Source organism: Botryllus schlosseri, chromosome 11, assembly GCF_051294905.1.
Source record: "Botryllus schlosseri isolate E-star chromosome 11, Bs_hap1, whole genome shotgun sequence".
Lineage (NCBI taxonomy): Eukaryota > Metazoa > Chordata > Ascidiacea > Stolidobranchia > Styelidae > Botryllus > Botryllus schlosseri.
In genome coordinates, this window is record NC_137246.1 from 19,234,179 (window position 1) to 19,293,419 (window position 59,241).

The window sequence follows — 59,241 nt, forward strand, 5'->3', positions numbered from 1 at the left end:
TTCTGACCCCATGCACTTTTATCAGATTCTTCATAATAATTGATTGATATATAGCATGGGCTTCGCTAACCTTCGCCCCTTTCTCTGGGTATCTTCGGCTCTTGCGAATTTATGTATTTTTAACATGTGTATTGTATTTATTTTTCTCACATTCGACGCGATACTTTCGTGAACTGCACCAGATGACTTTTCTTAACTATGGAATACTTTCATCATTGCGTTTATATAACCAATTCTATTCTCGATACCGATCCATCGTTGCGTTTCTCACATTTTTCTGTTTACTTCTGATGATTACGTTACAGTGGCCATTTTCATTTCGAATTTGTATGCACTCACTTAGTCACTGACGATCGATTCGAAACGCTTCGAGTGAAATAACTTAGGGCTCAAGCGGAGGTCACACGTACAATATTCGAACGCGGCACCAATCTGGCATTAGTTTCATACTTTACTCCGCTCCTCCTATCTATAGTTTGCGTAAGTTCGCGCGCGCGCAGTGCGCGTGAGGAACGCTTTTTAGGCGATACAATCCTTGCCGCAACCTCGTTTTCAATGACCAAAAATATCTGTGACGTCACAATGACACAAACTCCTCCGCTTTCAAATACCAAACTGATTGAACACGGTGCGAGTCTGGTACAGTTTTATCATGCGGATAAGGTACCTGTTGCTATGCTCCGTTTATACCGGAGGAGTATTACTTCTCATTTTTGCAAGCTCCACAAGTGCAAGTGAGTTGTTTACCCGGCAAAATAGTGTAGCATATTCACTAAATGAAATATACGGTACACACTATTGTGATTTATGGGTTTATTGATCTTATTGCATTTTAGTGCAGTCATTCGTTTCCTACGACTGGGATTCGATAATGAACCCAGGAAAAAACTCCTTATTCATTTCGGTGGATGACGGGGCTCCTTGCGTAGCTCACTGCAATGTCCGCGATGATAGTCTGGCTGCGGTTGCGGTTACTTCATTTCAACAGCACATAAACGAGTCTCGGAAGATTTACGAGAAGTTGATAGACTTTCGTGCCGCCGGGAGATACGTTGTGAAATGCAATTTTATACCTCAAGGTAACGTTGACAAATATTCAAATATCGACAGATGATAAATGTTTTATATATGAACGCATTTCTAGTGTATTCCATAAGAGAAATATAAGAATACAGAGCGTGTTAATTATTCTTTGAATACGGGCAGATACATCGGTTGGAGCTTCAGAAATAGAGCTAAAGTTATTTATCAGCGAATCGGTGCATCCTGTTATTGGACAGACAGACAGCCCAAGGAAGATCGAAGAGGCGTTAAATGTTGACATCAGCTTCGGGTCATGGACAGACATAAGGCTAGTTACTGCGTGGATATATTTTGAGCCAAGTTCGTCGGAAAACGAATATGTTTTGGGGAAACCAGAATATATCGAACGGAAGGACAGTTCCAGCAATTTGTATGTGGGGCATGAATACAGCAAACCTGGTATATGGAAAATTCGAGCTGACATAGTTGTCAATCTTCGAAATGCATTGAAATACGTTCAGTTGCTATTGACTGCGGTGATCGCAGACGACATAGAATACGTTCGACTCGACACAAAATGCATCTCCCTGTGCAATGGACAGAGATCGTACAGTATTTCGAAAAAAGATTATGAAGACGTGACAATGATGTTTCCTTACCAGGCAAGAATTGAGGCCAGTGTGTCGTCTAAAAGTATCATAACAGAATGGGAGTGGTTTTGGGGGAGTGCCTCGTTCTCGCGACGGCACCCAGTGGAGATACGTATCGCTAATTACATGCCGATGTCCGTTACGGTTCGCAACGCGTTTTCTCAAATGACTTTTTCATTTGAATTGGAGTACAAGATTGTCATAGAAGACTCGGTTATCGCCTTTAATGATAGTACCGACGAAAAGGGACCGGTGAACATCGCAGTTATTTTCACCAGTCCCCAAGATGCATATAGAATCACGAATGCGAAGCCGGTGGAGGTGGCCGTGCAAATAAAAAGCAGTAAATCCTGGCCTATTCCTAAGGCGACTGCTGTCCCTCCAGCACAACAAAAGTGCTATGAAAATTCGACCGCATCCTTCAGTAGCTTTCTGGATTCATGGGATGGTTTATCAGGAGGAAATTACCGACAAGATATATTTACTTACTGCGTCAGAAATCTGCAATATTTTCCCGAATATCACGGGCCTTATGATGTGCTATCAATAGCACAAAATCGGGTTAGAGCAACAGCGAACTGCAAAAGGAGAGAGTTATGCATTTGACTGATCATGATGTGTTTTAGGTTTACAAACGCGAAGCCGAGTATTCATTCTGCGTACGTAGATCACCAACTCTCTGTGCAAAGTCGTTCGAGGCAAAAATCAGACATGGCGGTCTCGGAACGACCACGACCGCTTATCAAAACATTGTATTATTTGGAGAATATTTAGCAGGGCATTGCGATTCAGCATACGACCACGAGCTCTTTTATAATTGGACACTAACGCAAAAAGGTGGATACATGCTACTGCACCAAGCCATCGAAAGTAGAAAATAACATTGAATTAATTTCAGACACAAGTACGCTGCTTTTGGTGGGATACGAAAACGAATTTTTCATCTCAGGGAAGTACTTGACTGTCAGCGAGTTCATTGTTACTCTGCAATTATCTAAAAGAGGATTATGTGGCGAACATGACGGGACTGCTTACGATACAAGGGAAATAAAGACATATCAAGATATTGAACATGCGGTGACGATAAGTGGCGGTCAGGAATTAATTTTGTATGTGGATAATGCAACAAAATTACTGTTTGAAGTGGAAAATGCAGCAGCATACCACGCCGTCCAATATAAATGGTACTGCTGTAAAATGGAACAGGAGAAACAATTTGAAGCTAGCTATTACTCGGGAGATCTTGATAATACAGGTAATCAGATAGAACCCAGAATGATTCCATTTTAAGCCAAATCTTTACCTTCTTGGATATGCTAAGGGGGCTGTCTCGGAAGTGGATTCCATCTTTCCGACGGAGTACGAAATATTTCTAGAACTGGATCCAGAATTTCAATTGATGCTGGAATGTTTCGAGATATTCCAGGAAAATTCAAAATTCGTGTATCGTTACGAAGTAAGAGCGTCTACGACGATCAGTATATTGAGCTTCGTGAATCAACTTCAGACCTCACAGACATCCTTGGTCAGATGCGTCAGTCGTAACACCAATTGTTTAATCCAGCATGGCATGTTTCTATTACAGGTTCTTATAACGGCTCAATATATCATCCTCGTTTGAGTATAGAATGCATTTTCAATTGCGAAAAGTATTTGGACACCTCGTCGACGCTAACTCTTAAAGGCCGATGCGACTTATGTGCAACTGATTCATCAGATCTTGAAACAATATATCAATGGAGTTTGCATGGACCAGCTCACTCCAATCTATACTCATTGATCACGGACAGTTGGAGAGAATATTCTTTCACTAAACTAGACGAATTTCCCCAAGAAATAAGACTACGCTCGGCTGCATTCACTCGGACAGGAGCATATAAAATTCAGCTGACAATAGCAATCAGAAACGAGTCAACCTTTTCGCAATATCAACCTATCGGTTCCGCGTACTATTACGTCATAGTGGCGCCGGACGTCTCGTCGACATTTTGTTATATACGTCCGTCATCTGGATATGCTGCAGCTACTAATTTTACATTGGGATGCTCATCAAGTTTCAGTAAAGGGAGTAATGTTTATGAATTTCGCTATTCTGACTGTCTTTTGTGTGAGAATGAAGATTCGTATGAACTATTTTACAGAGGATATTCCGCGGATGTCTCAGGTAAGGAGATGGATTACAGTGACTCTTTCCGTGAGATTTATGATTTCGATGTTTTCCGCAGGAATATTGCTACCAAAAGGTGAACGAAGATTCGGATACAGATTGATTATAAAAATAACAAAAACAAACATTGCTGATGGAAAATCTAGTAGCTCATATATATTCGTCCGAGTAAAGTCACCAACCGTACAAAATGCCTTTGAAATTTTAAAAACATCATTGCAGGAAGGTTAGTTGCCTATGTGGGTGTACGAATGTACGATTAAGCTGTTCCTCTGGTCATTGCTCATTATTGTGACATTATGACGCTCTTCATTGAAATTCATCTGTATAGATAGAATATATTGTTCTTTTGTTCTTTGTTAATGCCCATCGCTCATCGCTGCTTACATAACACCATGTAACAAAAATTTAGTTGAGCCGATTTTTTGAGATTTCCCATACCCTATTCCTTCGTAAAACATGTTTCTGGCATTTACTTGCCTCAGGTGTCGTTTAAAAATGTCATTTTAAGCTTTATAAACTTCCCGTGTCATGTTTTTCAAGCTCCTTTATTGAATTTCGACGTCACATTGATCCATCATCCAATTCATAATAGTTGGTTGTTATAGTAGCAATCATCTTCTCAGTCTCAGTAAGTCAGTATTGGTTATAGGCTACAGCAAGCAATCGCAAATTTCTTTTCGTTTTGTTCTGTTATTGCACTGATTGTGGATCTAGTGAGTATAACCTCACCATTAATGTCAACACACAAATGTAATCTGCCTGCTGGCTGATTTTGATATCTATGTGGACTGTATATCAGTTTGAAACAAGTTAAGTACAAAATATAGATAGAAGTAAGGTTTTTTATACTTATTAACTTTACTTTGGCCTGAAGATTGGAGATAAAGATGAAAACTGGGCATTTCATGTAATCTGCGAAACAGGCGGATGCAATATAAATGGCTGGCTAAGGGGAAATCAGCATTCAATGTCATTTGCTATTAAAAGAATCTGAAGGGAAATTAGAAACCTGACAGATGACATTACAAGGTTCAGAATAACTAAAAAATGACTTGACATTTGATATCCTTCTATGCCATCTTCTCTTAAGCACCTGCTCCTTATTGCAGTAAGTTTTCACTGCCCAAACTATCATCATCATCATCATCATCATTGGTTTATTAGCAATTTTATCAGTTCAATACACCACAAAATGCGATACAATGAAAAGACAGGAAGATGTCGAAGCGACAAGGAGTAGTCTATGGAATCTGACACCCACCTTGGCCTAGGCGATGTAAAGAGGAGGCATGCACACTGAATGAAAGTAAAGAAGATAGTATGGAAAAAGATGGTTCGTGGTACAGAACTTGAATATAGCTTTCAATACAACATCCATTGTAGCAGTATATTTATTAAACTCGAAGACTTTTCGGGTGCCTCTTTTCAAGAGTTATCGGCACACTAAAGGGATTTAAACAGATTTAAAAGCAAAACCAAAAAGGCAAAGTATGACGCAACAATCAAAATCACAGACCATGAAATTCGCATTGTATCAATGGCAACAATAACAAACTACGAAGAAAGATTTCCTCTATAACCTACAAATTTCTCATTAGTGCGTGTTGTTCCGTGCGTGTAACTGTTTATTTACAAATTGTGCTGCTACTATAGTACCGTATGTCCGTATACTTCGTAGTTTGTTATTGTTGCCATTGATACAATGCGAATTTCATGGTCTGTGATTTTGATTGTTGCGTCATACTTTGCCTTTTTGGTTTTGCTTTTAAATCTGTTTAAATCCCTTTAGTGTGCCGATAACTCTTGAAAAGAGGCACCCGAAAAGTCTTCGAGTTTAATAAATATACTGCTACAATGGATGTTGTATTGAAAGCTATATAGAAAAAGAATGCGACAAGAAATAGGGCGGCATGTCATGGGAAGCGAGATCGATAGGTCAGTCGTGGTCCGGTAATCTTGAGGATGGACTGTATTTATTTAGTAGTAATTGCTTGTATTTCCACTTGAATGTGGACATGCTCGTCGACTGTCGGATGGCAGGCGGGATACTGTTCCACACATCAGACCTTAGGCATTAGACCTCAGACATTAGACCAAAAAGCTCCAGAAGACTCGACAGCAGGGCTTAGAGTTAAGAAAATGACTCCGATTACGACTTCAACATCTCCCATGTAGATATAAATCCAAAACCACACATTCTGAACCAACACGAACTTTGTGATTTAGTCGGGACTCACTAAATCAAATGAGTAAATTCTGACTCTAAGGTTGAAACTAGGGAACGATGCCCTTCGTCGAGAAAAGGACATGAACGATTTTTACGGTATTTTTCTGTGGCAGGTTCTCCTTGCATATGCGGGAATGTTGGCAATCTTGTAAATCACTTGAAAATAAGATGACTGCGAGAGAAGCAGGAGCATTCAAGGCATTTCGAGATGTAGTTGAAAACTTTCTTGTAAATAAACGAAGCAATGAATATAAACCTCTGGTAAACAATATGATCGAGATCTATGAAAAAATGAAGTGGGGCATGTCCTTAAAAACGCATTACCTGCACTTTCACCTTGATTTTATTAGTTCAAATATGGTTGATGTAAGCGTGGAACATATAGTGACGTGTTTCAGCCGGATATGCGTGTTCTGGAAAGACGATACTAAAAGTGGTGGAATTGCGTATTTGCGGTCAATAATTCCATCAGATTTCTCAGTCTATAGACCCAAATCATGCAAACAAATCCACTTCGGAAATTTTTTGAAGTGTTTCCATCCTTTTATGGTAGCCACTATTTGTGCATATTCCTTCGTTTTGTTAGTGCCTTTGACTGTTTGTACGCCCAATGAGGAATTATGCGCATTATTACAGGGCAATTTCGAGTAAAACGAGAAATCACAAAAAGTGACATTTCCCAAAGACTAGGGACACGTCAGAAGAAATTTTTGTATTTTAGTGATTGGTTTGGAATAGCGAAACACAATACATAAAAAATTTTAGCCAACTAAAACTTTTGGAAAATTTTGTTACATGGAGTTAATGCTTATATTTTGTATTTTAGTGATTGGTTTGGAATAGCAAAACACAATTCATAAAAAATTTTAGCCAACTAAAACTTTTGCAAAATTTTGTTACATGGTGTTAATGCTTATACTTGATTGTTAACACATGAAACATTTTGGATTTAAACGTAGTTATAATCGATTAGATATCTTACATTCAATATACTAAAGGCCGTTTATTGCAAGGGTCGACAGTTACGCAGGGTATGATGCAGAAGGACGCCGTCAAGTCTGTCGCATTTGTCTCGTCATTACTCTCCGTGGCGGAAATCGTAAAAGGTTGTATCCTGAAATTTATTGCGCACCTTTGGTAATTTGAAAATCAGCATTTTTCTTGACAGATGAAGAAGTACGTCTCGAAATGGCCAACAGAGTATTGGAAGACTTGCAGAGGGTGAATCCGTCATCACTGGACACTATGAAGCATTACACGTCAATGCTGAAAAAGCTTGCAATTTTTATCTCGGGACATAATAGTTCAAAATACGACGGTGTTGTAAAAGTCGCCGAAACAGTTTCAATCCTGGCCGAACAAATCAGCTACCTACTACAAACGAGTGAAGAATTGACGCAAGCACCATTCATGAATATGTTTGGAGTCATCGGCATTTGTATGAGGGATGCGAGAAATATGTCTAGCTCGAAGCTGAAGACTACGGTCAAATTATCCAAAGACCTGGCAAAACTAATTGTAGTAAACAAGAAACCCTTGGGTGAATATCCTACAGTTCTGCAAAATGATAATCTTCTTGTTTCTATATCAAACTCGAGGTTTCAGAACTACCCTTCAAGAGTTAATTTACTGCAGACCGGTTTCGCAATGACTGGTTTGCTTCAGCAAAATGTACCTCGCATAATACAAGCCGGCTTGGCGAAGTTTTCTTTCAACCCGATGGCTCAACAGGCAACAGACAATACACCAGTAGTTGGATTGGTGCTAGCTGCACAAAATGCAACTGGCGATACATATAGGCCAGCTAAGCAACGAGGAAGATCCACGCCACAGTTTATTGAAACGAGCTCTGTATTGCGCGGCACAATTCTCCATCTTCTTCTTCCAACACCAACATTGGAAAGGTCGATCGAAAAGACTATCCGTCTTCCTCAGCCTTGCTTGACATCAAACGCCAGCACAGCGTCAACACTATCGCGCTCATCGACCGAACCCTGTGGATATGCACTGATCACCCTTTCATTCGATGGTTTTACAAACTCGGAAGGTAAACATGACAGTGATTTTGCAATTAATATGTTGGATTACCCCTGTTTTGACATTTCAGAAGAGTCGAATCGTCTAACTGCAAGTGAAAGTTACGCTAACTTCCGACCCAGCAGGCCGTGTCGCATACCAACATCGCCTTGTATTGAGGTGCTAATGTTGCGCAGAATAGATGATCCCGCAACAATCCATAAAACCTTGGATATTGAAGTGGAGGATTGCTCACCATTAGAAACTAATGATTGTGTACGGACATATGCTGTCTTAGAAACTGCCGTTCTACCAGCACATACTCGTGACACTCAACTGCCTGATGAGTTTACACCCGATCCTTGGAGTGTATATTTGAACGACGAAGTGATCAACACGATCAATTCGGACGGTGTCACTTTAGTCGTTGTTATCAAACACTTACAGCGGGATATATATTCGCTGACTGAAGACTCACTGGATTCACATTTGAACGTAAGTGAATATCATATTTGCTACACGTATAGTAGCGTCTCGATGGATAAACATGTTGGATGGATTGGATGGTGGTGGTGGATGATGGGCCTAGATTCACGACAGGTTGTGATTAATGATGACCCTCATATCAAGTCCAGATGTCTGGATATAAAAGGCTTATTTGCTGATATACACACCGCAAATATTACTCATCTCGCCACAAGCACGATTTTGAGAATACACGATCCTTGCTATACATTTCAGATCACCGTAGACGTCTTTAGTGCTTCATGCCTGGTATGGAATGGGACTTTGGGGTGGCATGACCATTTTTGTGAGAGAGGTCGTCCGACAATTGGAGGAAGCATACATTGCGAGTGCAACGTAGATCAACTCAATTTTGATTCCCCAGATCAAGAGCCGGTAAGTGTAAGTTGGAGTGTAGTGCGGACGTACTACGCCGGACACGTATGGAATTTATCCAAAGAAAGAACTGCAGACGGCTTCCATAATGGAGTCCAGTGCTTACGTGTTCGTTGGGAATCGCGTGTCTTTTCAGAACATTCTCATGGAAAAGTGCAGAATAGTGGTAGTGATAGTAGATATGATGTCAGATTTATGTTTAGTCTGAATAGCGAGTTGTTGGTTCAAAAGCACCTAAGCAAGTTGAATGTGATAGCCTGATCTGATGGTGCTGTATAGGTTTCTCAGATGAGCCTGAATTTGGGCGCCAAAAGTTGGGCCGATTTATAGATTGTACGCCGTGCCCGAATTGTATTTGAGAGCAGATTTGGGAATGTTCCTAGCATTGAGAATATCAGGCATGAGGTAATACCAAATTATAGACTTGGATGTAAAAGTCAGGTGCAATGCATGATGTTAAAATGAGAATATGAAATCTACCCACAAAAGCTTATTGCGATGGGGGAGCTAAAAGTATTTGGAGAGTATTTACGATCTTGTGCGACTGATAAAATGAATAACTGTGCCATAGATCATAATCATAACCATAAATGCCCGCAAGTGAGGTTAGCAAAAATCCACGACCACATTGTTGCAATGAGTGAAATCGTCCGGCATTGAATCATAGCCAACTGATTTACAAAATAACGAAGTCACAACGCTATTCCATCTCATAGAAATGACAAAACGCTTCTACAAGATACACCCCAGTCCGGAACCTCCGAACTGCAATTAAATCGCAGCCGGAAAAGAATAGTAACTTCGCTTTGGTGTGACGTCACAATGATTTCATGTTGTGCTTTCACTTGGCTCGGCATCAAAGTCCCTTTTCCACACTCACAGTGATTGACCAATTTTTTGATTGAAAGCTAAAGCAAGACTTAAACGTCTGACAACCCAAGCCTCCCTCATATAATATAATGCATTTTAATTATTACCATGCTGCGTTTTTGGTAATGTATGAAGTTCTTACTATTTCCAACGGTATGGTTACCTAGGTATCGTATATACGGTAGTATAGACACTATTATATTTGCTTAAAATGGCGACATGATGCACAAAATGTTCAAGCCATGATAATATGAATAAAAGATTAGGATGACTAATCTGTTTGATGTCAACTTTGACAAAAAGGATTATGTGCATGTACATACTAAATAATTAGCTTCCTATTCTTTTGAAGAACATGATATTTTTCACTGCGAATCTGGTAATCGCGCCAAATCGCATTGCCTTCGAAGATATCGTCTCCATATTGCTGCGGATCCGATCCCATTACTATGTGCTAGCGGTGGTGTTCCTCTTTTGGTTGATATTCATTTTATCGTTCCTCTGGGCTCGAAGGTGAGATACATGTCTAATGAGCGGGCGATGTGTCTTTAAAATACTTGGTTCAGGGACGATTCGATCGATGCATCTATGAGAGAGATTCAGATTCCTGTAGACAGCAACCTTTCTTACAACCATCTTTACGAGGTTGTGATATCGACGGCCGTGTTCAGAGCGGCGGGAACTTCTGCAAAAGTACAGATTATGCTGGAAGGTATCATGTTACGCTACTTCGTTACGACTGGGCATTATTGCATTATCTATCTATGCTGCTGATCGTGACGCCTATATCAGGAGAGTACGGAACTACCACGGATATCAATACCATCAGCACTGAAAATCATTCCACCCTGCAAAGATCAGGAAAGGATTCGTTTCTTATCGCTGCTCCGCAATCCCTTGGCCAAGTTGTGAAGATACACGTTTGGCACGACAATGGCGGTACGGTCTTAATGATATAGTGTGGTGGAGATACCTCTACCAGGCGTTGTATTTTCTTTCGAAACAGGCGAATATCCTTCTTGGCATTTGAACAGAGTGGCTGTATTTGACTTGCAAAACAAAGACCAACCGCCATCGTATTTTCTTGTCAACTCCTGGCTATCGCAAGACATCTATCCATTTCGGTGCCATTTGACAGCAAATGTATCGAAAGACTCGGAACTTTATTCTTTTCGCACGATGTGGGGAACGTACGCATTCAGCGCTATGAGTGAGCGGGATGTTTGGCTGACAACGTTCTTCAAGTACATCACTAATTACAAATATTGCACATTGATATCAAGAGCTTTTATTTAAATAGACCTCGAGGAAGTCAGTTCACGAGAATGAGAAGATTGGCTTGCCTGTCGACGGCGTTTTTCGGGACAATGTTGGTTACAAATATGTTCATACAAGCGGGATCGCAAAATTATTATTTCTTCAACCTTGGCTTCGCGGAAATCGATCTCTCACCTATCATCATCGCTATCGAAAGTATCGTCCTCACTGCACCGGTTCATCTTCTCCTTGTCTACGTATTCAAGTACGCCTAACTACCGCGGGCTTTCTGGCCAAGTATTCTAGTCTTGATAGGCAATGACAGACATAGATCGATCGATATGCCTGCATCTATGTTTTGCAGTCGGATTGAAACGGAAGAAGAGATAGAAATAAACAACGCCCTCGAAATGTACAACAATGGACAGCAGTTTACTGAGGAGACACGCGAGGCTTCGACTACCCCATATATTCAGAGGCCTCGCAAATATGAAAACGGCACATATTCAAGAGTGCGGGAATGCTACGTATTAACAAAAGAAGTGCACTCGTTGAGGAGATTAAATGAAGGTTGGCATATCAAATCGATGGCCTTTGCCTTTACCTCCCAAATATAAATTTCATCGTATAGATTCCTTATTTCGAAATGAGGTGAATTGAATATAAATTATTGTCTTGCAAGCATCCTTAGTGACCAATATATTACCGCAGCATTCACCATCACATTCGTGTCGTCCTGCATGATTTACGAATTTTGAGCCTACGTTGATCGTTTTTCCCATTGTCCCAATACGTTCAATAATTTACGATTTTACAACGTTGATTGTTTTGTCTTATTGTACCGGAATGTCATTTCTTGCAGTCTCATTTATGTGTGCCATGATTGGTCATAGTACATTGCTGTGCCTGATTTTTTGTTTAATAAACAACAACAGGAACCTTCGCAGTGCCCATAGAGAAAGTTTGTTCTGCAGGTAGCAACGACGGTTATGATAGTTCAGACGACGACTTCGATATTCACGAAACATTGAGCGACTGCCTGGACATCAAAAGAATCGCAGAAGAAATCGCAGCAAAATGTCCGGCGAAGTCCGCTTCTCAAGAACAAAGAAAAGTCAGAGTGAGAATAGTCGAAGAAGAAATTTCCCAAAGCACAACATCGTTGTCCGAATTGATCGGCGTTGAAAAACACGAGGTTCACGACGGACAAGCCGTTTGGTACAAACGATTTCGCGCCAAAAGAATTCTTCGCGCTTTCAGAAGAAGAAACAGCAACACTGGCTCGTCCGGCTTAGTACAATCGATCAACGACAACCTGTTTCCTCGAGAGAGTCCGTACGAAAATACTCTGAACGCCTTGGAAAATTTTGCTTCCCTGGTCAATACTATCGTATTCTTACCACGAACCAAAGGCGCGATTCCGGAATGGGTCGGCGGAATCGTGTGGTGTTTGACTTGGATCTATGTTATTGTATGTTCGATCATCAGTGTGCTCTATGGGCTATCGTTCGAACGGTCAAAGTTTCTCATGTGGCTCACAACTTTTTTGCTTTCGATAGTACAGAGCATACTGATCGCGGCTCCGTTGGAACGTTCCCTATTGGCCCTGTTGGCGGCCATGATAGGAAAGAAAAGCATACACATCGATCAATGGGCGGCATACACCGGCAAAGCACAACGAATACACGCCGTTGTGAAATGGCGACAAATGCAACGCGAAGAAAGACTGCACGGCGATGCGTTCGCCCGAAGTGAATTGACGAGAGAATCTTCTGAAAAACTGAAAGGCGACACCTCGTCATACCCACCTCCGTTTCTAAGCATGATAAAACGAGGGAAACGTGCCTTAGCTGTGCGTCAAGTGAAGCGTTACTGGTACGAAACTTTCGTCTGGATCGTAATCGCGACATTTGTGTCCATTCTCATAGCTTACCAGCGGAACCCCCAACTCCTAAGAATAAATCAAGGATTGGCGAAGAAGCTGCAATATGATTTGGGACAAGTATCCACAAGAGATGATGTCTATGATTTCTTACAACACAACTTAATTCCAGTATTATTCAAAGAGGACGAAATATCGATGTTTCTACAATTCAAACTGCTTGGACCCATTCACATGCGTCAGTTGCGCTTTACGGGCTTCCGAGACTGTACCTGCGACAGTCGAATAGACGTGAGACAATGCAAGTGCCTGCCGCTGTATGGTCACGCAATTTCCACCGAGTCTTACGACAGTATCAGCTACACAGACAGTTGGAGTAATCCCATTACGAACAATACCTCAACCATAGATTTTCATTCTCCTTTCATATATCAGCAATGCGCGGAAAGTGAAACTGATTATCCTTTCGGTAGTAACCTGTACCGATCCTTTTACCTGTGTGGAGGATACACAGTGGATTTGGGATTCCAAGCAAAGCAGGCTTCCGCAATAATCAACTCATTAAAATATTCTGGTTGGATCGACCGGTTTTCCGCTGCGTTGATCGTGGAGTTTGCAATTCTCGACACGCCTAGTGGATACGCCACTCCATTCCTCTACGTGATGGAGTTCTTGCCGACAGGCGGGATACACGTGTTTCAGTACTCCACCAGCTACCGCCAATTCTACATTTATGAAATGAAGGACCTGGCCGTGATCGGTCTTCAAATTCTGCACGTAGCCATCTCCATATATCTCGTATACTCGACGTTAACTGAATACTCCGATGTTAAATGGAATCCTAAAGCGGTCGTAGGGATTTTCATGAATCCGTGGCATCTCATTCAAATTATTGTGGCCGCGATCACGTTCATAGCGTACGGCTACTACCTGAAACATATAACAGTGGCGGAAACGTCAAGCGGGACGTTCAAAGCAGATCCGAGCAAGTTCGTCTCATTCCTGAACGCGGCTTACCATTTTGTCACGTACACGAACTTGATCAGCGTGGGCGCGTTTCTGTGTTACGTCCGCCTGTTGAAGATCCTGCGTGGTAGCGAGTCCGTTGTAGTCATGCTTAATACGATATCTGTGGCCAGAGACGGCGTGGGAAACGTGGCGTTCCTTATCTCCGCTGTAACCGTAGGATTTGCACTCACCGGAATCGCTTCCTTGGCTTCTACCAGACTCAATTTCCGACACTTCCCGACTGCATTTACAACACTAACTAGTGTCGGCGCGGGAATGGACGTGCCTCACCCGGAACACGGAGTTACGGAAGAAATTCTATGGAGCATTTACTTCCTGCTGTTCGCTATCTTCGTGCTGACTTTTTATGCGAACCTCTACGCGACAGTCATATCGGACGCGTTGTTTTTCACGAAAAACGAAAACTCGAAAGAGACCTCATACCAAGTGGAGACGTTGGCGCTGCATTGGGTGTACGAAAAATTGGTGTCGCTGTTTGGTTTCAAGTCGAGGGCGTTCTCCGGTAAATCGATCAAGCTCAGGCCTCCGCCTGGGTCTGTGCTCAACAGAGATGACATCGCGAAGGAAATGAGATTATCGCTGACGGTGGACCCGGACGAAGGGCCAGCACAGAAAAGATTGCTGACTAGACGAGGGAGCACTAAATACAGAAAACTGACGAATCTGTCGCCCGAGAATGACGGAAACCCTCGCGTCACATAACGAAGTACTTCAGTGTTTTTGTATTTTATGCGAAGAGTAAATTTTAAAACCTGGGGTGAGTTATTGGTCTTCGATTTCTGCCATAGTGTATATCATATAGCAAGCCGACCTATGGCACTTCCCACTGCTTCGTTTGGTAACGAATGGATGACGTGTATGGATTGAATAGATAAGTAATGAGTAGTTTTAATAAACCACTTGTTTTCCTTCGTTCCGACCCCTTATAATATCATAATCGCACACATAATATCTATAACTACATCATAATCGCACACGCTAATAATTATCACGCGTACAAATTTACGATAATTAAGACCCGCAGGAGGCGCAGCGTCGAGAAACATTAAGCTTCTGCGGAGTGATATACCAACTATATATACATTTAAGGTTGCATTTAAAACAAGAAGTGTTGTATAATAATGTCATAATTGTGAAAATACTTTCAAAAAAGCATTTATAGTATATATGAGCCTTGGGACGTCTTGCATTAGACACATAGTCAACAGATACGATATGGAATGGTTGGATGAATCGTCGAAATCATCGACATTGTACAGTAGGCGTACACTTGTACGTACAATATATATATATATATATATATATCGACTTTTCAATTAGATTTGTACGTACAAATAGGCCTGTATAGAAGCAACGCAGAAAGAGAGAGATTAACTAGTGTCCCGTATTGAACACGTAATCAGGTAATGGAGATAGCATAAGGCTATCAAATATCAACATCATCCGGTATACCTACAGGCCAGTTGGTATTAGTTGGTGATATATTGGAGTTTGTGGCCGGGTGATAATGGCATGTTTTCACAATTCCAAACAGAAATTATTCGTTGACATTACATTGTTCATATTTTTTAATATAGTATGCTTTATCAAGTTTTTTGTCTCTCATCATACCCAGGGTTGCATTTAAAACAAAAATCAATTTAAAACATGTTTATTTAAAGCCATCACGTCACAAATATTCAATTGTGACGTCACAATGGATTGGCACTGATAATGGAAAATACAGCTCCTTCGACGAAATATCTACTATAATTGTTGAACCGACTATTTTGAGGGTTTCTAACCATCCCATATCAATATACGCCGGTTAACTCGGGTGGTAATTGTCCGGACGCTCATACAACATGTTTTTGGAAAGTATTTATACAATTATGGCATTATTTTACAACTTAATAAACTTTAAAACTTTAAAGGTCTTTGTTTAAAACACTGTTTTAAAACACCGTTTGTTCTAATTGCAACCCTAATCATACCTATGTTGTCCAAATGGTAAGATTTGGCGCATCGCACAGTTACCCGACGTGAGCTTGTTCGGTGCTGCGCATCGTGAAGCAAGCTTATTGAGGTTAATCGGAAGCACGAATGAACTCAATATTGAATTGTTCATATACTATGTTCATTCAACTAATAAATTGGTTCTTATCCTTTTCCAACCTGCGGAACACCTACGCAACGTAAGCCTTCGCGGAACGCCATATTTTCGCGAGTCACGAAAAAGAAACAGAATATTGGCACACAAAATGAAATGTGCACCAACAGAGTGTTAAAGACCATTAAAATATAATTTTCACACAAAACGAAAACATGATAATGAATATTTATTGCGAATAGGTGTCTCTTCTTCTGTTCCCATTCAGATACCAGTTGAGAATCGCGAGACTTCAGATTGGAAAGTGTAATCATATTATCGGATCGAAACGCAATGCGTGATATCAATTGCCTAATTCGAAATGAGCTGATCAATATCGGAGATAAAATTTCTATTTCAGAAAGACAGGGTTTCGATATCGAACCCTGAGCATCCCCTACGTAATGCGTATACGTTACTTCAGTGCACACGACGTACCACCCAAAAGTATCGGGCCTAATACGCCAATGATGGTCTATGTCAGGGGTCGGAAACCATTAATTTTCTAAAGAGCCATATTGGTCCTATTTTTTCCATTTTAACCTCCAACGAGCCATACATATACTTGTCAATCCACTGTCACGTCACAATTGAAATTCCGTGACATCATTTTATCACCATAATTCGAATTCACTATACATGGAATCCGTCGTGTGCGCCACATTTTCCCCGTAAAAGCTCGTACTAATCATGCTGGTTTCCTTATGTAAGCTTGAGCTTAAAACCTGAGTTACGAGAACGTAGTCTCGTCGTTACGTTCCTTTCAAATGCGAGAACCCATGATCACATGCGTATGTGTAGCCAAACATGGTCACTGCAGCAGCATATATCCATACCCACTCTAAGCTGTGAAACATCAGTGGCGTCGGGTCAGGGAAGGCAAGTGAGGCAGTCCCTCACCTGTCGTCAGGATGAGTGAACGAAAATTGTGAAACGTTTAATTGCTATTGGTATTTTCTATCGCACGGAACACCAGTTGAAAACCACAGACGTTTCGAATAACAATTTGCTTGATTTTGTTCGGCGAATGTCGTTAATCGTTGATGTGATGTTTCTTCCGTATTAGATATTCTGACGTCATAAAGAAGAAAATTGGTCGCAAAAAAAAATTATTGGATTTTGTGACTTCATTACTGTCAGCCTACGGCTACAGTCTTGCTTCAGTATGGGAAGAGAAAATTCGCTTACTTTTATAATCCTCTCTCTACGTGCTATATTCGCCGCCGCAAATGGATATGGGCCCATCGATTTATGCCCAGCTTCCACACCTACGATTAACGACTCCGTGGTGGAGCTGAACCTCGATCCCGATGACACAAGCGACGCAATTGACTCAGCGACAGTCGTGGACAAAGTAGATAAAGTGTTTTACCCGGGACACGATGTGCTCGAACTATCCATCTCTCAGGGACTGCCATGCGTGGTTGCCTGCAGAATTATATCTGATGAATGTGAAGTTGCAATTACTATACCTGATCAAATACTGGAGAAGTCGAAAAACCACGAGGTTTCAGTCAGTTTTGGAGCACCAGGATTGTATCGAGTTTCGTGTCTGTTCAAAAATAGAGGTGAGACAGTTCGCCGTGTGGAATATTTACTTGGTAGAAATTTAATCAACCTTAGCATAACAATAATAAAAATTTTGCGTGGGACATCAAGTCTAAAGCGAAGGCTTTCTTTCCAACTGGTTATATCATACGTGCGGTTAAAAATAGGAGTTAATAAAGGGCGACACAAAATATTTTTTCGTGGAGTTATTCCGATATTTTTAGAAGCTGACATTATTTATGCACTGCATTGAACTCTCTCCCTCTCTCTCTCTCCCCCCTCTCTCTCTTTCTCTCTCTCGGTGGCGACAGCCATCTTTTCCATCAGTGGCTCAAAATTTGTTACTTCATATCCAACAGCGAACGCCATCAACTCTTCAAGAACCATAGTGGTTAGTCAAAGAATTCGTCCAGTTCAGGTGGACTTGAAGACCGACAAAGCGATTCCAGTGGGTGGAGATGCTCGGGTATCCATCGCTCTTGGAATACTATGGTTCGGCGTAAAAGAATTGTCAGGCAACAGCCAGGTCTTCTGGGTGGATCCAGACGGAAAGTACCACGAAGACGAATCGCAACGATTTGAATTCACTAATATTTTTATGAGTGCAACATTCAATTATCAATTGAGCCGGATTGGAAACCACCTTTTACGCATCAATTTATTTCTTCGTAGCTACTTGACAGTAGAAACGATGTACTTACAATACGTGTTGCCTCTACCGGCTGTTAAGGATAAAATCGAGCATATACTAGTTTTGGCGATATGCAAGACGATTGATGGGAAGAGCGAAACAGTACATATTGATCGTCCGTACGTAGAAGAGTTGTTAGTGCCCATCGATTCGACTGTGATGTTAAATAGTTCCTCTCGAAATATGGTTACTCAATGGACGTGGATGGAAATGGACCAAGTATTGTCGAGGACCAATCAGTTCGAATTCGTCACCAACAGAAGTACGGAAATTACGATTTCAGCGAAAAATGAGGTTTCGCAACTACGATACTCGTTTCGGATAACCTGGTACGCTCCAATGGAAGAACTAATACTGCATACCAACACGACAATCATTGGAGTCGGTGAAGCACCCGAATTTCACATCATTTTTACAAGTCTGCATGTCAAAGAACAAGCTCAGAACGGATATATTTTATCGATAACTATTTTGGATGCGGATGCTATAGTCGCTGTTCCTGAGAAAGATGAGCAGATTTCAAATGAGAGTGAAATCTGCCGTGCTGTGGAGGAAAGACCGATCCATGTCCAACCATTAGATGGCCTCAATAACAAACATGCTGTTATGTCTGTGTGTGAGTATCGCTTTTCTTACACCTTCAAGCGATATACATCGTATGATGTAACAGCGAAGATAAAGCATAAACTTAGTCATGAATATGAGACGAACAATTCTCACGCGTTTTTTCGAAGCAATCTGATTCTTATGTCGACGATCAAAGTGTGTGTTTCGGGATATGTTCGATGCCGACCTCCAGTAGTCACGATTACCAACCCGAAGTTAAACGGCATCATCCAGTTCGAATACAGGACAGATGTTACGATTATCGGAAATTATCTCCCTCGGGAATGTTCCGATGATTACTTTCAGGCTCCTTCCGAGCTGCGGTTTTCGTGGGAAATCATCCGTTTGCTTGGGAACAATAAAGATGGTAGAAAAGGTATGTTCGACTTGGATGAAAAAATTTTCCCAATCCTGATGTTATTATCATGTTAGCTAGCGATCAATGTAGTGCGACAAATTAAATAGACCTATTTCAAGGCGCCTAAAGGAATGGCACAGATATGGCGAGAACATACTGTAGTTCCGGAAGGTTGGTGCCTCGCCGTACTCCCCTGTCTCTCAGCTATACCCTTGATATAATTCCTCTTCATTTGACATTATGTGAGTCAAAAACGGAAAGGCGTAAATTTAGAGGAGATAATGCCATTGGATGAATACATAAAGTAGGGTTACCATATTTGAGATCCTAAGAAGAGGGCACTTTTCAAAAATTCTGAAACCTCCAGCACCGGACAAGAAACCTGGTGATTTTGAAAAATTTTCAACCGATAGTGTGTTAACTAAAAAAAAAGTCCCGAATTATACCCGCTTTTTTACAACGATATGTGGTGCTTACTGAAAAAAACATCACTTTGACTCGGCCCAAAAACAGGATATTTAGGCGTCCTCCGAGGACACTTTCATTTTATTGAAAAACAGGACGTATGGTAGCCCTACATAAGAGAACCGAGGGTAATGCACAAACCTGCAACTCGCTGGTTGTGGTTCGAAAGACTCGAATGATACATAATATATACAATTATACATAAGTCAATCCAGTATCATATTACAGATTCACTAGCTCCTGACGAAACGTGGCCTATGATTGTCGCGGATGGCCTGGAATTCTTTCGTCCAAGTGAATCTGCAATGCCAGTCGGAGTGTATAAAGTTACACTGCTGCTACAGGAATCGGATTATTGTGGAGACCAGGCTGCTACAATCAAGGACTCGGCCTTATTAGAAATTACGCCAGGGCCGTTAAATCCGGAAATAATGGGGGGATCAGAATCGGTTATTTATATAATACCGAAATCTATACTCACTCTTGTTCGAGCGGACAGCGAACATCCAGAGATGAAGGAAGTAAGGTGGTCCTGCCAACGAAGGATAGGTGGAACAGGACGCCAGGTACAAAGCGCGAGATCAAGTAACGTATTTCCCGTGATCAAAATATACTCATTAGCAAATCCACCACTGCGTTTCTTTGCACAGGTAACATGGGATGCTTCCGAAGTGGATTGGACATTGATTTTGCTATATATAATGACAGCGAAATAAACATACCTCTGGAATCGCTTTCTCGAATACCCGACACTGTTGCATTTACCCTTACGTATATTGGAATCGACGAGCAGAAGTATTCCACCGAACAGATATTGTATTTAAGAGAGTCTTCCCATACAAAATTGGAATTATTAGGTACTGTTTTTATGCAGCCTCATCAAAATCTAAGGATTATATTGTAAATACATTTCTCATAGAATCTCTTCAGTATAAATCGCTCCAGCCGCGCGTCCTCGTAATCTGCATATCAAATTGTGGGTCACCTTCGGCCGTTTCAAACTTCATTCGCCTTCGAGCTGACTGCGAACCGTGCCGTATCGCAAACAGCACGCAAATTCAATTGCAGTATCGGTGGAACGTGTTTCGCTTAGAACAAGGCATACAATATGATTTGCCGGGGCACCTATCGTCTCTAGTATTGCCATCAAAGCAGGGATATCCCGACTTTCGAATGATGCCCGACATTCTGAAAAAGGCTGGGCAATACAGAATACTTGCGAAAATGGAGGCTGTGCGTGCAGGGAGTGAAAGAATTGAACTTGGACGGAGTTATTACGATATTAAAATCCCCGACGCGCCGGTTCCACCGTCGTGCTTTATACGTCCCTCGCAAGGAATAGCAATGGTCACGAAATTCAAATTAGTGTGCGTCGAAAATGACGCAACACTGCCGAACATGTATGAACTGTATTACTCAGTCTGTCATGATTGCGAGCAAGACACAAAACGATATATGCTATTCAACAGAGGATATGAAAGTGTCTACAGAGGTAAGATGACTCTCGACGTAGTGGAGATGCATACGCCATAAATACCGTTCTTTCGTCTCAGATCTTATGTTTCCGGTAGGAGATCCAGATTTCGGCTTTACGCTCAGCATAAAAGTCACAGTTCGGTATACGCACCGCATGCAAAACGATGTATTTCTGGTCGTTGCTGTGAAACCGCCGGGTAGCAGTGAGACCGAAGATATACTCACGAAATTGATATCTCAAGGTAAAACAATCTCGGGTTAAACTGCAGATTAGCGCATCAAAATGCGTATCTACAGTAGGGCTCTTCAAAAATGACTTCTTTTTGTCAAATCGTTAGGTTACTCATACTGGCTACTCATACGCCCCTTTCCACTAATAAAAAATGTATTTTCAACGAGAATAATAGTTTCCGTGCTTTTACCCAGCGTCGAAGCCTTGAAGGGGCATGAAATAGATATGGTGGGAAAATACCTAACTATTTCTATGTGGTATTAATTATTATTATTGAACTACCATGATTTTCTTCGGGGGTCACATAAAACGTACACATTTGAATTTTTCACACCATCAATACTCCTATGGCGTCATAATAAGTGATACTAGAATACCCGACTTGAAGCCTAATACGCAATTCGGAATCGAGTCACACATATACTTGATTTTCCCGGGCCAACTACTCGTCTGTGCTGTTGAAAGAGCTAACTATACCTGCAAGTCGTTGTAGGTAGCTCTGGTGGCTATTACGGACGCCGTTACAACGATTTCAAATTTTGTCGATGGGCCGAATAACGAAGTACCCATCATTGGCTTCATTCAATATAACGAGGCCTATTCCTTAATATATATGTATACAGGAAATGGAATATCGAGAAATGATCCCACTGGATTCGTCAGGACCGCAACCACAGCTTTATCGTTGACAGACACGGTTGCAGGTATATTGTCATGTCTCGTATCCGTGCGCCGTATATTGGAAGAGCTCATGTTTTAGATGACGAACTGAAACTAAAAACCGTGGAATCGATTTTGCAAAAAATAAGGACAGTGGACCAATCGTCGCCAAACGGAATCCGTTCAACATCCCAAGTCTTGACTAAATCCATGGGCGTTCTCGACAGCTCATCAGTTTCGGACGCTGTCATTATCAGCAACCTGGGTCTGGTAGAGGATACCGTGTCCAGTCAAATAAGTCATATACTGAGTAAAAATACTAGCCGCGGCACTGACGACAGCGCTGCCCCAGACGTTGTTGGAACGATTGTGGAAGGAATCCGTCTCGCTACCTCAGTAAAATACAGCAACGTCAGTATATTGACTGGTCGTTTCGAGTCCAGCTTGGAGTCGGCAATAATGGGCTTTTCAGCGAATAAAATGTTAGGGGAGAAAGCGACGGAAATTCGCTCTGACCGATTTCAACTTAATGTCGCACTGCAAGAAGTAGAATTCACAGAAACAATTGTGAGACAACAGACAGGACTACTGCTTGGACGTGGCGCGAAAGTATCGGGGAGATACAAAATAAATTCCGGCGTCATGACGTTCTTTTTCAACCCTTCCAAAAGAGCCGAAAATAAGGAGGATGTTAACATCGTTGTGGATGTAGTTCTTAATAGTACTGCAGAATCGGGGGATAATCTGCCTGTCGAAAGAGTCGACATATTATTGCCTATTTCCGCCGATGCTAACCTCCAAATGAAACCCGTTTCTTTGCCTCCACCGTGCGGCGAAACAACCCAATCGTACAGCACACTGTGCGGCGCAATCAAGGCAGACATCCAAATTAGACTGCCAGCGAGCGATCATGAAAAGTCTACATTATCTGGCGGCGTTTACGTGATCTTGACACCTAAATTTGCATGTCGCCTTCCGCGGCAACCTTGCATTAATGCCACCTTCCAAGTAGCTCAACCGACAGCGGATGAATCTTGTAACCTGAATGGTTCTAATTGCGGACATGGCCACCGAATTTTAGCCCGAGTATCCTTTCCAATCGTACTCAAAGAGCCAATTGCCGACGAATTTCGTCATGATCCGTGGGCCTTAAAAGCTGATGAGCAACTCGCCAGAGTGTTATCAAAGAAGGATTCGCGTTTGACAGTGATTCTCGAATACCTGCAGACATACTTATCTAGCGACGACGACTTCCAATTGCAAGATGTAAGTCCATGTAATTAATTTGTACTAGGTTTAAATAGCCTATGTCACAGTGGCTAATGAGGGTCCCTCGCAATTGGGACAGTGAGCAGCAGGCACGATTCTTCGTGAATTTAGCGGCCTGGTAATGTATGGGGCAGCGATAAATCTTTTGAAACAGATGAGGTAAATAGATCATAAAACTTATGCTAGTCGCTATAATGTCCTGGCGGAATGAGTGTAACCGTACCGAGTGCTCAAATTCATAGACCGACACATTTATTTCCTCAGGTTCGTATTGCAATCAGACGCGTTACATGCCTGCAGTGGAATAAGCAGGATTCAACGTGGTCAAGTGACGTCTGTCGAACCCGAGACATTGTCGTAGGAAATAAAATCCATTGCTCTTGCACCTTAAGCAAGGCGACGCCAAGAAATTCTGCTGGTGGAGGAAAGAATAAAGTGGGGTAATTGCATCGACGGGTATTGAATACATATCAAAGGTTACACACTCACTTCAGGGCTCGACGAGATTCGCTTCTTCGGTAATCATCGTCCCCAATCAGATAGTCGTGGGGGATATTGCTTCGATTATAAGCAGGATGCAGACTCGTTTTTACGTGATTACACTCATGACAAGCGTTTGCGTCGCCTTTATAGCGGGATATGTGATTACCAATCGGTACAAATGATTCGCCCGTGACAGGCGATAATGTGATGTATTCCTATGTTATTAAAATAATTGGCTGTTGAACTGCAGGAAGGATCAAGAACAAAAGGGATCCCTAGATATCGTCATCCCGCCAGGAAACAGCCCGCATAACGACTATTTATACGAAGTAGTGGTTATAACAGCGGCGTTGCGCGGTGCAGGGACGTCTGCTAAGGTCACTATGATTCTGGAAGGTGAGCACGATACGTCAGTCAACTCAATTGTCCGGCATCTCTTTTTCACAATTGAACTCTTTTCAACAGGCGAGAATGGATCAAGGAGTGACCCCCAGATTATAAGTAATTCGGACCATTCTACTCTTCAGAGAGCTGGGCGGGATTCTTTCCTTGTTCCAACATCGGGATCCCTTGGTCAAGTTGATACCATTCATCTCAGCCACGACAATACCGGTAAGCCAATAACAGATGGCAATATATCACTCAATCAATGCAAAGTGTAATTCATTTCTTAAAGGAAATGACCCGGCATGGCATGTCAACGGTATAGTAGTATTTGATCTTCATGATGAATCCAGAAAGCCTTCATACTTCGTCATCAACTCTTGGATTTCATTTGACATCTACCCGTATCGCTGTAGCATGGTTGCGAAGCGATCGACCGCCGAAGAAATTACATCTTTCGCAGTTTCTTGGAGGCTGCATGCCACTGACTTTTTGAATACTCGAGATGCGTGGTGGACATTCTACTTCAAGTACGCCTATATGTTTCAAAGGTCTTGGCGGTACAGCACTCTAGATAATGATATTGAAATTGTGATTTAGAGCGCGCCGGAGTGTATTCTCGTACCGGCGACGACTCACCTGTCTGGCCTGTGCGTTCTTCGGGAGTATGCTTGTAACTAACATGTTTATTGAAGCCGAATCCCAATATTACGTCTTCAAATTGGGTTACGTCGACATTGATCTCTCCCCTCTCATCATCGCAATAGAGAGTACACTCATCACGTTACCTATTGGATTCATACACCGGCGGGTATTCAAGTACACAACTACTCCGCTGTGTGGTCGTGTCCGATCGTTATGACTGTTTACGTATATGTTTCAGCGGGATCGCGAAGAAGGGTGAGGCGGAAGTCGACCGTCTTATTTCCTTGGCCAAATCAAGTGTTTCGGACACGGACACGTCCATGAATCAAAGCTCAGATTTCAGGCTTGACGACAGGCGCTTCGGAAAGCAAAGTGAGAGTGAAAGAAGTGTTCGCTGTATGAGTTTTTAACAATGCCCGTGTGATCTGATTTAGGTAAATCACTGACGACAAAAGTCAGCTCAGGCATCGGTAGTGAAGATTTCGATATGACCGACACGCTGCAGGATTTTATCGAGATTAGGAGAATCGCAAAACAGATAATGGATGAATGCAAACAGATAACGCCGAACGAAATCAATCGACGGAATGTCAAGGTTACTGTCGGTGGTGCCCCGGTGGCAAGCGAACTGGAAGGAATTATCATGCAGGAATCTGATCTGAGCCTACAAAGAAGAATTTTCGACAGATTGTTTGTGGATCGCTTCATGACGTTCATCGGAAGAGGTAAAACTGACAAGGAGCAAGAATTTGATAATATCTGTAGCGTAGATAAGGATTTCGGGGAAGATTATGCTAATCTGCACGGAATACAGGAAACTAATCTGCTAACAGATGATCGTTCGAAGTTTCTACGCGGCATCATCTTTCTACCGAGACAGTTCATGATTCCGGCATGGCTGAACTCGCTGGTGTGGGTCATAACAGTCTTGTATGTTATTCTTTGCTTGGTGCTTAGTCTCATATACGCTGTCAGTTATGACACGAAGATGTTCCTTTCTTGGCTGACCACATTCGTTATATCGATTGTGCAAAATATCTTCATAGTGTCCCCCTTGAAGGTATCGATCATCGCAGCAATACGGACGATGTTTACTAGATCAGTAGACCATAATCTCTGGGTCCCACATAGCGGTTCCGTAGCGCGGGCGGAAGCAGTCATTATGTGGAGATTGCGAAGAACCAGAATAGGCAGGGTGAAAAGAACGAGGTTCCAGTTTAGAAGTCCACAGGATAGAAACACGGTAACTCCGCATGCGTTCGGCGACAGTCTCGCAAACGCCACATCGAAGACAAGGTACGCTATTGCCGTTCGACAAGTTAAAGATTTCTGTCGAGATTCAGTAGGCAGGGTGCTGCTCGCAGTTTTCGTAAGTCTACTCATATACAACCAATTCGGCCGCGAATTCGAACGGTCGAACACTGTGCTGACAAGAAAGTTGAGTAACAGCGTTGGGCACATTAAATCGTGCAAGGGAATATTCTCGTTCTTGAACGATGACTTTCTTCCGATCATATTTGAAACCGAGGAGACCGCTGAAATGAGCCCGACGATCCCCCTCGGAACCATGCGATTTCGGCAACTGAGAAGAATTCACAGAAAAAGATGCGCCTGTATCCATGACCTGGAGTCGTGTGATTGTATAGGTCAAAGTTGGTATAACATACCGTATGACGAAGAGAATTATGCTGATAGTTGGATGCCAACCAATGATTCTGCGCAAACGAAAAATCCGTGGGCTTATAACGCTGCACTCGGCACCCAGGAGTCGTGGTTACCACCGGGAACATGGTCAGAATTGAGATATCTTGTAACGGGTGGGTATGTCGTCGATAGCGCACACAATATTGAAGAAATCAGGGCGATACTCCGATCCCAAGAGCACCTCGGTTGGATTGATAATCGTACATTGATTTTCACAGCCGAATTTTCTACGCTGTCGCTGCCCACTGGATACGTGACTTCTCATATCACCGTTGTCGAGTGTCTGTCGTCAGGTTCTGCCAGAAGTTCTCATCAATCAAACAGCTATCGTCCAGTATACTTTTATAGTGGTAAAGATATCATCATCGTATGCCTTCAAGTGTGTCATATCATAATCAATTTCATACAAATTTACGGACTTATTGCCAGGTGCTGGAAAGCGAAATGGCACGCACTAGCGGTGCTCGATTTGTGCTGTGATTTGTGGAGTGTACTCGACATAATATCGTTCACCGTCACGATCGTCACGTACATTTTCTACATATACCACGTTATGACGTCTGCGGAAGCCAGCACATGGTTGCGTAACAATCCGAGTGGATTTGTATCGTTCTCAAAGCCCGCATACCACAAGATCATGTTCATGAATCTGTCAGGTTTATGCGTGTACCTGAACTATTTACGACTACTGAAAATCACGAGAGGAAGTGAAGCCCTGTCTCATATAACGGACTTGATCAAGAAATCACGCGCAGGCGTCATCTCCTGCACACTTTCATTCATGACACTCATTACGGTATTTTCAATGACCGGACGGCTTATTACATCCATGATAACCTGGAGCGAGGGTCACATAGTCACACCTCTGATGGACATCTCGTATCTGGCTGTGTTAGGCAAACTCAAACCTCCGAATCATGCAGTCATAGAAGACATTAGCAGCAGAATCTACTTTTACGCTGCCGTTATTTGTATTTCCATCCTGCATGCTAATCTGATCGTGGTTGTGCTTCTGAGAACTTTTAAAGCGTCGGAAAAGTTGCGCAGGATGAGCGGCGTTTCTCGCAAAGCCGAAACCGTGGCTGTACGGTGGATTTACGAAAACGTTTGCCGGATAATAGGTGTGAAGTCGAAAGCATTCTCCGGGAAAAGCGTTCGTCTTCGGATTCCTCCGGGTACCATTTTACATCGAAGGCCCTCGCAAAGAAAGTAAAGACAAATGGGGCACAGTGGAACTCTAAACACAAACCAACAATTGTTGTTGTTAATTTCGTTCGTCGGTGTTCGGTGTTCATTGTCCATGTTCAATTGTTCAGCACTCTCGAGCCATATTATACAATATTCATGTTTATTATAATAATTCATAAATGAGCAAAACGATACCTCAAGTATTAGTCCATAACATAGGGTTACCATATACCTCCTACTTTGGGAGGATTTGTCCTCCTCTTTCAGCAAATTCGAAATGTCTCCTAATGTTCTCCTTTTTGGCAATTCGTCCTCAGTTACAGCTTTTACAGCTAGGATAATGAACAGAGGTAACTGAAAATGGTCTTATAAATTATGTGAAATAAAGATTTGAAGTAAATACTACAAAACCAGCTGTTTTCAGTTTCGGTCAACTAACTTTTATGATATGGTAAAAATGACCTCCTTTCCCGATTCAAAAATATGGTAACCCTACGATAACATACGCTACATTCGGGGTACTCAAATACAGCTGATTTACCTATACTTTCAGTACTATCGATTCAAATGGTTGTGTTTGTGTTTGTACCTAGGTCCGAAACAGCACTTCGTAAGCCACCCTGAAAAAACGTTGGTATTGGTTCCCCCAGAGGGGGGTATACCAAAGTCCACTCAAGTCACGAGTCAAGTCACATTGAATTTTCGAAATATGAGATGATGACTCGAAGTCATTACATTTTGCTGGCTGTGTGAAAGACAAATTAATTGGCCATTTATCTTGAATCAAATAATGAATATAAATTCAAATATACATGTAAAAAGACCGTCTATCGCTCACGAACACGTAGAACTGCAAATAAAATACGTGAGTAACTGTAAGCTACATGAGTACATGTCACAGTCTGTTATTATCAGCCAAAATAGACCATCGAATACGAAGCCTCAAGAAGTTGAAACAAATTGATATGGTACAATCAGAGGTGGTCAGTAACGAAGGACTTCTACTTTTTCGAAGTACTCAAGTAGTTTCCCCTCTACTTCTGGTACTTACACAAGTAGATCTGATTTTCGCTACTTCTACTTCGTAATGTTTTGTGATCTACTTACTTACTTTCCGCTATTTTCAGTTTGTCAAGTAGAAGTAGTTTAATCTTTCAATCAGGATGATAGCCTGAGGAATTTCGGGGCTGTTTTCACGGAGTATCAATATTTAGTTTTCATAAAAGTTGAGTAAAGACAAAAATTTTCGTCGTGCTTCGCGCTCAGTGGATACGGAGTAGCCAGTATGATTTCACGAAAGTATCGGTGAATATAATTTGGGTAGCGGGTTGGCGTGGTTCCGTTCCCACCGCATTGTCGCCCTTTGCCCATATGGAATATTTCACCACATATATATGGCTCATCAGTCATCATAACGTTTGAAACTTATGATTCGCAATCTAGCATTTACTTATCATATCGTATTCTAGCAGTCCATGGCGTGTCCTAATCTGAAAAATTGAACTCTGACTAGTTTTAGAGCTGTTTTAGCACACCACCTTTGAAACTTTCTGTCAATAGACATGAAATACATATTCCGCTTTTAGAAGTAGTATTTATATATTTCACTTTGAATTCCCAGTATCATACACTTTGAGCTCTAATTAATATCAGTTATTTTGTCTCGATAACATGCCATGTTGAAGTATAACAGCAAGTGCACATGTAGTAATGCCTTTAATACCCGGAAATAAAGCTACACAATATGGCATTTTCACGATCCACCATATTTTTTATTCACATTTACTAATCGCGCAAAGTGCTGACACCGTATCCTACACGACTTCTCCGTATTGCTCTTCGACTACACCACGGGCCTTATAATATGGGGAGGGCGCCATACCATGATATTTTTTAGAACGATTTCTAGTTCGATTAAACAGACGATTAGTATCGCATTTCCATATCAATACTATCATTTTCATCCCATGATGCGGAAGAATGCTTATGCTGTCGAAAATTGATTACCTCCTGGTACACATCAATATGAATAGAGCTCGGCACCTTTCACATTGCTCAATTTGCACCTTTTGACAATCCATGTGAACGAATTAGGATCGTTTTCACAACTACTTACTTACTTGAGTAGATTTAAAGTCAGTCAGTTCTACTTCTACTTCAAGTAGTTTTGGGTTGCTTATGGAAGAATTACTTCTACTCGTACTTGAGTAGATTTTTTCGTCACTACTTCTACTTCTACTTGAGTAGTTTTCTTGACTACTTTGACCACCATCTCTGGGTACAATAGGGTGGGGTGAAAATAAAAAATTTTGAATTTCAAAATAAGTATCTTGATATGTGGTGCCAAATAGTAAACAAATAAATTCTATCATAGTTTTGGGTTCGTACACCCTCTAGTGGTCGTGCACTTCCACCGAACGAGCCGAAAATCGCCAATTTCGCCATATCTTGATAACCGCTTACTCTAGAAAGCTAATTTTGGGCTTAAAAGATGAAGGAGCCACATGTTTCTATCTCACTTCCATAGAACTTACTCCTAAAAATGAACAGAAAAAAAGTTACAAGCAAATTAGGTACTGAAGCAGTGGGATGTCAAAAGCAACATACGCCATCAATTACAACTACTTTTCAAAACTTGCTCAAACAAATGAAGCCCCCTCCAAGTGTAAATAAGGCTCGGACATTAATAGTGACTTCTAAAACTGTACCTAAAATGGCGTTCATCGGTAGTGCGGCCACGCGATATCGACAAGTTTAAAACAGTGATGGTAAGAGATTTTTACCGACATGCTGTTGTGGGTTTGTATCACATGTATCACAAAGCTCCTGATTGAAAACACCAAAATTGGAAATCCACATTCAAAACACAAATATCAGTTCTATATTGGAAACAGAGAAAATTTGTAGTAGGCAGCACAAACATTACAATCATGTTTAGTTTTGAAAGATTTCATCTGCTTTCCAGACTTCAGTTTTTGTCTGACGAGGCCATCTCTACGTTTGAATCCTGAAACATGGGCAGATGCTTCAGTCACCACTGTCACATGTCTTTCCACTGCCTGGTTGTGGCAAGGATGACTGAGCCATAGAGGTGATGATCTTAGGTTTTCCAGCTCGAGATCTGACAAGTTCTTGATTGAAGGCGGCTGTTCAATATGTTTGATGTTTAAGTATAGATAACTAACCTACATAGGTTAGTTATCTATAGTTTAAGTTGACAATTTGATGGAAAGATGTAGCCTCGATGTTCATAATTGGAATTTGGTAGAATCTGATGCTGGTGTCAATGTTGCTGTTTTTAGGTTTGGTTTCATTTATATTTCATTTTTGGTTGGCCTTGCAAGTTCGCAATAAATTATCTGGGTAATTAATAATTTTATAGTATAACTAATTTCGAGAATTATCTCGCGGGCCACGGTGTTTATATAGCTCAGTGGTTGGCCGCGCCTGACCTACGTACAACGAAAATATTGTCAATGCACTATTACAGAACCAGATTTATTTAGGAGTGTTTTATCTAATATCAGTAGCTGGCTGGCTGATTATTTATTTATTTGCGTTGTATGCACAGAAACGGATTTGTAAAAACAAGGTATTACCCTGACTTACATACGGAAGTTATTAGGTCTGGAAGAGAAACTGTACCATATCCAAAATATAAAGTGATTACAAGGCTCTAGTATCGTTTATGCACGGAGATAGAGGATGAGCAATCAAAGGAAATATGGTTTTCAAGGTTTTGACATGACTGGTTCTACGCGGGCGCGAGGATCAGGTGCATACAGGATAGGCTCCAAACGTCGAATAAGCGTGAGTGTTGGTCATGATATCATTCTTTCTAAAAATAATATGATCACGGCTTACTTGAACACAGGAAGGGGAAGACGAGTATTTTTATGATGAAGATGATAACCACGATGATCGACAAAAGCGACGCGATATTGTCTCGGGATGCCCATTCCTTTCGGAAACAGAGAAGGAAGTACGTAGTTTTGGTCATTATTAACTTGCCATGACCAAGATCTGTATCGTGAACGGAACATACTGCTATCTTTGCAGATAGATTGTTCATTTCTTGCAGATCACTGTCACTTGGGTCTTGTGTAACTTCTATAATTTAATCTAGGTACTTATGCGAATAACGAACTGTCACTGAAGCATGAAGAGTAACCTATTTTGAATTTAACATTACTGAGAATAACAAGCCATAAAGGTTGCAGACCTTACTTAATGGCATCAAACAGACAGGGATTCCATTCCAGGCCTTATCACTAGACATTTGTTGTGTAATAATTTGTAGTTCCATGTTGGCATTATTCATCCTAACTGACTTTCTTCAAGTATTGAAGATCCCTAAAATACCATATCTGAATCATGGCCAGGCAAGTGTACATCTGACATGCGTTTTAGTATTGATCGTTGTGCCGTATATTCTTTCCGCCCCATTCCATTACTGTTAGATTTGAAACTACACAAATTCCTCATGTTGTAAAATATTCACCAATAGGATCTCATAAGAAAACAAGAAGAAGATGAAGAGGAAGAAGATCCACTTGACGCCTTCATGGCTGGAATAGAGAGCGAAGTCTGTTTGTGAATGATTTTTTTCCGATTGCCTGTCCGTTCTCTTATTTATTTTTTTACATAAAGGTGAAAAAACAAGACAAAAAGAATCCTTACGAGAAGCGAGACCCAAAGAAGGGTATAAGAGATGATTTGGAGAACTTAGATGATGAGGAGCAGTACTACAAATATATGGAAGAAAACCCCGATGCCGGTAAGATTCAAGTCTATCAATGTCAGATCATTTGTATAATGAGATTATTCCATTTTTTATGATCACAGGCAAACTTTTTCTTGACACGGACGACCCGGTTGAGTACGACGAAGATGGTAACCCGATTCCTGGGACTGAGAAAAACATGAAAATGATCGATCCTCTGCCCGTTATTTATCATTCCGAAATTGAGTATCCTTCCTTCGAAAAAAATTTCTATGTGGAACATGATGACATCAAAAAACTATCTTCCGAAGAGGTATCCACGCTGCGGAATAAACTCGGGATACAAGTCTCTGGGTTTACTCCGCCGAAGCCTGTGACGAGCTTTGCGCATTTTGGATTCGACGAAAAGTTATTGAAAATAATAAGGTGATTGTTTCAAATTTATGGTCGCTGATTTGATTACAGTAAAGTATAATATTGTGTATTGCCTTTATGTTTTGTATAGATACTTTAAAGAAGATACTGCCTTTTTCCTACTACAGTCATGCCGTACTCTTGTATGATTGCAATTATTGCTGCGGTGGTCGAAGTAATGACTTCTAGTGTAATTACCAGGGTTGTAACCAATTCACAAAGCTCCGAGTCACAAGTCAATCTCATTTTTATAGTTTTGACTCGAGTCAAGTCGATTCATTTTCAATTCACCACCGAGTCAAGTCCGAGTCATGATATTATGACTCGAGTCAGAGTCCAAGCCATTGTGTTAACTGCTCAGTTTCCAGTTGAAGTCTTGTTAAACCGTCTATTTGGTGATATCGATTGGTTCGCATTCAAAGTATACTAATTTCCTCACTTTTAGCAGTTTCTGGTCGCATTTTAAAGTACCAGTACTAATAGATGAAATACCATTAGTGTTGTTACATTACTATTCTTCGAAATTACAATGAAATGTCGGTCGCGGCCGTCTGAGTCTCGAGTCGTATGACTTGGTTCGAGTCTTACGCAAGGACTCGAGTTCAAGTCGAGTCAATGCACAGATTGACTCGAGTCGAGTCATTTCCGTATTTTGAGAAAATGAATCGAGTTAAGTCGAGCCTGGTAATTACCAAATTGTTTAAATTTAGTAGTATAAAAAACCTGCTTCAGTAAATGAGTTATTTGTTCTCAAAACCCCTGTTCTCAGGAAAATGGAATACACGTCACCGACGCCGATACAAGCACAAGGAACTCCCGGCGCTCTGATGGGAAGAGACGTAATCGGAATAGCCAAGACCGGTTCAGGAAAAACAGCCGCCTTCGTCTGGCCGATGTTAACGCATGTACTAGATCAGCCCGAATTGCAGGAGGGGGACGGGCCGATAGCGCTGATCATCGCCCCGACACGTGAACTGTGTCAGCAAATCCATTCAGAAGTCAGACGATTCGGGAAGGTGAGATAAGTCTCATTGTGTTCACGCAGATCCGATGACTGCGTTGTTGATTTCGATAGGGTTCTGCGCTTTGTACGTTCGGAAGTTAATTCGTGATATTTCCACAGATTTACGGGATACGATCAACCTCGTGTTACGGTGGGGGTAGTATGTGGGAGCAACAAAAATCGTTAGCAGAGGGGTCTGAGATAGTGGTGGCAACACCGGGAAGAATTATCGACCACGTGCAGAAAAACAACACAAACTTGAGACGAGTTACATATTTAGTGTTCGACGAAGCGGACAGGATGTTCGAAATGGGCTTCGAATATCAAGTAGGTATCCTGTCTGCACGGTAGCGATATTCAGATGTGTGAAACCTAATGTCATTGAAGGTGCGGTCGATTGCCAATCATGTGCGGCCGGACCGGCAAACTCTCTTGTTCAGTGCCACCTTCAAGAGACGGATCGAAAAATTGGCGAGAGATATTTTGAGCGATCCCGTCAGGGTGGTTCAAGGAGACGTCGGCGAAGCCAACAAGGATGTGACCCAGGTGAGATTCTGTGGTGGTATGAGTAGGCTGACTGTTGAACCTTTAAATTGATGCAGAGGGGTGGGTGCTGGTCAATGGTCATTGATAATACCTGGGCGCGATTAGTAGTGACGCTGTAAATATCTACTCGACAATTTGTAGTAGCGATTTCCAATACATTTCAATCATTACAGATCTGAAAATTACTTGAGTACAGTAAAATTGGATCGGGATGCAGTTGCATACTTTCACTACTCTTTCCCTAAGAAAATCTAATATGAAAACAAAGTAGTGCCAAGTGGATTAAATCTACTGAATGCTGAATCATGCAGCCCCAAAACTGATGCAGATGAGTTGACTGTAATCGGGACAGATTATTCTGCAGCAATGACCGATGAGCCTTGCCCTTGGTGAATGTGTCCACTGTTCATTTGACGTTAGCGAAAAATACTGTCCTTTCAAGTTACTATTTTAGGAAGTACTTTGTAAAAATGCAATGGAATACTACAAATAAGGACTTTAGAAACGGGAACTGTTCAACTTGTCTAGTACGGTAGCAGCAAGTTATTGCCGACATTAGTAATATGACGTACTTTTTTGTCAGATTGTAGATATATTACCCAAGCAAGAAGAGAAATGGAAATGGCTGCTGAGGTGGATAGTTCCCCTCACCAGTCAGGGCAGCTTGCTGATATTTGTTACGAAAAAGGTAATGCCTCGTGAAATCTCAAACCTTCGACGGTTGACACAGTAATTTGCAATCAGGCCAATTCGGAAGACCTTCACAAGAAAATGATGCAGGCCGGGTACGAGGCTTCCCTTTTGCACGGCGATATGAATCAATTCGACAGGAACAAGGTTATAGGGGAATTTAAAAAGCAACAGGCAAGTACATTTTTGATCGGTTTATTTCGATCATGTCACTCGAAACAGGTAAATCCAATAGTATGCTATTCGTTTCCAGGTATCCACAATGATCGCTACAGATGTGGCAGCTCGCGGCCTCGACATTCCATCGATTAAGAATGTAATCAACTACGACGTAGCCAGGGATATTGACACACACACGCATCGTATAGGAAGGTACTGTACTGCAGTCAAGTCGAAACGGTTACCAGTGAATTTGGCAGTAGAAATGTAATTATTACTAATAAAGGAACACGTCAACATTGTACAACTAAATTCGAAAATGAATGTTTCCTTGAATTGTGATATTTCGGCACCTGGTGAATTCGGCAATCTAAACTTGGTGTTTAATAACGTGGTTGATTAAGGTTAAGGTATATTAGGATTAGGGGTCGTCGAGTCCCTAATTCAACATGCCAAATTCACTGGTAACGGGCCAAATAATGTTGATTTTACCACGTGAACAAATCTCAGGACCGGGCGTGCGGGCGAAAAGGGGACGGCGTACACGCTCATGACGCACCAGGACATCGGTTTCGCCGGTGACTTAGTGAGGAATCTGGAGGGTGCGAACCAGGAAGTGCCGGAACCGCTGATGCGTCTGGCGCTGCAGAATTCGAGGTTCAGGAAATCCCGGTATCAACACGGAAAAGGCAAGGGTTTTGTCGGGAAAGAAAGGCCTGGGTTGGGATCCGGGGGTTCTAAAAGGTACGCATTTCGGCTTGCGGCAAGTTACCAGGTTGAATTTTTCATAGATGAGAAATAGCCTATTTGCACTGCTGCATATTATGACCAAACTGCTTTAGCTGTGTTGCCATTCAGTAGTTTTAGAATGAGATATTTAACAATGAGGTCATGATATACTGTATATCAGCGCACTTCAACCTTTTTCGTTGTGGTACACCCTTTTAACGTTGACTCGAAACTCGTACACCCCTGATCACGTAACATGCTGATTCCGTACAGTCAGCATAATCCAGAGGTGTTGACCTTTTTGCTATTCACGGCTTTATTTCGATTACATGTATAGCATACGGGCCGCATTCCGCCGAGAGTTGTCTTGGTCCATCTGGACCTCATATACTCATGTCCAATTAGCTACTGGGAACTTCACACAGCCGTGTGGTGTTTTGTGCCATCACTGCGTTTTTGAGATATACCCTGCGTATAAAAGTTTCTGATTGTAGAAGCAGAACACTCCCGTAAGGTTACTATATATGCACCAAAATAGCAAGTATCAGTGGAAGGAAAAGTTGTCTGGATTCCTTGTCTGCTCGCGGAGTGCGTGAAAAAATTTTCCACCTAGAAAATTAATTTTGTCGACAATGTTGGTTGTTTCATATAATAAATGTCAAAAAGATGTGGGAACCAGCTCGTTGATTCAATTGCATATTGACAGCCGCCGATGCTTTAATTTAATTATGTGTAGACTTTAGAGGGCCGCATAGTTACTGTTGGTTGGCCACGTCTGGCCTGTTGCAATGCGAATGAGCAAGGCTTCAACGTATTATTGGAAATGATGAATACCAATTAGGACTTGACGTTACCTGACTACCATCTAACACAGTGGTTCTCAAACTCGACGCCCCCCTTGAGACTCCCTGGCTAAGCCCTTACAATTATTATACTGTGCTATTTATAAGGATCTCGCAGGAAGTAACAATTCAAATGTCTGTGCATTCGTGCTGTTTTCTTCGACAATCATTATATACAAATATGGTAAGCCGAACACAGTCAACTTCACCATGCTCTATGTTCTACCCCAAAAGGAATCAATAAGTCAAAAACCAACTGTGAAATTATGAGAAACATTTGCCTACGACATCACAAAAGGAATGCCATATACATACAAGCTGCGTACAGCTGATATGAACATTGTACGATATTGCACTCTCGGTTCACATGTTCTGAAGCTTAAACTTGTTGTGATAGCTAGCCATTGGTCCATTTCAATGCGGATCTGGTACACCCCAGTACACCCCCTCTCTGAGTGGTACACCCTTATGAAATTTTGGTACACCCTGGGGTGTACGAAACACCCGGTTGAAGAGCCCTGCTCTATATGCCTTTTATCAACAAGCAATTTCTGTTAGTTAGAATACATGTGTTGGAATACATTTTCGCGACGTCATGTTCGAACTGCAAATAGAAGATTCATGGAATGTCACACATCAATTCTTAGCCTATTACTTTGCTGTTGCACGTTTTCGACGTAATCAAGCAATCACAGTGGCAACTATCTAAAATCCATTCTTAAGGGTTTGAACATGGTGACTTTCTGAGGGTAATGACTGCTGCAAAAAAGTGTTCCCAACATTTTTTGCTCAATTTGAGATTGGATCATATTTGGAGAGCAGAGTCCCTTTAATATACGCAGTTACGCACTGATCAAATGAATCTTGTGAAATGTTGCATCGTTGACGATATTCACTCTTTCAGCTCGGGCTCGTCAATGACTACGGCGGCGTTCAGAGCGTCCACCAAAGGCGGTGTACTAGGAGGCAGAGCCGCGTCTATGAAAGACTATTTTCAAAGTCAATATAAAAGCAGTTTTGTTAAGAGCACCGAGGAGGCCACTTCCTGGGAACCACACGGTTTCAAAGCACCGTTAGGCGATGGCGCCGGGTCCGGCCAGAGACGGAAGAAAAAGAGTCGATGGGACGCATGATCGCGTTAATATGCTCATATTTTCATGAGCAGTCATGAATTGCACAGCTACGGCAGTACGAAAGCAAAAGGAAACCTCTCTACCTTGAGAAATGCGCGTATTTCATCTGAGGTGGAGTGTGTCTCACGACATGACCAACGGACGAGTTTTTTTTATGCAAATGTATAATTTGACTTACGAATACTCGTCGTAACCTACGCCCATTACATGATTAAACATCTGTTTGTTTGGAATATCCGCTTCGTCAGATAAAAGAAATCTCCACGAATAGCCTTCGACTTTAGAATAATTGTGCTGGGTTTGTACGCCTCCGAGGGTGGTGGCCGAAACGTTCTCTCCACCGAATAAATGGTGAGTTATCAATGTAATACGACCGCTTGATGGCGTGAATAAAACTTTCTTTACGATCCTCCCGAAAGCAAAGTATCCGGCTGCCGTGAAAGCTATGGCGAGACCAAGGGCGGCAGGAATCAATATGAATCCGGCCTTCCCAGTGTATAAGTTGACTTGAATATTGGGATTTACTTCAGATTCAAATTCGTCTTTCGTGCGGACAGCGTGTATTGCTTCAGCTCCCGCAATCAAAGCTACCAATTGCATTCCGATACCGATCCGGCCGTATCGCAGCATCTTCTTATTGGAATTCGCCTCGTCGTATATCACCATTCCTTTTTCTTTACTCGGCTCGCTTTGAAACGATCGATGTTGCGACTTTGGCTGGTTTAGTCTCGTATTTTTCACATGGTGGTCGACGTGCCTAAAACAACTGCGCGTCTGCGATAGTTTTATGCGATTCTTTGCCCGACACATCAGAGAACTCAGCATATTTACTCTAATCTGCTAAAGAGGTAATAACAGTACAACACACTTAATAACAAGGAACATGTGAAGAAGTAGTAAAAGACGTTGAATTTTGACAGCTTCAATCAGATGTCTTAAAATGGATTTCAGACTCAACTATATAGCAATGGGTTTGCAGCAGATAACGAGGTCATGTTAATCATCAAAATCAACGGATAGTGCAGTTCAAATAGCTTGTTTCGATACAATGCTTCAACATGCAGTTAGTAATGTATGGCAAACTGTTGCGTACTGACATTGGGATAAAAACCACAAAGGTTTTTCATCCACGGAATAAAGACATGTTATTTACATGTCCACGCTAGCATAATTACAGACCAGAGTGGAATTGGTGGCGATGTCACGCAGAACTTTCTATTCGATTACTTTATTATTCTATGCAGAAAAGCTCTCATCACGCAGGATATATTTTAAAAAATGAACCGAGATTCCATAGGGCAGTGGTTCCCAACCTTTTTCATCTCGTGCCTCCCTTAGCCGAAATTTTAGCCAAAATTCCTCCCTTAGGATAAATCTGCCCGATGATTGAAAATGGTCATTTTTACCGCGCAAACACCTGTTGACTGAGAGAATAAGACGCGCGGTACCGCGCGTTTTTTCTAGCAGTGCTGTAATAACACTTTGTATACCTCCAAAAACCATGGTCTTGGTCCCAATCACAAAAATTCAGGAAGGCTTGACTCAACAGACCCCCACACTTTCATTTGTGTTTTCGGCTTACCATGCCCGAATCGCAAATACAACTGCTGTGAAAAATCAGTATCCATAAATTTACTGTTCTCGTGATTTTTTTCTCAAAGTTTGCTTATGCATTTGGCCAACAATAGTGGTACTTTCATAAATAGCAGGGTTGACCAGACTCGAGTTTGACTCGTGTCATCATTTTCTGATAACTCGACTTGACTCAGTCAATTTCTCAAAATATGGAAACGACTCGAGACAATCTGGGTATTGACTCGAGTTCGACTCAGCCATATGACTCAAGACTATAAAACGGCCAAGACCGACATTTCATTGTAATTTCGAAGAACAGTAAAGTGTTGGAATTTCGTCTATTGATCCTGGTACTTGACAACGCGACAAGAAACTGCTCAAAGTGAGGAGAATTAGTATATCATAAATCCAAATCATTCAATATCACCAAACAGTGTTGACTTGAGGATGACTTGGACTCGTACTCGAGTCATAATACTATGACTCGGACTCTACCGTCTGCTCGGACTTGACTCAATGATGAATTGAAAATTACTCGACTTGATTCGAGTCAAAACTGTGGAAGTGAAATTGACTTGTGACTCGGAGCATCGTGACTGGGTTAGCCTTGATATATAACATACGCGTGATCAGATTCCCTGCTGGAGTTCATGGAAATTTAGGACACCCATTACGTTTCGGCAACATTGCACCAAGTTTACCATGTCTTTTTTCGATCGGGTAGCTGTTCACTAAAAATAAAGCAAGGCTAGCGAACTCTTTGACTTGAATCGATGACGTTGGAATATTTAGTCACTGTCTGAAAATGTTGACTTGAAAATATAAGATAAATACTTTCACTAGAGGCCTTGTTGTGATAGATTCGGCACGACATTTATTCGCTTAGGATATATTTGATTGAGAGGCCGTCGCTGGCCTACAAAATTGTCTTGCGAACTGCAGCACATCTGAACTAGTTTAAAAAAGGAGGGGGGGGGGGGTTTGTATGTGAAAAAGAGATTTCAAATAGCATTTGAAGATATACTTTCAGGAAACAAAAAACAGCCATAAAGGAGCATACGCTGAGATATAACTGATTGACTACATGACAGTTCGAACATGAACAATTTGGGAAATCCGTTACAATTCTAAAGTGGAATTCCTCCCTAAAAATTGCAAAATTCCCCCCAAGGGGGGAATTCCTCCCCGGTTGGGAACCACTGCCATAGGGGATTAAAGATAGGTCTGAAAAATAATCTTCTCAGCCTGTTATCTGCTTACTCCCAGCCCTTGATTATACTACTTCCATATCTGAGTTGGAAAAGCATGCCAAGAAGATCAACTTCCCAGTTGGCTGTCACGAATGCGTTAATAAATAACGATTTCATATATAATCTGAATTCGAAAATACACAAATCAGCTTTGTTCTTCACGCTTTCTTTTTCGATGACGAACAATCATTTCTGATGCCCTTATTTTATGACTGTCACCAGATTCCCATTTGATTTGGTTATGTAATGACTGCTGCCCTAGTAAAAATAACTTCCGTTCCACTTCGTCCAGCTTTTCTTTGTGCTGCATGCAGTCTGCCTTCATGGAATTTGTCGACCAGTCCATTATTTTGCGGAATCTGTCCGAAAACGTTTGTACAAGACTTCGTGCTATGAATATACTCTCATTGGAGTCGAAAACAAGCAACTGCTGGCCCATTGCGTAGTAATACGGGCCCAACTTCCGCAAATCAACAACAGTTGCATCAGCTTTTAGTATCTGTCTATAAACCTCTCTATAAGGTTTTGTGATTTCTACGTTCGCGAATCTTCGGCCGGGGTGTGCCGCCAATACCGTCGCCAGCCAAAGAGGTAGATCCATCTTTGTTCCTTCCGATATATCCCTTTTTCCACATGCTACGTCTAAATATCCCAGACCGTGCACCGAGTTTTGAAACTGGCAAGATATTTTCTCGCTTGACATTAGTATGTCATCAATGCTGAAGTAATTTTGTCTTTGAGTTCCACTGGCAGGAGCACAATCCATATTGTTACGAACGTAACCGCGCGCAATATTAACGAAACTGGTAGCAAAGCAAAACGAAACGCCGAAGCTTGATGAAGAAATTCGAAATCTTTAAATGCCCGTCAAATCGTAACTGAAGCGAAGCGTATGATCGCTCGGCTGTGTCATTAAAATAGGCCTTCCCAATCATTGCGACCAGAAACTGTTAAAAGTGAGGAAAATTAGTATATTATAAACGCGAACCATTCGATATAACCAAACAGAATTATAAGAGTGGGTTTAAAAAGACTTTAACTGGAAACTGAGCAGTCAACACAATGACTCGGCCTCGAGTCATAATACCATGACTCGGACTCGAACCTCTGCTCGATGGTGAAGTGAAAATGACTGTAGTCAAAACCATAAAAGTGAGAATGACTTGTGACTCGGAGCTTTGTGACTTGGTTACAACCCTGCGGCTCACCTAGAAACCAATTCACCGATGGTAACGAATCCAATAAACATTCACATATTACCAGCTTTACATAGGAGACTACCTATCTGTGCATTACATCACGTTGTATGCCTTGTGCTGATAGAAATACCATCGCTGACGATTGATTGAAGCAACAGAACTACACTACGAAGACCGACCCACCTACCAACACCACGTAATACCTAACAACCTCAATTTCCACTCACCTCTGTGCAAGATGCTTCTACAAATCTCATCAAGCTAATTAATCAAAGTACCAAGAATAAGCCATCATTAATATCTTATGTCGTACCTAAATGGCAGATATTTATTCAACCGGCAACAACGGGGACTAGGCACAGTATGGATGATTATCAAGTCATTATAATCTCAATGATGATACTGCTTTCATATATTTCGTGATAATTCTTCATCATTCGTCTTCAAGCTTCCCTTCCACGATCAGTTGGAATGAGAATGGCTCGAACTGGTAACCCTCGCCACTGTAAAACTTGTCCTGGAATTCCACCCAGTGAAGACGCAGAGCATGAAGAAATGCAGAAAGGCCCTCCATGCCAAGAAGAATTCCAACGGTCAATGTAGCAAAACCCCTGAAGAAAATATAATTTGTTAATTATACCACCACACAAATCTAGATAGCACATCAGTGCGCTGGTCAGAAATTTCTCATGATTGGCTGCATGGTCAGTTGATCACGGTTAATGTTATGGTCAACTTTACTAGATAGTCGAACTGCTGATGTATCCACAACACAATATATCAATGCAGGATACAGAATGTCTGAAGAATTCTGATTATATTGATGATGACCACTGGCCAGCCAATTTCCCCATACCAGTCCTAAATATATACAGCAGGGGTCAAACTACTTGAGGCTTTGTCAAGTGGAAGTAGTGACTCTCAAGACAAGCATAAAGTAAAATAGACAACATTACTAGACCAAAAATGAAACATGCGATATTGTGTGCGATCTAAACAGGCTATATAGTAGGCTTACCCTGTCACATATCTGCGAACCCACTAGTCCTACCGATTGAAGATTAAATGAAGCATTACCAAAAGATGAAGAAATTCAAGAAGGCACCGATGATTCCAGGCCACGACAGTCCCATATGCATCACCATGGTCCACAGGACCTCGGAAAGTTCTGTGACAGAAATATTGAATCAACATCCGCCAGCCGGCTGGCTATCAGTATGTAGCGAAAGGCTTACCGGAATGAGCCAAGCTCAACGCCCACAATCGCAGGTAGGACGCCGTGTGAGATATGCAACTCAAGCAATACTCGATAGTCTCGATCATCTGATGTATCATAATCTCCATCATGTCGAACTGCAAATCATTCGCACGATAGATATAAATCGAGTGCTAACTAGAAGTATGATATAGTAGGGCATACCGGTTCCTCATCATCGTCCTGCGGGAAAGTGGTACTCTCTCCAACCGCGCCGTAAGACGGTTGTAGCTCGTTGACTATAATCGGAGCGTTCTCACTCTCATCGATTCCATCCTCAATGGAAGATGGAGCCTGCAAAAGATGGGTTGCTTTCACAATCTTCACGGTAACATGCATGCTTTTATGAGGCGGACAAATGCAACGAAGCAGAATTGGACAACTAGAAAATTAGACTAGAATTACCGCTAAAGAGTTATTTCCAAATTAGATTAGGATTAGAATTACTGAATCCGTGAAAATTCGGACATTGAATCAAGCTCCATTAATATCAAATAGTTCATTCTTATGAGTATGAGAAAAGTCAATGTCTGTACAGCAAGCTTGGCTCGTTTCACACTATACAGTTCTGTAGCATTTACTGGGAAACCGGAAACTAGAATTTAGATTAGAGCATAGAAATATTTCACAATTTAGATTAGAATTAGAATAAGAGCAAAGAAACATTTCACAAAATAGATTAGCGGCACTTCGCTTTAATTAGTTCAATTAGACATCTAGAGTTATCTAGTTCTCCAAGTCTGTCACGAAGCACAACATTTGTTTCAGATTATGGAAAACCAAAATTCCGTGGAAAATTTGATCAATTACTGTAACACAAAATATTGTTGCTGCATTTCCTGGAAAACATTCAGTGTTCATCTGACGAAGCCAGTAGTGCTGAGTCCTGACTGAACGATCACTAAGATGATACAACAACCGATCGTGTCTTACCCTCACTATTCGTCTTTTGTGTCTCTGATATATTACACATGGTTTCACAAGGAGCATCCAGGGCACACAAATGGCTGCGACTCCGACCAGAATTATCTGTACCGTTTGCTGACCGTCGTAGAGCAGAGTGTGTGCAGCGCGTGTCGGCGTAGTGAACATGAACATGTTGATAAGTCCAATCAGAAGGCTTGGCGCTTCCTGAAATAAAGAATTTAATAAATCCATGTAACAATCACAACAATAGTTATCAATGGATATATCAAAACCTCAATTACCTTCGACTCAGCAGCAGTCCAGGCAATCCACTTATAGATGATCATGAAGACCAAATATCCAAATATGGAAAGAATGAAAAGCATCTGAGGCACAAATATGGTCCCTATGTTCAAATACTTTTTGAAGTGCCTGAAATTAAACATGTTGTATTGTATTGCATTATATATTTCACAGGCATATTCTACATAGATAATTTAGCATTTGATAGTAAGATAATATCAGCCATATATTTCTAATTCACACTCTAGTACAGTGTAAGGATCATTGCTAACACAATCGCCACCTGATAGTTATCTTGATAAAAGATTTTGATTAAAAAACAGCATTATGTAATGTTTTATGCTGAGTACATTGTAAAATACTCGCGATGCATTTGATATCAACAATTTGCTCGGAATTTCAGCCCTATTAGAAGACCAGTAGTTTTATTATACTGCGGCCACATTCGTTAGGCAGAAATACAATATTGCATGTGACATAAGCAAAACGGTATGTCATCATGTTTCAAGGACCGGAAACACAGTTGCTAAAACCGCACTCGATTACATCTCAGCAGAATGAATCATAAATCACAGGAAAATATGTACATACAGATAGTCAACTACCGGTACTCACACGTAGTTAAACAAGCTGAGCACGATTCCAAACACCATGTGAGTGATGCCGATGATAACGGACCCTTTCATCTTGTAGGAGTTTAGGAAAGTGATCTTGTTGTTGGCGAATTGCCAAACCTGAAACGGGGTTGATCTTTTCTGATAAATGTCAGCTGAAATACGACTAGCGGTCCACATATTTGAGAGAATTGAGCAATCGTGTTCCTAGAAACATCAACTTTGGCCATTGCAGCGACACAAGAGATGTTTACGTTCAAGGAAATTACTTTCCGGACAGGTATTTTGATAAAAGCTGGCTATGGGTTCGGTATTAACCTAAGATCTTTTACCATTAAATATCAACTAACCCTCAACAAACCGCCAAGACTTTTACCGTTAAAGTGAACTGTTTACTGCTGTTGATTTTTGTCACTACACTTCATCCAGAGCACATAATCCCAACTAAAACACTGAAATTCATTGCTGCTGGTATGTCGCTGAATTGACGTTGAAATGGTTACCAGCGAATTTGGCATGTAGAATTCGTCACTTTGTGAATTTGGCATTAGAAATGCAATAACTGTACCTATTACTATGATTATTATTATGAAAACAATGCATTAATAAATTCAAAAATGATCGTTTTGCTGAGTATGAGCATGAATTGTGATATACTGCACTTGGTAAATTCGGGACTCAGCAGTTTGTATGTATGTTTCAATGTATTTAGGTTAGAGCTTACGATTAGGTCAGGGCTACGATTAGGGGCATGAAGAGCCTAATTCACTTGCAGTCATTTTAAAACACCGCTATAAATACCACCATTGAGCCGATCACAAAAATGAACCTACTGGATCGATTCCATAATAATATGGCGTGCTGGTGACGTTCGGGTAATCTTCTCCGTGCGATCCTCTCATCACTCCTGGCCGCGCCGGATCCAAAGTCAAAAACTTGACGTTCGGATTAGTGAGTTCGTCGGTACTAGAAACATTCGACGATATACCAAGAAGAAATAAAAGACAACAAGCAAGAAGTTACTAGTTCATCGCCGAAACATTCCAAGAGCTACCGAATAAGTTCAAAGACCTCGAGAAGCATTCGTTGTATAACAGTCCCGTGTAAATCGAGAATAGCCCCATGAAAAACATGATGTACCGTCCGCCATATAACATCACCCAGAACTGTGAGAGAAAGATGCGTCGCAAAGATTTCCTCGAAAATGTAAATCAAACGACTAACGCACCTCGCTGTTGGAAAACTTCTCCAGACGTTTCTCATAGATCACCATCCACAAGGCAAACAGGAACATGATCAGCCCGTGACCCATATCTCCGAACATGACAGCGAACAGAAACGGGAAGGTAATGATGGTGAATGGAGCTGCAATTGAAATTGGATATCTTCAGGATGAAGCTCGGTTCAGAACCATATTATTAGCAGAGGCCGTCAGTAACGAAGTAGTACTACCCTTTTTAGTACTCAAGGAGCTTTTGCTTACTCGCAATGAAGTGGTTACGATTTTTTACTAATGCTACGGCTAGAATACTCGCTTCTTCACTTAATGTACTTGTTAATCACTACGACTACTAGTACTCCAGTAGAAATTTACAATGTTACTTTTACTTCTACTTGAGTACCGACGATGGCCTATTTGACGATCCCTGATTATTACAGATCTCCTTCTCCGTAGAAATATCGGTAAAGGTTGCATTTGTTGAGAAGTAATTGTGATATGTAATATTGTAAATTGGAACGCAGTCATCTGCGGTTACCTACAAAAAGTACACGAGCCATCGATCGAATCTGAATTTTGAAACTAAACTACAACCCGTACATTTTCTACTTCCGCTTGTAGCACTTCCACATGTCCTGGAAATCGTCACCGCCACTTGTAACTGAGTAGAAATGTTCTGAATTAGTTCTACTTCTAGTTGGGCTTCGATCATCTCTAATTGTCTCTACCGCAACTGTTACAATTGAGAGGGTTTTCATTACTGTCAGACCAGGTGAAAACGCCAAAAAGTTGAGTTTCCTGGACAACGGTATACGCCGATTGTGATGAAAGTACCAGTTTCGTTCTCATACGGAGTTTGATTGTAAACAAACGAGTTTTTCAGTGATACATTTTGAAAATTACTTCCACTAGCTTCCACTAAAAATTTCCAGTCGAAACGTGTCATATTTTTATGTCAGCATAAAATATTGGCTCAAAACACGATATCAACAGGTTCGACACATTACTCCAGTGAATTCAAGGTAAGCGGCTAAGCACATAGGTCAAGAACTAAAACGCCCGCCATCTCACTAGGTGATCTAAATCTTGTAGCACTCACCCGGATTGACCTCTCTGTAATCAGCTATACCGTACGCGTCCACCATCCCTTGAAAGGCACTCGAAATTTTAGAAGTCTTGTTATAAGTGGGCGGTTCATCTTTAGTGTACACGACTTGTAATATCGAAGGCACGGCTGAACCGCTCAGCTCCTGAAAGCAGAGACAAACATAACGGCGACAGTACAACACGCAACCGCAAAAGCGCGCTTACTTCGCCCTTCCTCAAAGCGGCTTGAATATCGTCCAAATTGCTAGTCGGGCACCAGCACTCGGCGATCAGACACTTCTGATTGATGGTGAACAGATTCAGAGTGTGATAGATCGCTTTTATCTTGCGTACCTGACAAAAAATGAATTTGTCTCAAGGTATTTTTGCAGCAAATGAGCAACGATCATTTACGCTAAGCAAGTAACGATTGTGCACACATAATGAGTTACATTCATGGTAACGATTTTCTGAAGATAACAATAGCTCTCCGTGTCAATACCTTAGTGCGTGGATAAGAAGCTATGCAGGATAAAGGAAGATATCAGAATGGCTTGTTAACAAATGTCTCGATGCTGCATACATGGCGACATGACTGACAAATAAGAGAATGTAACGTCCTACATCAAAATTTTCCATCATATCTTTGCGATGATTTCACCAATATAAATAATGCAAATCCACCTAAAATCTAAATTCTGTTTAGCAGAATTTGAAAGGTAGAAAGTAAGTACGGCTAGTTAATCAGTGAAAGTATATGGAGTGTCTCAAGTACGACTGAAAATGTGGGTGTTGTCTGTTACTGATCAAATCCAGCGCCACAACAGCAGAGATGTGATACCTCATCATAAAAACCAAACACAAGACTTACTTTAATATTCCAAATTCTCAGATGTTGGGCGACCCTTTCAAGAACCTGCGCTCTGTGATCATCGGTCTCTTTCAGAACCTTAAAAAAGGAAATAAGTTGAGGGTGTACCAGGAAATAAGCTGAAAGCGCATCCGCACAGCTGTTTCAAGAGTTTGCAGTTAACGCCAACAATCTAGTGATAGAGCAAACATTTGAAATCAACAAACTGCAGAATACAGTCATATGGTCTGTGAAAGTCATATGACTTGCGATTCAAAGGAAATGGAACCGACAACACAATTTGTCAATACAGCACGAACTGAATGATAGGTGCACACGTTGAAAGCTAAATATCAATATTGATTGTACTCAACGTAGGCCACCAAAAATGCTATTCCCGAGCCGGCATTTTAGGCACACAACCTGTTTAACAGTTTTATGAGGACATACAGCATACTGTTAGCACATTAAGTATCAAATTTCCGAAAGACATTTCCTGGTATATGACTCAATATATTGGCAGGGAATGCGATTTCCATACATAGTAACCGCCACACAATAGGCTTACATGCTTCATGTCCGCGATTCTTCGAGATATTCCCTCACACGTCGATAGCCGTTCAGAAGCCCTTTCGGGACAAGGATAGATAACCGCTCTCAGGCTGGTAAAAGAGGAATTTGGGAACATTCGTGTTTTGTTTGTTCATTTGAACAAATCGAGTAATTATGACATCATCAATCGACCAACCTTTCCCCAATCTTCTTCACCCTGCCCTTCAATCTGTCGCCTTGGAAGAACACGATGAAGACACACTTGTCAACCTCTTCTCCCTGGAATAGGATTTTTTCAGTAAAATTCTTTCAACTAAGAACGAAACTGAACAACTGTCAAATTTACAGTGTATGGGTCCTCGAAAGGCTCGGGTATGTCGGTGTAGCGCATGAAGACATTTCCCCTGCAGGCACGCCACAGAATTCTTTCAAATCCATACACTTTGCTACGCGGTATCACTCCAGTGATAAACCTTAAAAATTAACAGAAATACATTTGATGAAACCATAAACTTTCAAACTGCATCTTCAACTTTTAGTACTGGGATAACAAGTGAAACTTCTGAGGAGCAAATGACTAAATTTCGCAAAGCAATGAGAAAGCTAAATTGCATAACTTTCAAGACCATAAACGTAATCGGTTTTTAATTTTATAGAAAGGGTTAGTCTCGAAAAAACTTGGATGTAATGCTTGTACAGGTTAAGCTTAAATCACCGGATATACTACTGTGCAAGCGTCTTACAGTGTGAACAGAAAACACACAAACAAATGTGTAACCTGATTCATCAATATTCTGCATTGCGTACTCGGACTGCCTTCCTAATGTGCAAACAGTATTTGTCAGTGAACCAATACACAGATATCAAGTTCGCGCAGTACGGTAATTGACAAAGCAGCAGTTAAAAATGGTTGCACCCGATGCTTCACGATACCACATACAACTATTTGTATAGATCAAAGGAGTAGGCAAGTTTTTAGTTCGAGGGTCGCATCGCATTCAACATCTGAATACTTTTTTTAATTTATCAATATTCTTCAACAATTCTCCAGGGTTCCATGGACCGCACAAGAAGTTGTCGCGTGCCGAATGCGTATGGCACGCTGGCATTAGTGTCACCACTTCCAGTATAGATTGAAGAATATTGGAATAGCATCGGTAACATAGCTTTCTCCAGGTTGCCTAGTTATGTGTTCAGTTGTTTATCAACCTAAATCCTTACGAAGCTAATCTATCCACGAACACATTGCAAACAGTTTGGAAAACCAACAATAAACCGAAAATTGCCAAACCGACAAAACTATTACCCGAGATTCAAAGTCTGATTCAAGCCTTCTTCGTCACGTATTTGCCGGCGGTCAACTTCTTCAAAGAAGTAGCTGGCCTGACGTAGCACGTGCTTCATCTCAATCAATTCCAGATAAGATCTCTTGATTGCTTCTTGGTTGGTGTTGACTTCTTTCATTTCGTTCTCCAGTTTTTCCAGCTCATCCTGCGGTTTGAAAAGATAAAAGTTTGTGAGCTATTGGAGCAGCTATACAACATGTAATAATTTTACAATAATAACTCTCATTGTGTTGGGCGGCAAATGGGACACGTGGCTCTGTGATTGAGCTGTGTCTGGATTAATCTAGCTGGCCCGCGCCTTATGATATTCCAGTTGTTATGATTTAATTTGCAAGTTTACGGCATAAGGCTTGGAAACTACAGCCCGTCGAAGAAAGTCAAAAAATTGAAACTATACCTCAAGCTCTGTCATCTCTTTCGGCAAAGGGGCAGGAGGATTTTCACCATCATCCACAATCGGTATATTGTCCTTCAGGAACTCCCGTTCCAAAAACCCTGATAAAATCAAAAAAGATTGATTATGAAGCATCAAAGGCATGAGACGGAGATCTCTTTCACTGACGTATTTTCCTTTCCATTTCATCGCATCTTCTAACTTCGTTGACAAATCTCCGCTGGAAAGCATTGACATCGGGATTCAACTGAACAGAAGACGCGTACAACGATTATTAAGTACAAATGCACTGACAATAATAACAGTCATATAATAAAAACTAACGTCTCGGAATTGAACTAGACCCAGTTCTCCAAGCTCACTGATGCATGAATATGCGGTTTCACTCTGCAGATAGAGCTGTGCCAAGCACATTTTCTCACTCCGGAACAGACTTCCCATGTTTCAAGTTGTGCGACTCGGCACTGGTTTGAAATATGAGCCACTGCCAAATCTGTCACTTAAAAATTTCTGCAAAATCACACATGAAACTTTAGGGAGGACACGAGATGTCAGTCAAATCAAGGCAAAAGTATGACCAAGATAAGGAAAATACTTTCATCAAACGGAATAGATACAAAGCAGAGAATTTCTGGATGTCTCATGTCTACAACTATATCCGGTAATTCTTAATACATGTCAAGAATTTGTTGGTCCAGTGGGAACATTCACAAGATGTTTGTTATGATACAGTCACAATCGACTGGTTAGGAATGCACAAAAATATTGTTGGTAAACCTTTGGACTCATGGGGTTAGGTAGGGTGTCAGTTACTTTGGCATTGAAAATAATTTCAAGCATTCTCCATCAGGTCAGAACAAGTGCATGAAAGTGTGACGTTATCATTAGCGTAAAATAAATAGATCGCAGTTACTAGCTATTTATGAAATGTCTCGCAAATAATTGGGCAAATTCCACTTACGCTAGATAATCAGTGATCACTGATCAGGGATCACCAAAATCAAAATGTTACGTTTATCTACTATAGAGGAATTGATATTCATACTTTCCAATCCATCATGTAATAAAAATGAGAACTAACATGATTCTTTCAAACATGGTAAGTCATAAGCTCAATAGGTGCCGTATCTTCAACAGCCAAAGATTTTCTAAAATTACGAAATGCTCCTAAATAACACCGGTCTAAATAACTCGCATGTAAATTCATTTTCTGCTTTCTCTCCGACTGTAAACACGTGATTGCACACTGCACTGTGCACACACCCTGCTGCATTTCATCAGCGTATTGTTAATCACGCTGTCCATCTACTTTATACCATTATATCCAGCCATGCCATGCTATGCCCTGTCAGTCAACACAGCACAGGGTACGTACAGTACAACCGTTGCCGAAACTTTCTATCCCAAGTCAAGAGTCAGCTGATCATTAGGGAGTTGATATCAAAGAACGCCCTCTTATGGATGGCCGTTTTAAGTTGGATTCGCAAGTGATGTTACAATGCAATCGATAAGTTCAGCTGTATTCGAAGTAATCACCGTTGCTACCAGTGTTGGAACCATGGGACGACTCGAGTCAGCTTTTTCAGATGACTCGACTTGACTGGAGTCACTTTGTAAAGACGTCTTGACTTGACTCGGTGTTTTTTTAATGTGGATGATAGACACGTGACTCGAAGCAAAATTCAAGAGTCAATTTCAAGTCATCAAGTGATTGGTGTCGACAAATTCGCTGTACCTGTAGCCGAAGTGCATGCCGTTCTCGACACACTGATATGACCTGTGGAAGCAACGAGTCATTTCGCGCGTTTACGTGTGCGGCCACTACTTGGCTTAGCCTGCATTGGCTGAGCCAAGGAATGGTGGCCGCGTTTCCATGTACACATGTACAGTACATGATCACTTGATCAGCGACCATGAACATCGGTGAATAAAAATTGACAACTGGTACCGATACTTTGTGTTGAAAGTTCGTGCTGGAGGATATCGACATTAGAGTGCCTGTTACATAGTTCGTAGAATCCTATAGCTTTGAAAATGTTTCTGTCAAGATACCCGGAATAGTGAACATCAATTCAATGCCTATAGCGAAAATCTTCCAAAGGGAACTTTTGCAGTAGGGTGCTACAGCTTAGCTATAGATAGCATCAGGATTGTTGCTGATATGCCCTGTGATTATAGCTTACGTTGTCGGACACTATAGTAGTAATATATCACAACATGTATTCCTGATCTACAGATTGCTCATCAGTGCTCATACCGACTCATTCTTGAATATGACAAACGTGTAGCACAGGGGTTCTCAACCCGCGGTCCGCGACATTATGAACGTATTTACTACTGGCACCGTATTCTTGCATATTAATTTAGCTACTTGGCTCTCTTATCGTACCGTCTCTGTGTCGTTGGAATACTCATTATTTGATGTGTTCTGGTTTCTCGATATCTGCTCGAGTTAAGATTGTTTTTTTAATCGGCCTTCCTCTGAACTCTTTTTTAAGAGAATCCCGCTGCGTAGTACATTTTTAGAGAGTGTTTCACTCACCGTGAATGGTTTGAACAGAAAAAAGAAAAAGGAACGGGAAATTAAACGGCGGAAACTGTGTTTGTAACAGGCAACATTACAAAGCTGACTTCTGTAACTATTGCTGACCTCGAGACACCAGACTTTTTCTCTTATGACGGAGAGCTCAAAGTAACAAAAATGTTACCGTAATGCGCCGCTGGGAGACACATTATTCTCAAAAAAAAGCAACTATGCAAACTTACGAACGCTGTCCATCATTGCTTTGGAATGCATAAAAGGGTACTAAACGCCCGTATAGGACTGGTAAATAGGCTATACAGTAGCGTAAATTTAATAGTAGCCCGCAAATACATAGTAATAATGTTCTGCGGCCCGCGGCGTCTTTTGCTGGTAAAATGCGGCCCGTTATACACGGGAAGTTGAGAACCCCTGGTGTAGCATCTCAAAGTACCGCCGATATGTAGAATGTAGATGATACTTTCGTCATATTCAAGAATGAGTCGGAATGTGTGTGAATGTGACCAAGTCCTCGTTCCTTTCAACTCGTTTCATCCTGCCAATAGATTCACAATCGAAAAAGAACGGAATAGATCATTGTCCTTTTTGAATATTTTGGTCGAAAAGCACGATAACAATAATTTTTTTAAAATTGTTTCGCGCTAGGCGTGATTTACTGTTGCCACATAGGCCTATCTTGATTATTGGGTACCCCCCATGAAAAAATACGCATCATGGTTTATAGAAATGCGCATTTCGGCATCGGCCATTACCGCGCCTCGACGCACCAAGACATATGGAGCTTTAGGTCATGTAACATGCGACTTCGAGAAGTGTGCCAGAACGATCGGAAGCGAGAAAACTTTGGCCGAAAAAGACTGCCCTAATGCTGACCGAAAACTTCGATGTGTTTAATTGTCCATAAGCGCCTAAATAGCTGGCGCCGAATCTTCCTATTCTGACAATCTGAACCCCGCAAGACAAATGCCATCACACCGAGAAAAATGATTTACCAGTGAAGTGATACCAATTTGAAGTCGTGTGCGTCTTTAGTACTTTGGGCAATTTCAATATCTTTTGACATAGCAGACAGGAGGTCACGAAATAAAAATAACAACATGTAACCAAGTCATTACCAACGGGTCCGCCCGGATATGTTACCCGCTTGTATTGGCCGATTCGATCATAATTATAAAAGATTTTCGCGTTTTCGCGCGGTTAGGCGATATATGCTGTCTCACTAGGAGTACAACAAATCTCGTCTATCAGTAAAGTGGGCCTAATGTACAGCCTGATGAGGGGTCTGGAGGGCAAAGCGCCCCATGGGTTTATCACCCTATGGGGGCCGATACCAACGTTTTGGGGGGCTTTACGAAGGGCTGTTTCGGTCTTGTGTATGAATATGATAAATATAATAAGTGTCACTGTGATTGTGGCTACGTGGGAAGAACAACACATCGTTTGTAGGACCACGTAAAACAGTATGTCCCTTGATTTATTAGAACACGCACGTCACGCTCGGAGAAATGCTTACCCTTGACCTTGATCCTGAAGCTTGTTTGAGAACAGGCAATAAAGGTCATTCTGAATTCTGCCATTATTGGCAATCATTTGATGGATAATTCTGTTTGTGCGAAAAATTATTTTCGAGATAGATTTCGCATGGTCGGGAGAGGCCGCGGCTCACACTTTCATTTGTGTATCTTGAAGTTGACTTTTATCAAAATACGCCAACAAAGTCTGTGCCAATAGAAGGAGTTCGTGCACCATCTGATTTCAAAGGCTGTCCTTCAAGTCGTTTTGATTCGATATACCTTCCTATCTTTTCCTTGTACCAATCAAGGATCATCCGAGAATTATCAACGAAAAACTCCAATAACTCCGCTTCTACTTGTTGGAATTGAGTCAAATTTGTTTTGCGTCTTCTCTGAAGACAGCTCAACAATTTCATGGGGTTGACAGAAAAATTTGAATTTGTTTTGAATTTGAACCAAATTTGGTGTGCAGCGTTTTTTAGGGTAACCTGACAATTTAATGACTGAATGGCTGGAATCCAGAAAAAAATGTTTTTTTTGAACAGCCCTAATGCACACTTTGAGTTGAGTATGAACATTCCAAAACATCCCAGAATTTTCATTTCTTTATTTTCTCAATTTTATTCGATGTTGTGAGCATTCGATTCCCTAACGAATCCAGAGGTGGTCAATACTTTTAGTTTAGAAGTACTCAAGAAGTGGATTTCGCCTATTCCCGCTAGTTACTCAATTTGTTATGTTTTTAGACTACTTCCTCGTCTACTGGAACAATTTTTTGGTAAAAATACTTATAGAATAGAATAATATATTCATATTTTTTAAATTTTCCTGTTTAAACTGAAAATTTTAATTGGATCTGCGGAGCCCTATACTTGTTAGAATTGAACCAAATTTGGTGTGCAGCGTAAACCTGACAATTTAATGACTGAATGGCTGGAATCCAGAAAAAAGTTATTTTTGAACAGCCCTGTGCATATATAGGAATAGCTCTGGACGTCCGACTCATATCAAGTCTGATTTACAACCAGTATAGCAGGGACGGGCAACTTCTCCGCAGTCGGCGGGCCAGATATGTGAAAATGAAGTAGTTGGCGGGCAGGATTCCTGAATCGTTACATGAATCGCTTATTTATCCACCTAAAAGGAATAAATCGTAAACTTTAGGTTTAAAGCATAGCAACAGTATTTAATGAATTTATTATCATAATGTACTTCAATAGCTGTTAAAGGTAATGAGACATTTATGATCGATCAAAGGTGTGAAAAAATTCTTTGATCTCTGGCTACATGTCGGACGTAGAAACCCTTAGTAAAGAATGCACGTCAACGTCAGTTTGATTGGAACGCAGATTTTGTCTTGTTAATGTAGGCTATACATGGAAATGTTTAGTCGCAAATGTACCCTATGTAAACCCGCGGGACACATTATCACGTAATGCCGGAGACTAGGGATGGTGTGAACGTGAGGTTCACGTTCGCGTTCTGTGTGTGAACCTCGGAAATTCAGAGGTTCGCGTTCACAACAGAACCTTGATAGGTTCTGCACTGTGAACCTTTTTAATATATTACAATTTTCACTTTATTGTGACATCTTTAGTACGAATTTATTGCATTTCAACTGCGGGCCACTCTATGCATGGCGCTGGCAGCAAAAAATCAACACAAAACGAATATGCACCTTGACAGTCTATAAGACTTTACTTGCTGTCCTGAGGGACGAGTTTCAGCTCTTTGACCGAGCTGGACGAGAGTATCTGGCTGATAGTATGTATGACTGACTTCCGATATTCCTAACTAGCTTGCCAATCCAGAGACAGTGTCTTTCCGGTACTTTGTATTGACGAACAGTGAGCACGGATCAACTAACCCAACTGATAACAAGACGTTAAAAAATACTTGCAATACTGCAAAATAAGAATACATCACGTCAGTGCCCTACCAAACGAGGAGCTACTCATGACCATGCTTACTACACGGCCGTCGAAAGAAAGAGTGAAACGTGGTCGTGCTTCTTCTGCCGTCCGATGAGGCGAGTCGAGCGTGACCATTGTGACGAACGAATAGTGTTAAAGAACCACCGTGACATAGCCGGCCCTGTTGGGAATTGTGAATACGAGACATTAATCAATGAGCAACAAATCTGTGGGAATGGTGGTGACCTAGATATGAAATAGGGCGGCAGAAATTAAAAAAATGTTCACAACCAGACTTGCATTACATGACACGAAATCTAGTACTGCCCCAGACGACACAAATTTCTAATGCCGCGACTATAGGGGTGCGGGCAGTCACCGCCCTGTGGCAAAGGCCAATGTGGCTGGCAGTTATCAGCAAACGACGAAATAGAAGCGACAGTGGTGCTCTAAATATGAATAAGGCGGCAGGCAACAAAACTAAGGAAATAATTTGACTCAAATACGCATCCAATGCATCGCGCAGAATTTTCTGTATGATCGTGTTGTAGGAGAGAGTAAGCCTGACATAACGACTTGCGCATACTCCCGAAAATGATTTTCGTTCATCTTCTTGTATTTGCGGAATAATTCTGGTTCCTTGACGACCTTTGAACACTGAGTTTCGAGCGACTTCTTAACTGCTCCTCGGTCGTAAGGCAATTTTTTCTCCTCCATCCGCCATGGGAGGCCAACTTGAAATTGATTGTTCATGATGGGCGCGGGTTCATTCATAGCGGCGAGGGCCTGCTCGTCTTCGATAGAGTTCTTTGATTCGTAGGGGTCGGTACAAATGTCAGAAAAATCGGCATTACAAATAGAAGACATTGGCAATACAGGCGAGACACATTGTTTGGAGAAAGTATCGACATGTACGAAATTTGCATTAACAAAATTAACACTATCGCGCGCGGGGGCACTCTTGGAGAGTGATTTGTCAAGGCCGCCCAAGCACCAGCCGAAAACTGATAGCTTGGCACCTGGCAGTTCATTTTGCGGTGGTATTACTTCGGTGCAGGGGTAACTCGTGAGGAAATCGTTACCCACAAGGAGATCGACATCGCTTGTCTGAGCGATAGGAATGCTTATGTGGCTGAGGTGATCGCACGCTGCGATGGTATCGGCATTTGGCGCGTGAACGTTGACGTTCGGAAAATACGGGGTTGACAGCACGTCTTCGAGATTAATGACCGTGCTCTGATCGAGGCCCTGCACCGAAAGCGACACAAATTGCGCGGCGCCCCCAGCAATGCCAGTTGCAGTTTCCATTTCATGGTCAATTTGATCACCATGAACATTCAATTTTTCTAGGAGGCGCTCGGTACAGATGCACGTGCCGCATCCAGGATCTAGAAAGGCGTTAGTAATCATTACCGCATTCGAATCGGCGGACGTGATTTTTACTGGAACGACAGATAGCCGCACAGGGTTCTTAATCATAGTTGCCGATGCCAGCATGGCGTTTACATTGGCAATTTCGGTAGGCCTATTATGGCAATTTGTGACGTGCCTTGTCACATTTTGAAATGCTCCATGAAGGAGGCTGTGATGCGGTGAGCCGCAATTATCGATATGACATCGATAACTCGATCCGCAACTATGGTGATCGTGACCGTAGCTCAAACAATTGGTGCAGAGCGATTTTTCTTCCACGTATGCGTTGCGATCGGTCGGGGTCTTCTCTCTGAAAGCGTCACATCTGTAGAGAGGGTGAGCGCCGTTGCAGAGTAGGCAAGGAGGCAGCTTTTGGTGAGAAGTACTGCGTCTTTGGACGTTGTGCTCGGGAAAGTGTATCGATGCGGCATGCACTTTCACTCTAGTCTTTGGCGGAATGTACCTCGAATTCGGCAGGCTATAGACGAATTGTGCGGTTGGAGTTCTTGAGGTGTCGGCTGCGCGTTGTACGAAGTCGACGAAATCTTCAAACGTTACGTTGGAGCCTTTCATTTTTTCTTCGTGTTGGCCCAGGAACCGTTGTAGGAAGTATTTAGGGTAGCGACCCATTATCTCATGAAGAACTCCCAGTGCATTGACTTGAGTCATGGCTTTGCACTGTGTGAGGACGTGTCTGGCAGACCGCAACTGGTCGGAGGCCTCTATCAGTGATTGTCTATTATTAGGGTCGACCGGGTCCCCATTTCTTAATTGATCAATGAATGCGTTGGTAACATAGGAATTGCGCCCATAGTTATCATGCAGGATTTTGCGTGCATGTGTATACGCCTGCTTGTCATGACGACCAGCGCGGCAGCCTGCGACAGCTGCCTTGGCAGGGCCAGTACAGTATAAAATGAGCTTGTTCAACTTAATTCTATCAGGATGAATTTCACTAGGATCTACACCTTGGGGTTCGAAGGCGCTATCAAACTCGTTGATGAACCGGTGATAGTCTAGAGGGTCTCCGTTGAAAGAGGAGACTGAGATCGTTTGAAGGTCGAAACCACGTTTGATGGAGCCCAATATATTGTTCCACGGGTTATTATGGTTATCATTATGGCGTGTACCCGAACTATAACCCGACACTGGCATTGAAGGACCAAAATTTTCTGAAGTTTGCTGGCTATACTCGACAGGAATATGGCCA

General features: G+C 41.6%; 5 protein-coding genes across 10 annotated transcripts; 3 read left to right on the plus strand and 2 right to left on the minus strand.

Annotated features, from left to right (window-relative positions):
• Positions 1–604: 604 nt before the first annotated feature.
• Positions 605–14,780, plus strand: LOC145449420 (uncharacterized). Of its 3 annotated transcripts, none has more exons than XM_080327774.1 (19): positions 605–734; positions 837–1,079; positions 1,207–2,234; positions 2,300–2,510; positions 2,572–2,928; positions 2,995–3,198; positions 3,259–3,837; positions 3,899–4,066; positions 7,069–7,176; positions 7,239–8,117; positions 8,178–8,581; positions 8,828–8,986; positions 10,209–10,369; positions 10,423–10,568; positions 10,649–10,795; positions 10,863–11,100; positions 11,157–11,378; positions 11,478–11,683; positions 12,088–14,780. In XM_080327774.1, the coding sequence occupies exons 1-19, from the start codon at positions 653–655 to the stop codon at positions 14,724–14,726; spliced, it is 8,181 nt and encodes a 2,726-aa protein (XP_080183900.1). In that variant the 5' UTR covers positions 605–652; the 3' UTR covers positions 14,727–14,780. The 3 variants fall into 3 exon arrangements, with proteins under 3 accessions (XP_080183900.1, XP_080183899.1, XP_080183901.1); XM_080327773.1 differs by having other exon boundaries at positions 7,084–7,176; positions 12,049–14,780; XM_080327775.1 differs by having other exon boundaries at positions 3,899–3,916; positions 7,084–7,176; positions 12,049–14,780.
• LOC145449421 (polycystin-1-like protein 2) lies at positions 14,643–28,055 on the plus strand. Of its 4 annotated transcripts, none has more exons than XM_080327778.1 (17): positions 14,643–14,781; positions 17,219–17,720; positions 18,060–19,373; positions 20,049–20,405; positions 20,471–20,677; positions 20,740–21,312; positions 21,374–21,538; positions 22,152–22,232; positions 22,289–23,454; positions 23,722–23,892; positions 23,952–24,112; positions 24,191–24,336; positions 24,406–24,552; positions 24,617–24,854; positions 24,925–25,143; positions 25,208–25,341; positions 25,404–28,055. In XM_080327778.1, the coding sequence occupies exons 2-17, from the start codon at positions 17,318–17,320 to the stop codon at positions 27,884–27,886; spliced, it is 7,965 nt and encodes a 2,654-aa protein (XP_080183904.1). In that variant the 5' UTR covers positions 14,643–14,781; positions 17,219–17,317; the 3' UTR covers positions 27,887–28,055. The 4 variants fall into 4 exon arrangements, with proteins under 4 accessions (XP_080183904.1, XP_080183905.1, XP_080183902.1 ...); XM_080327779.1 differs by lacking the exon at positions 14,643–14,781 and having other exon boundaries at positions 14,924–17,720; positions 25,404–26,786; positions 26,892–28,055; XM_080327776.1 differs by lacking the exon at positions 14,643–14,781 and having other exon boundaries at positions 14,924–17,720.
• Positions 28,056–31,392: 3,337 nt separating this feature from the next.
• On the plus strand, positions 31,393–38,368 carry LOC145449402 (ATP-dependent RNA helicase DDX42-like). Its single transcript, XM_080327752.1, has 13 exons — positions 31,393–31,671; positions 31,736–31,843; positions 32,369–32,446; positions 32,512–32,638; positions 32,707–33,010; positions 33,768–34,014; positions 34,122–34,328; positions 34,389–34,547; positions 35,131–35,235; positions 35,292–35,411; positions 35,491–35,609; positions 35,907–36,140; positions 37,872–38,368. Exons 1-13 carry the CDS (start codon positions 31,567–31,569, stop codon positions 38,098–38,100), a joined length of 2,142 nt encoding a protein of 713 aa, XP_080183878.1. The 5' UTR covers positions 31,393–31,566; the 3' UTR covers positions 38,101–38,368.
• Positions 38,369–40,883: 2,515 nt separating this feature from the next.
• LOC145449403 (DNA replication complex GINS protein PSF3-like) lies at positions 40,884–42,279 on the minus strand. Its single transcript, XM_080327754.1, has one exon. The coding sequence runs from the start codon at positions 41,689–41,691 to the stop codon at positions 41,071–41,073; it is 621 nt and encodes a 206-aa protein (XP_080183880.1). The 5' UTR covers positions 41,692–42,279; the 3' UTR covers positions 40,884–41,070.
• Positions 42,280–42,418: 139 nt separating this feature from the next.
• LOC145449401 (V-type proton ATPase 116 kDa subunit a 1-like) lies at positions 42,419–51,185 on the minus strand. The gene is made up of 20 exons (XM_080327751.1): positions 50,974–51,185; positions 50,818–50,896; positions 50,653–50,750; positions 50,216–50,400; positions 49,256–49,382; positions 49,106–49,188; positions 48,926–49,019; positions 48,379–48,456; positions 47,733–47,861; positions 47,521–47,671; positions 46,431–46,567; positions 46,226–46,368; positions 46,036–46,168; positions 45,204–45,322; positions 44,588–44,717; positions 44,313–44,510; positions 43,545–43,673; positions 43,360–43,477; positions 43,202–43,292; positions 42,419–42,735 (listed from the first exon to the last, which is right to left on the minus strand). Exons 1-20 carry the CDS (start codon positions 51,088–51,090, stop codon positions 42,558–42,560), a joined length of 2,517 nt encoding a protein of 838 aa, XP_080183877.1. The 5' UTR covers positions 51,091–51,185; the 3' UTR covers positions 42,419–42,557.
• Positions 51,186–59,241: the final 8,056 nt, after the last annotated feature.

Coding starts and splice junctions, on each gene's coding strand:
- LOC145449420 (XM_080327773.1), top strand. CDS start 653: ATGCGGATAAGGTACCTGTTGCTATGCTCCGTTTATACCGGAGGAGTA. Junction 735..836: donor TGCAAGCTCCACAAGTGCAA/GTGAGTTGTTTA, acceptor ATTGCATTTTAG/TGCAGTCATTCGTTTCCTAC. Junction 2,511..2,571: donor TTGGACACTAACGCAAAAAG/GTGGATACATGC, acceptor AATTAATTTCAG/ACACAAGTACGCTGCTTTTG.
- LOC145449421 (XM_080327778.1), top strand. CDS start 17,318: ATGGGAAGAGAAAATTCGCTTACTTTTATAATCCTCTCTCTACGTGCT. Junction 19,374..20,048: donor CAATAAAGATGGTAGAAAAG/GTATGTTCGACT, acceptor ATCATATTACAG/ATTCACTAGCTCCTGACGAA. Junction 25,342..25,403: donor CAGGCGCTTCGGAAAGCAAA/GTGAGAGTGAAA, acceptor GATCTGATTTAG/GTAAATCACTGACGACAAAA.
- LOC145449402 (XM_080327752.1), top strand. CDS start 31,567: ATGAGCAATCAAAGGAAATATGGTTTTCAAGGTTTTGACATGACTGGT. Junction 31,844..32,368: donor TTTCGGAAACAGAGAAGGAA/GTACGTAGTTTT, acceptor ATTCACCAATAG/GATCTCATAAGAAAACAAGA. Junction 32,447..32,511: donor TGGCTGGAATAGAGAGCGAA/GTCTGTTTGTGA, acceptor TTTTACATAAAG/GTGAAAAAACAAGACAAAAA.
- LOC145449403 (XM_080327754.1), bottom strand. CDS start 41,691: ATGGATTGTGCTCCTGCCAGTGGAACTCAAAGACAAAATTACTTCAGC.
- LOC145449401 (XM_080327751.1), bottom strand. CDS start 51,090: ATGGGAAGTCTGTTCCGGAGTGAGAAAATGTGCTTGGCACAGCTCTAT. Junction 50,751..50,817: donor TGAAATGGAAAGGAAAATAC/GTCAGTGAAAGA, acceptor TGATTTTATCAG/GGTTTTTGGAACGGGAGTTC. Junction 43,293..43,359: donor GTTGAGCTTGGCTCATTCCG/GTAAGCCTTTCG, acceptor TTTCTGTCACAG/AACTTTCCGAGGTCCTGTGG.